This window comes from Zonotrichia leucophrys, unplaced genomic scaffold (assembly GCF_028769735.1).
Source record: "Zonotrichia leucophrys gambelii isolate GWCS_2022_RI unplaced genomic scaffold, RI_Zleu_2.0 Scaffold_346_54487, whole genome shotgun sequence".
NCBI lineage: Eukaryota > Metazoa > Chordata > Aves > Passeriformes > Passerellidae > Zonotrichia > Zonotrichia leucophrys.
In genome coordinates this window covers 1-54,487 of record NW_026992551.1, presented here as the reverse complement: position 1 = coordinate 54,487, position 54,487 = coordinate 1, and the positions used below count along the sequence as shown (strand labels likewise).

The following is a 54,487-nucleotide window of genomic DNA, read 5'->3' as shown; positions in this document are numbered from 1 at the left end:
CCCCCTCTCTCCAGGTGCTCCATGTGCATGCACAACTCCAAATGCATACCATGGGTCTGTATAGATTTTATTCTCTTTCCTCCTGCCATTTCTAAGGAAAAAGGAAAAAGAATCAGTGCAATTATTTTGGTCTTCTGTGCAGAGGTGCCTGTTGGTAAGGGTCCAGATTCTGTTACCTCTCTGCAGGTAGTGACTGCATATCCAGCACGTCGCTTTCCACTGGCAACGTGGCTACTCCCATCAGTGAACCAGGTCTCTGCACCATCCAAAGGAGTGTCCTTCAAGTCTGGGCATCTGGAGTAAGTAGCTTCAATGGTCTCCAGGCAATCGTGGTGTGCTGCTTCTCCTTGATGCCACTGAGAAAAGGAGCTGGGTTCACCAGGTTAGTGACTACAGAGTCCTTTGCCCAGCACTGACCTCATACCCCAGGTAGATTATTTTCTGTTTCACTGCCTCTGCCTTTTTTTTTCTTTGATACTCTGTATCCTTGGAGCCGTAGGAAATTCAAAAGGCTCACGGTCCAGGCCACACATGCTTCCCTTGTCTGAGTGGATATCAAGAGATTATCCACGTACTGTAATAGCCTTCCTTCTTCTTGTGGAGCTTCCCGGGACTCTAGGTCTTTTGTAAGTTGTTCTCCAAACAGAGCAGGGGAATTTTGAAGCCCTGAAGGCCTTGAGGCCTTCACAATCTATGTGTGGTGGTTTGACCAGGAAGAAGTGGGAATTCTGGGGGGCTGTGGTCAAACCAATGGATGCTTGGAGTTTGATATTGGCACCTGGAGTGGCCAGTGGGGTCTGGACACACCTCCGAGAATACACAGGGGTTAAAAGCAGAGCTTCGGCCCTGAGAGGCCTCTTGGGACTTCGAGGGACAGAGGTCAGATCTCCCTCCCCTGTCCAGCTGCTGCTGCTGGGGGAGGGAGGGGCAGCCATGCGGTAGGCCTGGGCCTGGACAGAGATGGGGGTGAGAAGGCCCTCGAGGATGGAAGGGTGGAGGAGCAGCCCCAAGAGACATCGGGCAGCCATTCCCCCCCCCCAGGAGGGAGAGAGGGGGAGAGTTGGTGTCTGAATGTGATAGCAGCCGGCCCAGGAGGAGAAAGGGGGGAGAAGGGTGCAGCCCGGCCGGCCGGAGCAGCAGCAGCGTGTGTGGGAGTACCGGCGTCCTGGGACAGACAGAGACTGGAAGTTTTAACCCCTTTCTTTCATGATTGGGGCCTTGCAAAAATGCTGATCCTCCTCGGAGCTGAATAAGAAGGGAGATAGGAGATGAGATGAGACAAGGACCTGGCCGGAAGGATGTGGAGATGATTGAGTGGGAAGAGATGATTGGAGTGGCCTTTTGGCTGGACTTTTCTTGTAGCCATGGACTCAGTTTGTTCCTGTGACACAGAGACTGCACTTAGGAGGCAGTGCCTCAGAACCAGGAGGTTCATTGTGGGGACCCCTCGGCCCAGGGGGTTGGAAAAATATGGGGGTGACAGATGTCCCAAAGCAGAGACTGTGCCTTTTTGGAGTGAGACAAGGCATCCTTAAAAGACAGCCCTAGGAGCAGCTCTGGTCCATGCACGGTGGTGAGAGCACTGAGCATGGAAGGAAGATGTCACAAGCGGCAAAAGGACTTTTTCCGGGCGGTGCCGAGTGACATTGGAAGCACACGAGGTTTCAGCGTGTTTCCAGGGGAAGCCTATGGAACAAGAAGGACTCCTCTCCTCTTCTTGGACTGAAGTTTGAGTATACTAAAGGGTGGTGCCAGACTGGGCAGTTGGTGATTTTGGGAGAATGTATGTGATTGGGAAATTCTGGTGGTGGGGAGGAGGAAAGTGTTTTTTGTAAGGTTTTCAACTTTTTTTTCTCTTTTCCTTATAGTTTTCTCCTATTTTTCTGTAGTTTAGGTAATAAAGTGTTCTTTATGTTTAAGCTGGAGCCTGTTTTGCTTATTCCTGGTCACATCTCACAGCAGACCCCAGGGTGAGGGCATTTTCATGGGGGCACTGGCTCTGTGCCAGGCTCAAAACATGACACTATGTGAGCTGGGTTTTGCGCCTGCTTTTAGGGTTTTCTCATTTGAATGCAAAAATTTTCATGAATAGGGAGGCAAAAGAAGGCCTCTTTCACATCTAAAACAGTAAACTAGGGTAGGTCAGGTGTCAAACATGTTAGCAGGGTGTATGGGTTTGCCACAAGGTGTACTGCCTGACCCTAGCTGGTTGTTTTCCTTAACTTGTACAGAAGGTGCATTCTCTGCCCTCCCTGCTATGTTAGAGGCCCATACCCCGGGAACATGGATCCATTATTTTCTTGTTAATTTCATCCTTATTTTCAATTTCAGTTTCACTAATTGTTAAAATTAAGCTCAATATATCTCCATATTCTTCATCCTTTACCTCTAAAATAATCTCTCCATCTTTAAATGTGATCTTTGCTTCCAGCTGCTCCAACAAGTCCCTACCCAACAGGGCCTTTGGAGAGTTGGGCATATACAAAAAACTATGACTATTTTGATGGTTTGCAAAATATGATTTTTCAGATTGGTCAGTTGCCCCCTTACTATAACATAATCATCTGTTACAGGCATTGAGGCTTCATACTGCAGTTTTTCCGCGTAAAATGCTTCACTTGTTGCAAACAAAATCCTAAAATCTCCACAAACACAAGCCTACAATACCACAATCAAATTACCACAATGTGGGGAAAGAACCACACAAACTCACTGGGAAAGGGGTATCTCTTAAGAGTGCCCACTTTTCTTGACACAACCCAAAATACAACATTTCATCATCTACCCACATCAGCTTATCAGCCTCTTCTGGTCCTCACACACTCTGGACACAATCAAAATAACAGCACACAGTAAAATTCCAGGGACCAAGTCCAAACTGCGGGGGCAGAAGAATCCCCTGAGTTCATCTAGGCACGGTTAAAATGTGCACAATCTACATAAATCACACATCATCACCTTTAAACACAATAAATTAATAAATGTCCTCACCCACGTTTCTCCACTTGTTCCACTACTCCACGGGGTGTTCCCTGCCCTCACAGCCTGCCCCAGCCAGTGCTCTGGGCCTCACCTGGCTGCTTCAGACACGGGTAGAACTGCCCCCGCACGCCGTGGGTACACTCACTCACTCACTGACTCGGTCTGTTTTATACACCACACACTCACACAATTACAAACACACCAACATTAACCACACAACGCATTAGCCATACAATGTCAGGACACCACAAGCACACAAAGTTCGGGTTCACTCGGCTCACCCCAGAGTCGCTAGCGGCTGCTCCATTGAACAATGAACCCGTTCCCAGTCGTGCTATCAACCGGGAACCTCTGCCGCTGACCGTGCTCCTGGTCGATGGCTGCCTGCAAGCACAGGGACGAGGCTGTGCACTCAGATGTCTCTGAGTGACTTATCAGCAGCCCTATCTCCCCTGGGCCCTTTGACAGACATACCGTGTATCTGCACAGCAGCAGGTCATTGTCTGCAGCCGCAGGAGGCAAGCCGAGATGGAGCAGAGCTCCTCCAGGAAAATCCCAGGGAGTGCCCAGGAGTCCGTCCTCCCTTCTGCCCCTGTGAGTACAGTCAATGTCGTGGCTGGCTCGCCAAAATGATTAGTGGAAAAAAAGGGGAAACTCCACAACTTTGTACAAAGTCGTAAAGCCGGTATGTTTAGCACTGGACGCATGTGGGAATTGTTGTTCCCCCTAAAGGACACGCGCACCCCTGAGAATTCCCCCTTGCTTATACATATGCATGTTGTCTCATTCATATTCATTTTACTGATTTCACGTTACAGGTTGCAATTAGTTTTTATCAGTCCTTGCCTTTTGCGCAGAGACTCTCTAGTCAGCCTCAGCCTTTGGCCCTGACAAAGGGGCCTCCGCTTATCTTGGGAGTTTGAATTCCTTCTCTTGGTCGAGGCCATTCTGTCAGCACAAGATTTTTTCTTTGATTTTTTTCCTCTCTTGTGAGAACAGGGAGTCTTAAGCACAGATAAACAAGTTACAGGCTCAGAACAGCACTTTTCACCTAAATCCAAAAATGCATTTCTATCCTGTTAAATTTCTACTTTGTCTCACCCATCCAAGGAATTACGTGCTCTGACTCCATGATTTTAAAGGCTGAACAGATGCTTTATTCTATACTATATTATACTATATTAATATATACTAAATATATATATATTTATATATACTATTTATATTTAGTATTTATATATACTATATATATTTAGTATATATATATATTTATATATATATATACTAAATATATATATATTTATTGCTATACTAAATCTATACTAAATTACATACTAAAGAAAAACCTCTGACTCTTTACAGACAGTCATGACTCAGCTTTGACCTAATTGGTCAATCAGTCCAAACAACCATCACCACAGTCCAATTAACAAATCACTCTCGGTAAGCAATCTCAATAACACATTCCACATGTGCCAAACAACAGGTGCAGCAAGTGAGATAAGAATTGTTTTCTTCCTTTCTGAGCTTTCTCAGCCTTTCCACAGCTTCCCAGGAGAAATCCTGTGAGAGAGAATTATGTCTCTATTCAAAGAAATGTGAATACCACAGGGATTTGTCCTCCCTGGTCTCCATCTGCTGCTCAGTGCCTGGGGTAAGGAAAGAAAAGGAGAGGAAGGAATGAGGAAGGAAGGACAGAAAGAGAAGAGGAAGGAGCTGTGGACAAGGAGAGGATGGGATTTGCCTCTGTGCTAGAGGGAAGGGGAAGGGATCCCACCAATTAATCCCTGGCAGGACGGTGTCAGCAGTGGGGCTGTCCTGCAGCCAGGGGCAATGCTGGGCTGAGACACAGAGCAGAGGAGAGGGGGAAAGGGGCAGTGACTTCTTCCTCACCTGCCTCAGTGTCCCAGGCCATCTTCCTTTTCCTGGCAGCCTCCTCCAGCTCCATCCAGACAAAGTTTGGGACTGACAAATCCTGGCTTGGGGGAAAAACAGTGGGTGAGCCCTTGGTCCTGCTGCCCAAGTACAGCTCCAGAAGTAACAGCCCTGTTCACAGTCAGGCAGGCCCAGACCCTGCTCATCTCCAGCCTCCCCCACCCCTCCAGGCTGCCAGAATTGGCCTTTGCTGCTCTCCCCACTCTGATGCCAATGTCCCCCCACAACTGGTACCACCTCCCCAGCCAGTTTGCCACCGGAACCCTGCCCAAGTCTCCAAAGGGGCATCTGCGTCTCACCCTTGGGGACCTGCAAGATCCAAACATCCCCTACCCTGCAAACAAATCCTCCCAGAGGCCCCCCCAGTGGATTTGGGGTCAGTTCCCCCTCCCTGCTCACCTGTGGGATCTGGGGGATCGATGCTGCCAGGGCCAGGGGAGCTGCAGACTCAGCAGGCAGGCAGGAAAAGCGTGGTTCTGCTGTGACTCCTCCTCTTCCTCCTCCTGTTCCTGCTCCTCTTTTTCTCGATCCTCCTCCTCTCCTTCCTCTTCCTATTGCTCTTCCTTCCCTGCCCATTCCAGATCCCACCTCTCCCCCATGGCTGCAGCACCACCAGCATTTGGGTGGAGGGAACCCCCCATGAGCCCCCCCATGGCTGGGCAGGGGGCTTGGGGACCCACCCAGTGCGGATCCATTCCCCCCCAGAGCCCCAGGGAATCACTCCAGGAATCGAATGATGGGGACAAAGGGATCCCCATGGAACTGCTCTTTTTCTGTTCCATCCCCACCTTTCCCTTCCCTCACCCATCATTCCCCCAACCCAAAGACCCCTCCCAACTCAATTTGGGGGTCCCATCCCTCTTGCACTCTGAATCCTCTTTTCCCCTGCTCTTCCACCCCTTCCCCATTGTGCCCCCAGCCCTCACCCCTGTTCTTGTTTTTGGGGGATGCAGGCCCCTCCTGCTCAGTCTGGAGAGTCACATCTCCCCTTTCCCTCTATTCTAGCAGCTCCTGGCTGCTTTTTCCTGGGAGGAATCCCTCAGTTTTGGGACTTTTGGGGTGTAGCTTAAAAGTGTGACAGCTCTCTCTTGCTTTCCCCTCCCTGTTGTGGCCTCTCAGCTGCCCCTGACACCCTGGGGGTGCTGGGATTTCCCTCCTGGGGACAAGGACGTTCATCCCCTTCCAGGAGCCCAATGCCTGGCTGGGGCTCCTGGTCAGGGGGTCCTTGAGCAGCTGCCCCAGAACCTCCCCCAGGGTCTCCCAGCACAGCTGGAGCTGCTCAGCCTGGGGTCCCCAAAGGCCTCAGCAAGACCCAAGTCCCTCCCAGGAACCCTCAACTCCCTCAAACCCAGCATCCCCCACGTCCCCTGCAAGTCCCCCCATGGCACCGGCCATGGCCATGTCCCCACATGTCACTGCCCATGTCCCACCATGTCCTCACCCATGGCTGTCTCCCCATCAGGTTTCCATCCCTGTCATTGTCCCCCACATCTCCATCCATGCCCGTGTCCCCCCATGTCCCCACAAATGGCCCCATCCCTGTTAATATCCATGTGTCCCCAAGTCTCTCTCCATGTGTCCATGTGTGCTACCCTGACCACACCCAAGTCCTAGTTCAATGTCTATTTTTACCTCAGTATTGGATATTTTAAAGGGATAAAGAGAAATTAAAACAAAATCATGGCCAAAAGAAAAGGATTTCCTTGTCCATACCAGCTGAGGATCCATGTGCTTGGGTAGAAGGGAAGAACCTTTTCTGGTGGAGTTTCTATCTCACTGTCTCAAAAATCTTGGTCTTTTCCCCAGTTTTTCACCATTTGGCTACAGAAGACACCCTTGGGCAATAGTGTTTATTAAACAATAAAACCTAAATATTATGAAACAATAAAACCTCTTGCCGCTCTAAAAGAGACACAAACTCAGAAAGTCCCTCCATGGTCTGTAGGCTCAGCTCACTCAGTCTCTTATCAGTCCCTCTGGTGCTGGAAATGTCGCAGGCCAGGCCCAGCCCGGTGGGCCACAGGTGTGAGCTGCCCATGCTCTTCTGGTGTTCAGGCCAGAGCAGGTTTAAACAGGTCCAAAGAAAGGGGAAAAACCCCACAGTCCAAAGAACTTGTTTGGTTCAGCTAGATGAAACTAACTAAAAGGAAAGGAGAGCTCTGTCCCGCTGTCTGTCCATCCGCAGACAACACAGTGCAGGAGCACGAATGTGGAGGAGTGAGTGCGGTTTCTGAAAACAAACTCCGTGCTTCTTCTCTCCCCGTTTCACTCTCAGGACAAGTCTTGAAAGTGCAAAACTTCTTTTTCAGCACAAACAGAACAGACTGGGGATACAAGCACCAAATAGTCAACCCAGAATATACCTCCAAGACCATTCAATACTCCTTGATGTCACAGGAAGATAGAATTGAATGCAAAAGATTTTATGGGGTTGAAAGTCAACAAATCTGCTTTCCCCATGGAATTCCCATTGTAGGTGTGCATCCCGATGGATGTTCCTGCCGCTGGGTTTATCTAGGTACCCTCAGGGAACCAGGAAGATGTGGAGCCCCCCAGCCAGATGCCTTCCAACTTGGATCACCAGGACCACAGATCACCAGGACTCTGACAAACGAGGGTCACTGGGGATCATCCAACACGGATCCTCCCATGGGGGATGGAGCTGGAGCAGCACACAAAGCTCTTCCCACACTCGGGGCACTCACAGGGCTTCCCTTAGTGGCGCCTCCATTGATGTTTGGTCAAGATTGAGCTCGATGAGAATCTCATCCCACACTCCCCACACTCATAGGGCCTCTCCCCCGTGTGGATGCGCCGGTGCAGGGTGAGGGTGGAGTTTAGCTTGAATCCCTTCCCGCAGTCGGGGCAGTGGAAAGGCCTCTCATCAGTGTGACTCCGCTCATGTTTGAGGAGATTGGAGCTCCTGTGAAACCTCTTCCCACACTGGGGACACTTGTAGGGCTTCTCCCCAGAGTGAACACGCTGGTGGTGTTTTCTCAGGTCAGTGTGCCACCCATAGCTCTTCCCACATTCCAAGCAGGTATAGGGCTGTTCCCCCGTGTGGATCACCTGGTGCCGAATCAGGGCCGAGCTTCCTCTGAAGCTCCTCCCATATTCCCCACACTTGTAGGGCTTTTCCCAGAGTGGATCTTCTGGTGTTCCGTCAGCTGGCACTTCATGCTGAAGCTCTTCCCACACTCCCCACACTCATAGGGCTTTTCCCCAGTGTGGATCCTCTCGTGTTTCCTCAGGCCAGAGCTGTATCTAAAGCTCTTCCCACATTCCACACACTCATAGGGCTTTCCTCCTGTGTGGATCCTGTGGTGCTGCATCAGGCTCCCCTTCTGGCTGAAGCTCATCCCACATTCCCCACACTCAAAGGGCTTTTCCCCAGTGTGGATCCTCTGGTGTTGCATCAGGATGGAGCTCTGGCTGAAGCTCTTCCCACACTCCCCACACTCAAAGGGCCTCTCCCCAGTGTGGATCCTCTGGTGCTGCCTCAGGCTGGAGCTCCAGCTGAAACGCTTCCCACACTCCTCACACTCGTAGGGCCGTTCCCCAGTGTGGATCACCTGGTGCTCGATCAGGTGCAAGCTCCGACTAAAACCCTTCCCACATTCCAAGCACTTGTGGGGCTTCTCCCTGCCATGGGGCTTCTCCACCAGCTCTGAGCTCTGGCTGGATCTCCGGCCGCCTTCCTGGCTCAGGGGGGCTCTTTCCTCCCCACAGCTCCCTGGGCTGGGTTTGCAGCCCCTCCTCGTGCGGAATCTCCAGGGCTTTTCCTCCTCCTCCATCCACACACGCCCTGGGAATGAAAAATCCTGGTATGGGTAAAAAACAAAATGAGAGCGTCTTTGACTGGGAGCTCCTCCTTGCCCAAGTTCATCTCATTAAGTCATTGGGCATCTTGTGTTTTTCCGAACCTCCAAAACACCAAGATTCAGCACAAAAACCCTGCAGACTTCAAGACACAGATCAAAAACTTCCAAAACAACACGATTCAGCAAAACCCCCCTTCAAAATATAAAGATTCACACACCAATAAAACCCAAAGCAACAACATTTAGCTCAATAAAGCTAAAAAACACCAGGATACAGCGCCATGAAAATCGTGGATTCCCCTTCCCTGGTCACCTCCTGCATGGTACGGGGGGAATGCTACTGGGGCTGGGAAGAAAGCTTCAGATACAGGGAGAAGTGGAACCTTGTGGTGCCTCCTATTTCTGCTCCTCCTCTGCATCCAGTGTCCTTGCTCTTTCTCCCACTCCTCTTCCTCCTGCTATTCCTCCTTCTCCTGCACAATCCCACCTTCTCCTCCCACATGCATTGTTTGACCCTTTTGTTCCTCAACCCTGCTTCTCCTTCCCTTCTCCTCCTGCCCCAGGCCCAGCACCCACTGCCGGCTCCCTCTTCCCCCCAAACCCACAGCATCCCACGGCAGGGGCAGGGATGGAGCTGGGGCAGGTCGGGCTGGGGCAGCGCTGGGCTCTCAGCCGCTCCCGCCCGCACTCGGTCCCCACTGCAGCCACTCCCGCCAGGACAGCGCAGGGGGGCCTGGCCTTGGCGCTGCCCCACTCCCACCTCCCCAAATTCCCCTCGCATTTGGACAACAGGGCATGGATGGTGTTGGTGTGCTGCAAAGTGATTGGCTGAAGGGGAGTGTGCAGCAATATGGTTAAGGCAAGAAGCTGCAGGAGGAATTTATGTGGGAAGGAAAAGGATGATGGAAAAGAGGACGAAGAGAAAAAACCTGAGGATTGGGATGTTTGTCAGCAGGGTCTTAGCCTCAAAAGTTGTCAGCTGATCCAGATCATTTGTATCCCTGGTGTCCAGGCCAGGAAAACAAGGAGGTCAGGGTTTCAGGGGGTTTCTCTGTGGGGGGCAGCGGCAGCACCGGGCGCAGAGCTGCGGCACCGGGAGCACGGGCTGGGGGCCTGTGGGGAGCTGCGGGGCTGGACCAGGGCTGTGGGGCAGCTGGGGCTCAGCGCCGGGCGCTGCCTGATCCCATCAGCCCCGGGCAGGCCCGGCAGCGGCCCCCGGCCCCCAGGAGGCTGCGGGACGCCCCGGCCGCTGCCCAGCCCCGTGGGGCTGCCGGCCCTGCCCGCCGGGGGGCGCCTTTGGACACTGCAGCAGGACAGGGAGCGGCTCTGGGCTACGGGCTGGGGAGGGCACCCTGAGCACAGGGAGGAGGAGTAAGGAACACCTGGGAAATGTGGAATGTACATTTTAGCATGGAGATTATCTTTTAAGGATTTTATTAGGGTTACTGGAGATACAAATGATTTTGCAGAAAGCTCAGCAGCTTTCAGAGGATGAGCACCCACAGGCACTGAGGGGGCTGCAGGAGGGGCAGAAGAAGGCCCTGCAGCACTTGGGCACAAAGGCACAGCAGGTGAGTGCAAGAAGGGAGCAGCAAAAGGCCAAGCTGAAGGCAAAGGCCACGGCACAGTTCCTACAGCCCCTGAGGGATCAACCCCAGGGCCCAAGGGGGCCCCAGCACCCAGGGCACGGGCTCGGCCACAAGCACCTGGCAGAGGCATTGCCCTCCTCGGCAGGGGAGAGCCCACCCAAACAGCCCCTGGCAAGGAACCAGGGCTCCAGCTGCAGGGCACAAGGACACTGCAAGCACAGACAGCAGCACCCTCAGCACCAGCAAGTCCACCCCTTGATGGACATGGATTGGCAGGGCTGTCACAGCTCCCATCACACCAGGGACCCTCCACACTGCAGCCCTTGAGAACATTCAGGTGGGTCTGCATTGAGAGGAGGCATTTCCTGATGGACACGGGGGTCTTTCAATCCACTCTGAAACTTAGACCTTGTCCTGGGTTGACTCTATGCTTTTATCCCCAATCGTCTCATTCTGTTTATATTGAATAGTAAGTTTTGTACCTTTAAGAGTGTTCCAGAGAGTGAAGGGGGGAAGAGAAGAAGTGCGCAGTTTTGTTTTCAGACACTGCACTCCTCCTCCACATTCCTGCTCCTGGACTGTGTTGTCTGGGGATGAACAGACAGTGGGACAGAGCTCTTCTTTTGCTTTTTAGTTAGTTTTAGCTAGCTGAGGCAAAGAAGTTCCCTGGACTGTTTTTTTTTTCCTTTTTCTTTGGACCTCTTGAAACTGCTCTGGACTGAACACCCAGGAGAGCACTGGCAGCTGCAGCTGTGGCCCACCGGGCCAGGCCTGGCCTGCGACAATTCCAGCACCGGAGGGACTGATCAGAGACTGAGTGAACTGAGCTGGAACCCGGGTTTTCTCAGTTTTTAATCTCTTTTAGAGTGGCAAGGGGTCTCATTGTTTGATATTGTTTTGGTTTTATTGTTTAATAAACAGGTTTTTTTCTCCCTTCTCCAAGGAGTTATTTTTTCCTCCCAGACCAGTTGGGGGGCGGGGCCGATTGGATCTGCTTTTCTCACTGGAGCTCCTTTGGGGGATTCTTCCCCAAATTTGCTCTAAACCTGGACAAATACATGAATTGGCGCCCAACGTGGGGCTGGAAAAGTTGGAAAAAAGCTCTATCAATTGTGTGTTTGTTGTTGTTAAAGCAGTTAGTAGCCATGCTGCTTGAACGCCTGATGTCTCTGGGTGTGAAAGCCTTTGTGTGGCTCTGGGCTCTAGACCTTTTTGAGGTTTCAATACCTTTCTGGTCACTAGGATTATTGTCCTTAACAAGTAATTTTTACAAGGGTAAAATTACTTGTTTTTACGAGGTAGAGGGGTATGGATTGGAATAGCTGTTGTGCTGGCCTTGGTGATAATGATTTATAAAGCGTTTACAAAGATACTGGCGTCTGTTTACGATATGTATGGTTTATGGTTTCTTCATCCTACCCTACATCCCTGCAGTATATTGATGACATCATTGTGTGAGGGGAAGACAGCAGCAGAGGTGTTCGAGAAAGGGGAGAAAATCATCCAGATTCTCCTGAAAGCCAGCTTCACTATCAAGAAGAGCAAAGTCAAGGGACCTGCTCAAGAGATCCAGTTTCTGGGAGTGAAGTGGCAAGACGGACGGCGTCAGATTCCCACCAATGTCATCAACAAGATCACAGCAATGTCTCCACCCACCAATAAGAAGGAGACACAAGCTTTCCTAGGCGCCATAGGTTTTTGCAGAATGCACATTCCCGAATACAGTCAGATCGGCAGCCCTCTCTACCTGGTCACCCGTAAGAAGAACACTTTCCACTGGGGCCCTGAGCAGCAACAAGCCTTTGCACAGATCAAGCAGGAGATTGCTCATGCAGTTGCCCTTGGCCCAGTCAGGACAGGACCAGAGGTGAAGAACGTGCTCTACTCTGCAGCCAGGAACCATGGCTTGTCCTGGAGCCTTTGGCAGAAGGTGCCTGGGGAGACTCGAGGCCGACCACTGGGATTTTGGAGTCGAAGCTACAGAGGGTGAGAAGCCAACTATACTCCCACAGAGAAGGAAATCTTGGCTGCCTATGAAGGAGTCCAGGCTGCCTCAGAGGTGATTGGCACGGGAGCACAACCCCTCCTGGCACCCCGACTACCGGTGCTGGGGTGGATGTTCAAAGGAAAGGTTCCCACCCCCCACCACACCACTGACGCTACATGGAGTAAACGGATTGCTCTTATCCCACAGTGCGCCCGTATTGGAAACCTGAATTGCCCTGGGATTTTGGAGATAATTACAAACTGGCCAGAAGGTGAGAACTTTGGTCTTACTGATGAAGAGGAACCAGAACCAGTGACACGGGCTGAAGAGGCTCCTCCCTATAACCAACTGCCCCCAGAGGAAACGCGCTACGCTCTTTTCACTGACGGTTCCTGTCGCATCGTAGGGATGAACCAGAAGTGGAAAGCAGCCGTATGGAGCCCCACACGACAGGTTGCAGAGGCTGCTGAAGGAGAAGGTGGATCAAGTCAACTTACAGAACTCAAAGCTGTTCAGCTGGCCCTGGACATTGCTAAGGGAGAGAAGTGGCCAAAGCTCTACCTCTACACTGATTCATGGATGGTAGCCAATGCTCTGTGGGGATGGCTGGAGAGGTGGAAAAAGGCCAACTGGCAGCGTAGGTGTCATGGTTTGATGCTGGCACAATGCCAGTGTCCCCATGAAAATATATGCTCCCTGGTGTCTGCTGTGAGATGTGACCAGGAATAAGCAAAGCAGGCCCCCACTTAGAAATAAAGAAAAGAAACCTTTATTAACTAAACTACAACTCTAAGTAACACAAAACACACAGGGTAAATGAAAACTTTCCAAAAACATTTCCTCCCCCTCCCACCAAATTTCCAATACATCTATCCCGCAAATCACCAACTCTCGGTCCATCACCACCCTTTAGGTAATCAATTCTCAGTTCATCAAGAGGGGAGGAGTCCTTCTTGTGCCATAGGCTTCCCCAGGAAACACCGCTGAAACCTCGTGTGTTTCCATGTCACTCGTGGCACCGCCTGGAGAACATCTGCCATCGTGACCTCTTCCTTCCATGTCCAGTGCTCTCACCACTGCACATGGACCAGAGCTGCTTCTAGGGTTGTCCTTTTAAGGATGCTTTGTCCCGTTCCAAAAAGGGCACAGTCTCACCTTTGGGACACCTGTGCCCCCCAAATTTCACCCCCTGGGGCCGAGGGGTACCAACACTGAACCCTCTTGGCTCTGAGCCATTGCCTCCCCCTGGATGCAGTCTCTGTGTCACAGGAAACATGGTTCTGTCCATGGCCATACAGGAAAAGTCCAGCTAAGGCCACTCCATCATCTCTTCCCACCTAAGATTCTTCTCTACTCTCCCGACATCTTTCACTTGCCCAGACCTTCACACTTGCACATTTCCTTCTTCCATTTCATCTCTTATCTCTCTTCTAGGAAAGGTTAATGTTCTGCAAAGTTTTCCTTGTCCGAAAAAGGGTTAAAAGCTCGGGCTCTGCCCACCCAAAGCTCCCACAGCTGCATCCCGCCGCCCTTCCCCGCCAGCCGGGCTGTGCTGCCAGCACAGGATATCAAATTTCACGGTGGCACAGGCGCTCTGTCTCTCTCTGTCTCCTGGGGGGGAGGTGTGGCTGCCCGATGCCTCTCGGGGCTCTTCCACCCTTCCATCCTCGGGCCAGGCCTACCTCACCCAGCCCCAAACCAGCCAGGAGCTGGGCAGGGGAGGCCCGACCTGCTTCCCTCGCTGGAACCCAAGAGAGCTTCCCCCGGGAGTGCTCTGCTTTTTAACCCCTGTGTTCTCAGAGGCGTATCCAATGTCCCCAGTGGCCAAACCAGGTGCCAGTATTCAAATGTGAGCACCTACTGGCCTGACCACTTCATATCCCAGAAAACTAACTTCCTCTCAAACCACGACATCTATATAATCTCAGTCCAGTTTATCCCAGTCTGTAGGAACCCAGTCCATTTGATCCCAATCCATATTTGATCCCAGTCCATATTTAATCCCTGTCCATAGCTTATCCTAGTCCACATTTGATCCCAGTCCATAAAATCTGTCATATTTGATCCAGTCCAAAGTTGATCCCAGTCCTGATTTGATCCCAGTCCAGTTTATCCCAGTCCATAGTTGATTTTGATCCCAGTCCATTTTTTATCCCAATTCTTATTTGATCCCAGCCCATATTTGATCCCAGTCTATATAAGTTTATCCAGTTTATCCCACACTATAGGATTCCAATCAATAGTTGATCCCAGTGAATAGTTGACCCCAGTCCATATTTGATCCCAGTCCCTATTTGATCCCAGTCCATATTTGATCCCAGTCCCTATTTGATCCCAGTCCCTGTTTGATCCTAGTCCATATTTGATCCCAACCCCTATTTGATCCCAGTCCATGTTTGATGCCTGTCCGTGTTGCCCTGCACACATTCCAAAAGTCTGCAATTCCAGCTCCCAGCCAGGAAAAGATGTTCCTGCCCTTGAAGGGAAATGGAGCAAAATCCTACAGAGACATTTCCCTGCCAGCCTTCAGGACTTCAGCTCCTGGGACTGGGAATTAAAATAATAATTGGGAAATAAAATAATAAATAATCAGGGGAGGGTCTGTGGGGACAGAGGGGTCATTAAATCAGGGCAGGCGTCAATTAAATCAGGGGAAGGGGAATTAAAGTAGGGAAAGGTCAACTAAATCAGAGGAGGGTCTTTGGTGGCAGGGGTCAATTAAATCAGGGGAGGGGTCAATTTAATCAGGGGAGGGTCTTTGGTGGTCACTGGGGCAATAAATCAGGGGAGGGTATTGGGTGGTCCCTGAGGCAATTAAATATAGGGAGGGTCTCTGGTGGTGCCTGGGTCAGTTAAATCAGGGGAGGGTCTCTGGTGGTCCGTGGGTCCAGGGAGACACTGAGAGAGAAACAGAGCAGGCAAAGAGAGGCAGGAGGGAAAAGGGGACACAAAGAAAAGGAGCTGAGAAGGCGGCACTCTGCAAACAGAACTGCAACAGACTGAACATGAACGGGAGAGAAATCAGTAAGTCTCAGAGTTCTATTTGCTGTCAAATACATCCCACACACCCAGCCCCACACAATCTCCATCTCACCACTCTAATTGAGATCCGACGACTCTAAATCCCTTCCCAACGTCATCTCATCCTCATCTCATTTCAGGAGCCTCCACTGAAATAGAAAATGTAAACTCCCTCCCTTTTACTACTACTACTACTGTTGCCCGATTGATAAAGGACACAAACCTCGGATAAGTTTTGTGCGGCGCTTTATTGAAGGGCCCAGGGCCTGCGGACTAACATCCCAAAATCAGAACCCTGAAATTCACGCAAGGGTGTTTTCCTTTTATATACATGCAATTCACAACAAAGTCTCAAAGAAACAGTGGCCCTTTGCCAAAAGAAGGACCCTTGTAATACATTCCCTAGTTCACGAGCAAAATCATAAATCTTCTACCTGTCCTACTGTATGCTCCCCCCCAAACCGGTTTGTCTTCTTACTTTCCCACCCTGGCTTAATGTTTATTAAGTTTATAAGGCCACCTGCCAAGGTTACACAGAACTCAACACATAATATCAACGGCTACAAAACTATTTTTAACAAACCAATTCACACAAAACTCATAACTAAACTATAATAAAACATTTTGCTAAATTTCATTTCTTTTCCAACACTACTACTATTATTATTATTACTAATATTATTATTATCAACTATAAAAATAATAATTAATTTTGAAATTGAGGAGCTCTCAGGCAAAGATATGGGAGTAGAAATAACAGCTCTTTATTAGGAAAAATTAAAAATACAAATGCAGTAGCACAAATGAAAAAAAACCAGTGACAGTCAGAACCCTCTAAGAATCCAGTGAAACAGGTTCATCCTCTTAGAATACAGCGGGAAAAGGGCTGATCCTTTGGGAATCCATTCTTACCCCCCAAAGACAGGGCAAAGGCAGGGCCGTGGAGTTTTTATAGGATATCCAAAGGGTGGAATTGGGGTTGGGGTCAGGGGAGGAGTTCTTAGGAACATAAAGAGGGTGAGATAAAAATTCCTTCCTCTTAGCAACAGCAGCACTCCACACAGAATGCGTCCCCAAATACTAAACTCCCTCTAAAACAAGTGAGAAATTATGCAACGTCAGATATATTCGATGAATTTCCTTCATTTAATCCAGTTTTGGGTGTTTTTAAAGGATGAAGGTGAAGCAGAGGAAAATTAAGGCCAAACCAAAAGGCGAAGCAGCCAGGTGTGTTCCCAACATGGATCACAGGGAATGTGAGTGACCAGGGCTGTGCCCAAAGTGCCTCCTCCAGTGGGGGATGGAGCTGGAGCAGCGCACGAAGCTCTGCCCGCACTCGGGGCACTCGCAGGGCTTCCCTTAGTGGTGCCTCCGTTGGTGTCGGGTCAAGTTAGAGCTGCTGGAGAAGCTCTTCCCACACTGGGGACACTCGTAGGGCCTCTCCCCTGTGTGGATGCGCCGGTGGGTGATGAGGTTGGAGTTGTGCTTGAATCCCTTCCCGCAGTCGGGGCATTGGAAGGGCCTCTCCTCTGTGTGACTCCGATAGTGCCGGAGGAGACAGGAGCTGGTCGGAAACCTCTTCCCACACTTGGAACTCTCATAGAGCCTCTCCCCAGTGTGGGTCCTCTGGTGCTGGATCAGGCCGGACGTCTGGCTGAAGCACATCTCACACTGGGATACTTGTACGGCCTTTCTCCAGTGTGGATTCTCTGGTGGTTGATCAGGTGGGAAGTCACGCTGAAGCTCTTCCTACACTCCCCACACTCGTAGGGCTTCTCCCCAGTGTGGGTCCTCTGGTGCACATTCAGGTCACAGTTCCACCTGAAGCTCTTCCCACACTCCTCGCATGTGTGGGGCTTCTCCCCATCATGGAGCTGCTCATGGAGCACCAGCTCCGAGCTCTGGCTCCATCTCCGGCCGCCTTCCCGGCCCAGGCTGGCTCTTTCCCCCTCAGATCCCCGCCGGCTGCGTTTGCAGCCCCTCCTCGTGCGGCATCTCCGGGGCTTTTCCTCCCCATTGGCTTCCTGCGCCGTGGAGCCGCTCAAAACGGCCTCTTCCACCAGGTTCTGCCGTGGGCATTTGTCCTCCCTGCTCTCCATGCTCAGCTCCTGCTCTGGGGGAGGAAGGACAAGGACAGGATGGGATTTGCCTCCGTGCCACAGGCAAGGGCAAGGAGATCCCCCAGGGCTGAGCTGCAGCCGGGGCCGTGCTGGGCTGGGAGATGGAGCAGCACAGAGGGGAAAGGGGCACTGACTTCCTCCTCACCTGCCTCAGTGTCCCGGGGCATCTTCCTCTTCCTCGCAGCCTCCCTGGGGTTGGCAATGGGAAATCCTGGTTTGGGGAAAACAAGGGATGAGAGCGTTTGTAGGAGCACTGGGGGTAGGACGGTCGGGACGGACGGAGACGAGAGAGCTCTGCAGCCAGGGCGTGGAACTTGCGGTTTATTGCAAAGGGCCTGGGTGCAGGGCCCTGCTTGGAGCTGCCAGGCACAGCTCGGAGCAGGCCCGAGAGAAGAGAGGGGTAGAGAGGGTGAGAGGGTAAGAGGAGAAGAGCATAAGAGAGTAAGGTTCCTGTTACAATACAATAAATTTTCTTCTGTGTTGAATATTCTATTTCTCACTAACCAATCTAGTACAAGATACAAATCCTATAGCATTTACATACAGCCTGTAAAAGTCATTACATCACCATACTGTGTTACATTTTAAACCCTAAAAACTCCTCTTTGGACCCCTTCTGCTGAGCTAGTAAGGTCTGCTCTGACCCTTGGATCTGTCTGCAAGCAGAGGGAATTGTTTCATCAAAAGGGGATTACCTTCAGTTGGGCCACACCATTGTTTTCCAGTTGTTCACTAACTAAGGTATCTCAGATCTTGCTTTCATTTCAATCTTCCTTATACTTTTTATTTTCACAAAATCTTTTGCCAGACAATCATATTTAGAAGGCTTTCCCCCAAAACACACTGAGTTTGAAGGTCCCTCTGCCAGAGTCCATCTCTGTTGTGGTGTGTTGCAATATCCTGTTTTACCTTCTCCCTTCCCCCTCGCCCCTCGCTGAGTGTGCCCTGTCAATCAGGCTAACATACCAGCAAGGCGTCGTGTGATAGGTGTCCCTAGTACCTTGAGACCCTGCCCCTCACCTGGTTGGTGACTCACCTGTCCCCTCCCCTTCCCTGTCCTGAGCTTAAAATGTGAATGAGACCATGCGGCCTAGATTCTGTTATCAGCAGTAGCCCAGTGCAGACATATCTGTGCTCATGGAATAAACATCTGGCTACCTTCTAGCAGAATCGACTCCCTTTCTCTCCACCATCGCCAGAAGCTCTCCCCTGAGGTAAACGGAGTCCTGTCTTGTGCCCCGCTGCACTCTGCCGCCAGCCAAGGTATCTCTGGGGTAAAACACCACAGTGCTGCCTCTGGCCAAGCAGCGAAGGTCAGAACTGGCCTAGGCACCATCTAACTGGTTATATTGGGATACATATTCCAATATATTGGCGTCCCTGTGGGTGGCTCGACTCTGCAGCCCGAAAACGGACTCGCAGTTCCTCAGAGAAGCTTCTGCCAGCCGTGCATCCAGCTGAAAGGAGCCTGGCTTCAAGACTCCCAGCTAGAGACTTTGGGAATACTCCCAGAAAAAGTTTCGTGGACTGTTCGGTGCCTTCTGGAAAGCCCAGCTTCATTGTGGTGAGCACATTTTCCAGAGGGAGAAAAGGGCAGCCTCTCTTGCACCCAGAGAGAGGTCCTTTTCCGGTGGAGACCTGCCTGCCTGTACCCAGCCTACAGCTTCCATTTCACGTGAGTATCTCTGCTTTCGGTAGAGCAGAAGCTCAAAAACAGACTCTGCCGCGAGTTCTGTTCCTTTTTGCCTTTGCATTTTGGCTGCGCAGCCCCACAGACAAGAATTCATAGCGTTCTAGCTTTATTTTTTGCCGCGTGTTTCACTGTTTTTTAGAATTCGCGCCGGAGCGGGATCGCTCTCTGCCCTTCCCCCCCGGCTCAGCAGCGTGCTCAGACACGTGTTAGGAGACTCTCTTTCTCTTTCTCTTTGCGGGGGAGGGGGGGGCTCTCTTTCCACGTGGCCGGGGGACCTGCGGGGTCGGGAGTGCTCTTTGCACACGCGGCGGCGGGGGGGGGGCGTCCCGGTTTCGGCTGCCACGTGGAGTGGCTGCTGTCTCTGCTCCGCGGGGGAGGCTTTGTTTCTGCCTCGGCTCGGCAGGGCGTGCCCTGCCGCTGCTGCCCGGGAATTTTAAAAGCAGTATATACAGCTGCATTGTGAAGCTTTTGTCTGCTCGTTATCGCTTTCTATCTGTGGTTTTTTTAGAAATTGGTAGCTGATTTTAGCTTTGTTTTTGGTCAGGCGAGATTAAGTACTTTGCTTTTTAACATGGGTTCCAAACTTAGCATTGTACAAAGGGGAGTGTATTATCATATTGTTAGCATTTTAGTCAAGAGTAATGTGAAATTCTCTAAAGGAAAATTGAAACAGTTTATAAGATGGCTTTTTCTGCAGTTCCCAAATATTTCCCCTGAAGAAATCCACAATATTAAATTCTGGGATAAAGTTGGGAATGAATTGATAACCTTAGGACAATATGGCAAATTACCCTCAGCTAAATTTGTGTTCTGGAGTTTACAAATTCGAACAGCATTGCTCAAACAAAAGGAAATGGAGAAAAAGCCAAATGTAAAGCCATGTGCCTCTGCTCTCCCTGTTCCTCCCTCTCCCTCTAAAACCCCTAAACCTCTTTCCCCAAAAAAATCCCGAGCACGTGTTAGCTTTTCAGAGAGCAGTGATGTCCAAAATGGCCCCCAGTCCCTAGGGGGTGCACAAGATGGTGGGTGCCACGTGGCATCTTCCCAAACCGGGTCTTCTTCTTCCCAAAATCCTCTTAAGCATTCCAAAATTCCATCCCCATCCCCCTCTCCTCCTGTTCCTCGTGACACCTTCCCCCCTCCCCCCGCCTTTCCTGCAGTACCCTCAGCTCCGCCCCTCTACTCCTGCCAGGGGGCGGCTGCTGACGTGATGTCACCAGGTGACCCCGCCCTCTGTTCCCACGGTATCCCCGCCCCCTGCCAGCCCCTTGACCCGCCCCTTGTTCCCACGGTTTCCCCGCCCCTTGCCGGCTCCCTTTCCCCGCCCCCTCCCTGGGTTCCCACGGTGGGGACACACCCACTGCCTGTCCCCAAACCTGTAGCTGTGATCCCAATGCTTCTGATTCAAGGGATACAGAGCAGGGGACAGCAGACCCAATGCATGGTGCCATGTTGTCACTGGCCCCTGTTACGTTTCAGCCTGCAGCTCAAGCTGGAGCAGCCCCAACTGCTAATTGGAGTTCTTTTGGACGACAATTGATTAAAGAGATCTGTAAATCTCATAAAGAATATGGTCCACACAGTCCATATTTCCGTGGCCTTTTAAATTCTGAATTAAGTAGGACTATTGTGGTTCCACATGATTTAAAACAACTGTTTTCATGTCTCATGACATCCACGGAATTCAAATTATGGGAATCAGCATTGAAACAACTGCTAAAAGATGCTCTCCCAGGCTTACAGGCTGATCCAAACACAGCAAAGGACAACAATGGTAACCTTATCACTATTGACCACCTCTGTGGTGAGGGTCAATGGTCTTCTCCCTCAGTCCAAGCTGCTGCAATTCCTGCAGAAACACTTGAGAAAGTAAAAGAAGCAGCTGAAAAGGCATTCTTTTCCCTCCAACCTGAGGGGCCTTTTGAGCCCTATAGTAAAATCAAACAACTACCATCAGAGCCTTTTGTGAAATTTGTAGAAAGGCTAACTAGAGCCATTGAAATACAAGTTAAAAAGGAAAATGCAAGGGAAGCAATTTTAGAAGAAATAGCGTTTACAAATGCAAATGAACAGTGTCGAGCAGCAATCCTGAGCCTTCCTATGGAACCTTCCCCTACATTAAAAGATATGCTTCTAGTCTGTAACAGGAAAGTGCCTCTGATGAGTGTGGCTGAAGACACCAGACCAAGGCTGCTGCCAAGACCACCTCAGCGTGTTGCCGTTGCCAGCCCTGCACCTTTTCCCTCAGCACAGCAGTACCCTGGGCAGCAGTGGAGACCAGCAATGGTTGAGCCCACTAAACCATGCCTGCTTTGTAACAACCTAGGGCACTGGAGTAACCAGTGCCCCCTGAAAAAGGAATTTGATGAATTTAGAAATGGCAGGGGAGGAGAACTGCAAGCCCTCCCTGGGAGTCAACAACAAAAAAACGAAGAATAAAGCGCCAGCCTGCCAGGCGTGCAGACATAAAAAGAGCAGGCCAAGAGAATAAGGGTAGCAAAACAAATTAAGCGCGCGATAATATTAACATTTGTGTAAGTGAAGCAGGTGCTTCAAAGACCAAGTCTGCTAGTCCACTGTTGAAATTTTAACAAAATAACCTTTGTTGTGATTTAAGTGATTCTGTATTAACCGCATCTTCTGTCAATGAGCCTTACAGGTTGCAGCTGACAGAGTCACTCCACCTGAAGGACACTGTAAATCCTGAACAGAAGGGTACTTGGAACCAAATTTGTTGTAAGTACATCATCACTGGGGACAAAAACACACCACAAGAGATCGAAATTGCTCCGGGACTGACAACATCAGATCCCAAGCAATTTGTTCTCAGCCTGCATTGTTTCCACCCACCCCTGTTTCTTCCTAAGGGACAAATTGTTGCTCAAGCTATCCCTGTGCCATCTTTACCTGAAAATGTCGAAAAACAGGGGCCCACAGTCGCCCGGGTCCAAGTTATTGGGACAGATAAACCCAAATTGTGGTGCAATGTCAGTGGGGGTGGAGAGTCTAAACGCATTGAGATGCTTGTAGACACAGGTGCAGACTGCACAGTGATTCCAGTACAAGACTGGCCAGCACACTGGCCTTTACAAAATGTTGCTGGTCACCTTCGAGGTGTAGGAGGTCTGCAATTGGCAAGGCAATCCAAAAGCATTATTCAGTTCGAGGGTCCAAACGGACAATTGGCAAATATCCGTCCATTTGTGTTAGATTATTCAGAACCTTTGTTAAGGAGAGATTTAATGGCCCAGTGGGGTTCACAATTAATATTCCAGACTCTCCACAGCATTTTTGTGCAGCAGTCATTAAACAACAGCGCCCCACTCAAAAACTTAAGTGGAAAACAGACGAACCAGTTGATGTGAAACAGTGGCCACTCAGTAAACAAAAAATAAAAGTGCTTGAAGAACTAGTACAAGAGCAACTAAGAAAGGGCCACATTGTGGAGACCATGTCCCATGGAACTCTCCAGTGTTTGTAATCCAAAAAGCTGACAAAAAGAGGTGGCGACTTCTCTGTGACCTCCGACAAATTAATAATGTAATTGAAGATATGGGTTCTCCCCAGCCTGGCATGCCATCCCCAACAATGCTTCCTCAAGATTGGAAATTAGCTGTTATTGATATTAAAGATTGTTTTTTCCAAATCCCATTGCACCCTGACGATGCACCGCGTTTGGCATTCTCTGTCCCTTCTATCAATTCAGAAGCTCCTATGAAAAGGTACCATTGGACCGTTCTTCCTCAGGGCCTAAAGGTATCTCCAGCTATCTGCCAGTGGTATGTCTCTTCCCTGCTTTCCCCAATGCGTGCGGCTGCAGAGAAGGCCATCATTTATCATTATATGGATGATATCCTTGTGTGTGCCCCCAATGATGATTTACTCACACATGCGCTTGACCTAACGATCGATGCATTGATTGTTGCAGGGTTCGAGCTCCAAGAACAGAAAATTCAAAAGATGCCACCTTGGAAGTATTTGGGCTTAGAAATTGGAAATAAGACCATTGTTCCTCAAAAACTAGAAATCAATCCAAGGATCAAGACCCTTGCGGATGTCCACAAGTTGTGTGGGTCTTTGAATTGGGTAAGACCATGGCTTGGTCTGACTAATGAAGACCTTGCCCCTCTTTTCAATTTATTGAAAGGGGGAGAGGACCCAGGTGCTCCTAGGTCTATTACCCCAGAGGCACGGAAAGCTCTAGAAAAGGTTCAGATTGCAATGTCCACAAGACAGGCCCACCGATGCCGGCCTGATCTGCCATTCAAATTCATCATCCTAGGCAAGTTGCCACACCTCCATGGAATTATTTTCCAGTGGGAGGAACAACAAACACCTAAGGCAAAGGACACACCAAAAAAGGACCGGGACCAGAGGGACTCTCTCTTGATCATAGAATGGGTTTTCCTCAGTCACAAAAGATCCAAGAGACTGACAAAGCCTCAGGAGCTGATAGCAGAACTGATCCGGAAAGCAAGGACCCGGATCAGGGAGTTAGCAGGATGTGATTTTAAGTGCATTCACATTCCAGTTGAGTTAAAATCAGGTCAAAATACTATGAAGATACTGGAACAATTGTTTCAAGAAAATGAAGTGTTGCAGTTTGCTCTGGATTCCTACTCAGGACAATTTTCGGTAGCACGGCCCGCTTGCAAATTGTTTGAACAAGATGTTCAATTTACTTTAAAATTAAGAACTGCTCTAAGTAGGAGACCTTTAAAAAGGGCTCTAACTGTCTTTACAGATGCGTCCGGGAGGTCACACAAGTCTGTTATGACTTGGAAGGATCCTCAAAACCCAGCAGTGGGAGACGGACATTGCTGAGGTGGAAGGTTCACCTCAGGTTGCTGAATTGGCTGCGGTTGTTAGGGCTTTTGAAAGGTTCTCAGAACCATTTAATCTGATTACAGACTCTGCATACGTGGCAGGAGTAGTATCCAGAGCAGATCAAGCAATACTGCAAGATGTATCTAACATTGCACTTTTTGAATTGCTCTCAAAACTGGTAAAGTTAGTCACTCACCGAGAGCAACCCTTTTATGTGATGCATGTCAGGTCACACACTGACTTGCCAGGGTTTATCGCTGAAGGCAACAGAAGGGCAGATGCTCTTGCTGCACCTGCAGTGATGGCCACTCTCCCAAATGTTTTTGAACAGGCAAAAATCAGCCACTAGCTTTTCCACCAAAATGCACCTGGCCTGGTTCGTCAGTTTAACATCACTCGAGAACAGGCCAAAGCGATTGTGGCCACGTGCCCAAATTGCCAACAACATGCACTCCCTACAGTGAGTACGGGAGCAAACCCAAGGGGACTGAACAGTTGTGAACTGTGGCAAACAGATGTAACACACATACAGGCTTTTGGACGGCAGAAATATGTTCATGTTAGTGTAGATACCTTTTCTGGAGCGGTCTATGCTTCTGCCCACACAGGAGAATCATCTATTGATGCTATTAAGCACCTCTTACAGGCTTTTTCTTTCATGGGCATCCCCAAGGAGCTGAAAACTGATAATGGGCCTGCTTATAAATCCAAGGAATTCGGGAGCTTCCTGCAGCAATGGGGAGTAGAGCACAAAACTGGCATCCCCTACTCCCCTACAGGTCAAGCCATTGTAGAAAGAACTCACCGTGATATTAAAAGGGTCCTGGACCAGCAACAACAGGTTCTGAAAGTAGAACCTCCCCACATCCGGTTATCCAGGGCACTATTCACAATCAATTTTCTGAATTGTTCTTTTGACAGCCTGAACCCACCCATCCTACGCCACTTTGGTGGGAGCAGTCACAAGTTGATAAAAGAAAAACCTCCGGTTTTAGTAAAAGACCCTGAGACCTGGAAAATGGTGGGACCTTACAAATTGGTTACTTGGGGACGTGGATACGCCTGTGTGTCCACCCCTCTGGTTTAAGGTGGGTTCCTTCCAAATGGGTAAAGCCCTATGTTCCCAAAGTCTCAGAGAAATCTGCAGAAGCACCCCAGGTTGCTCACGCTGCCTGGAGAAGAAAACGCCGCACGCGTTCTCTGGAGGAAATTCCATTTAAGCCTCCTATCTGGAATAGTTTGTAATATATGTTTGTCTCAAGTTTTTGTACCAGTTTAGATCCCACTGTTCGTGTGTAGCCTCGAGACGTCATGAGACTGAGCCTGCTTCTCATCCTACTCGTGATCATCCCACCTGCAATCTCCTACATAGTACTGCAGCCCAAACCACATATGGACTACCTCGATAAAGGTTCTCAGACATCAACAGAGAAACTGACAACGAGCTGAATGGACTTTTCAATGGCTGGGGACTCTCGGGCTAGTTGGGATCTATTCTGAAAACTGTAATTTTAGTGCTGTTTATTTTAGTTGTAGTTATTGTAGTTTTTAGCATTGTTTTTGGAGTAATCAGACGCATGGTTCTCAAGTTAATCTCAAGCTCATCTCCCCCTCCTGAGGTCTACCATTTGGAAGGCCTCAGTGCTCCAGTGGATGACCTAGAAGCCTCAGTAGAATCATTCTGCACCATAAACACAGCCCTCTTCTTTTTAAACAAAACTAGGGGGAGATTTTGTGGTGTGTTGCAATATCCTGTTTTACCTTCTCCCTTTCCCCTCGCCCTCGCTGAGTGTGCCCTGTCAATCAGGCTAACATACCAGCAAGGCGTCGTGTGATAGGTGTCCCTAGTACCTTGAGACCCTGCCCCTTCACCTGGTTGGTGACTCACCTGTCCCCTCCCCTTCCCCTGTCCTGAGCTTAAAATGTGAATGAGACCATGCGGCCTCGATTCTGTTATCAGCAGTAGCCCAGTGCAGACATATCTGTGCTCATGGAATAAACATCTGGCTACCTTCTAGCAGAATCGACTCCCTTTCTCTCCACCATCGCCAGAAGCTCTCCCCTGAGGTAAATGGAGTCCTGTCTTGTGCCCCGCTGCACTCTGCCGCCAGCCAAGGTATCTCTGGGGTAAAACACCACAGTGCTGCCTCTGGCCAAGCAGCGAAGGTCAGAACTGGCCTAGGCACCATCTAACTGGTTATATTGGGATACATATTCCAATACATCTCTACAAGTCACTGGCCATCAGGGCTCCAGAAAAACCTCCCAAACACCCAGATTCAGCCCTGAAAAAGCCTCCCAGGAGTTCCCCGTCCCTGGTCCCTCCTCTCTGGTGTTCAGGCGGTTCCCCCCTGTCCCAGCTGCTGGGGGTCACGCTTGGATTGGGGGTCCCCCTTCTCCTCGGTGCCCACCTTGCCCAGGCTGCTGGCAGTCCCAGCAATGCCAAAAGCTCCCCATGCTTCGCTCTCCCCATTTTGGGATGCCGGGGCTGTTTGGGCTCCCGGGCTCCCTTCTCCCCTCATTCTCTGCTCTGGGCTGTGAATGAGACGAGGGCTGGTTGTCCCAGACCTGCCAAGTGAGTGCTGGAGTCTCCCACGCTGCGTTTCCAACTTTCCTCGAGGGAAGCAGCCAGTAAAGAGACACAGCGAGTGATAAGAGGAGTGAGAGAATCCCCCGGGGTAACTGGGACTGGGTCTCAGAGAGGGGCTGGACCCCTCAGAGGAAGGGAGCAGAGGAGTTTCCGAGCCCAATCCACTAGGAAACGGGACAAAAGGGGCTCCTAAAAATTCTGCTGGTTTGAGGGATAAGAGTGCCCAAGAGCATCCAGAATTAAAACCTGCTGGGTTGAGGAATTAACATTCCAAGAGCATCCACGGTTGTGCAAAATTCTGCCGGATTGAGGATATGCTCAAGAGCATCTGGGGTTGGGCAGCACAGCTGGGTTGAGGGATATCCAAGAGCACCAGGACTGGCCAGAAACACCTAAACTTGTAATAGGTGATGTGAAAGTGTAGTATATGGTAGAGATAATTCATGCTACTAATGTATAAAATATTGTAAAATCCACATTGTGTCTTTTGACCATCCTGGCCAGGAGCAGTGTTATATTCATATACATCCAGTTCCTGGACTTGGTTGAGATAAACATCGGGGTTTTTAATGAAAGAACAGAAGCTTCCAGGGCGATAATCGCTGGCTTCCCCGGGTCACCAGGTCCAGCCAAGAGTGATTAACGCCTCGACATTACAGCTACCACAATGATCCACAGCCCCACCCTGATGCATGTGAATGCTGACTTCCCTGGAGTCTACTGACAACATCAGACACCGGGACTGAGTCTTTGTCCACCTCTGCACAGGTAAAGCCAAGGTTATGCATGGGAAGAGACACAAAGAACATTCGGTCATCTCTGCCTCGAGCAGAATAAACTGTAAAAGAACTCGCTGCCGTGTCAGGCAGCATTTGTGAACAGGGGGAGACTCTGACATTCGCAGGTCAGATCCGTGTTCACCCAGCACCGAACCCGGGCTCGACGCTGACCCTTGGCTGTGGTAGTGTGGATGACCAAACTTCAGTCTTGCAGACAAATTAATAAATCTTTGCTAAATTTTCTTATAAGTTTGGCTCTCGATTTGATAATTTATAACAAAAGGTACCTTATTGTTGTCTTGTTGTGTGTGAGAGTGAGTCACACACAAAATCAGCCTCAGCTTCCCGGGTGGGTGGGAAGGGGGGCTGTGGAAAGAGGAGTGTGTGACCCACAAATAAGCCATTGTTCTCCTGGGCGTGTGGGGGCTGTGGCATAAGGTACAGGTGACCTGCAAACGGGCCATTGTCCCCAGGGCGTGTGAGGGGCCGTGGCTAAAGAGTGTGAGTGACACACAAATCAGCCTCACAGGGGAACGGCACCGGAGGCAGCAGAGTCAGGGCCCTCCCAGGAGGCCCGGAGATACTGAGACCCAGAGGCCACCCCAAGGCCAGGGGGGGCCACAGGGACCCGCGATTCTCTGTCAACAGGGATCCACTCTGTGTCCTGAGGGTGGGAAAGAATGTGTGGAAGAGAATGGGAAATAAAAGTGAGTGAATGTAGATGAATGAAAGTATAGGTAATGTATGAAATAAACAGGGCCAGGAGACTTCTTCTCCTTTATAATGCCTATATTAAAAGTGATCAGCTCAGGATTGGGCGTCCCGGCAGGGCTGCAGTCCCCGTCGCGTCTCCCAGGGCGACTCAGAGGAGGAGAATATGCACAGCTCCGTCCACTAGGGGCAGAGCCGGGGGATCCAGTCCTCGTGGGAGCTTTTTAGGGCGTGATGTCCCTATCACATGTTACTTTCCCTGGCTCGGTCTCTTCTGGTCCCGGCGTTGGGACCACTCCCTGCTCAGGGCGAGAGGGGCTCCGAAGGTGTTCAGCATCTCTGCAGGCTCAGCACTCGGCTCCTCATGTCCAGACATCACTTTAGTCTCTCAATTCTTATTTGGCTCGTTGTTTTTGGGGTTTTCTCGTTGCATCTCGATTCGGGGTCCCACAAAGCATTCTGGACTTTGGAGTCACTTTGCATAACCCCCCCACCCTCTCAGGTGTCTTCCCTATGCTGGAAGAGAGCACAGGCTCGGGGGAAGGGTCCACCGCACCCAGCCAGGCTTTTTACTAATACAAAAGAAGGAGATAAGCCTTAACGACCCGTGATTACAATAACAAAGCACACAGAACCCTGGCAGCGCCTGAGACCTGGCTGCCCCCTGCAACTTTCTCACAAAAAAAATATTAACCGAATTTTTGTTCATAACAGTCCCCCCTCTTTTTCTTTGATCGAGCTTAAATTCTTAAGCTCGCATCAACTCACAATTTTTTGTTTTGAATCTAGTATAAATCTCTTGTGCACTTTGGTAATCATGCTTACTTAACCTTGTTACTTTGCTTGGTTTTTCCAGATTGGTTTGTACAGCCAATACTGTTTTACTAAAACAGACAAATAAGCATAGTAAAAAGAGCAATCCTCCAAGTACACACACAGCGAGAAAAACCACTTTTTCCCATACATATTTTCTGAAAATCTCTAAATTCTCCCACCCACTGGGATCAAGTGTAGGAGTTTGATCTTGATTATTTACACATGCCAATCTTTTTATTTCGTTTGAAATGTCCCTAATAATTGAATTCTTTATTTTTAATACTGCCTGGAGCCGGATGACTTTGTTCAACACAGATATAGGGATCCAAACTTGGCTTTTACAATTTTGGATTTTCTCAATTTCTATTTCACTTTCCCGGTTTTGTTCAATTTCTTCCAAATCATTATATATAGGAACTCCCAAACTTGATCCAGTTTCTTTGCGTAATAAGAAAATTGGTGTTATCACCTTAGCAATGCAGTTGCCAGATGAGATCAAACTTAGGGGTTTAGAGTTCCCCTGAAATGTGTTCCAAAAGGGGTTTATCTCTTTTCCAGTACACTCATATAAATACTTGTAACAAACAATTTTTCTTACTATTTTCACCATTTCTTTGCTTTTTACTAGATCTGCTGAGCTTGTTTCAGCAGCATCACATTCAAAGCAAAACCAGGCTTCCTCTATAGGGCACTCTCCTAGGAGTGGCTGCCTAAAAGTGGCAGTATTCTGGGCTATCCAATACACTCTCTTATTTTTCTCATAAAGGACCAATTGGGAGGGGTTAACACCATCAGGGTTAGAACTGTTGTGGACTCTCGACAAGGAGCTCACTTCCTCCTCATAGAGGGGTTGGTAGCACTCACTGCACAGCTCAGCTGGGCTTCCCAGAGCACCACCAGCAATCAGAGCCAGCATTACTACCCTTCCCAAGAGTCCGGTATGGGTCATCTTGCACAGCCTGCCCACCTGGCCTTGCCTCTTGGGGAATTTTTTCTGAGGAGAAGCTTCCAAGCTCTTTAGAGTCCCTTCTACCCACTTCTCTGGTTAAGCCTCTCTTGGTCTGTTCCTTTCAAATTTTAGTTTCCCCCCCAGGGGAGTGTTCTGTAGAGGAATAACATGGAGTCTTTAGAAATATATTGGGGAACTTAAACTAGAATTACTTATTTACAGCCTTAAACTTTTTACCAACATAATTTACACAAGACAGTTTTGAAGCATTTTAAGCAATATTGGAACTCTGATACCAATTTTTCCCATACAGTTCAGTCTTTTTGACTCTTCTTCTTGAGAGTCAACTTTAAATCACAGTATACCCAGGTGAATTAACTTGTGATGTGGATGAAACCTTGTCCAGTGCCTGGAGGTGAGTGGTGTGGACTCTGGCCCAATGCCAGAGGGGAAAACTGAGACTCTGGCCCAATGCCAGAAGTAGACAGGGGTGTAGTCCGGTCCAATGCCACAAGGAGAAACTGGGAGTCTGGCCCAATGCCAGACGTAGAAACTGGGAGTCTGGCCCAATGCCAGACGGAGACAGGGGTGGAGTCTGGTCCAATACCAGGGAGACAGGGGTGCAGTCCGGTCCAATACCAGAATGCCAGAGGGAAAAACTTGGTGTTGAATCCTGGTCCAATACCAGGGGTGAGAGTGATGTGAGTCCAACCGTCTCAGTAATGAAGGATACCTGAAACGGGCTTTCAAACACAGGCATTAATGGTCTACTGTTAATGATTTTATCAAAACTCAGCTTCTCTGTTTAATGTTATCAGTAATTTCTCTTTTTCCATAGCTTGCATGTTTCTCTCATCAACTTCTACATACTCTGTATTTTGCAAGGAGTTGTATTTCTCAGCTAGCTTAACTCTCAAAGTACTTTTCTTCTCCTATTTTTTCTGTGTATTTAATTCACTGGTTTTCTGTTCTATTTTCAAGATCTTATTTATTTATCTCTTGCTTCTGTTTCTTACTTTTACTTACAGCTTAAATACTTCTTTCAACCCCTTACACTTTATCTCTTTTTCCCTTTTTTTTTTTACACCATTCTTTTACACAATACACTTCCCTCTAAGGAGATGTGGTAAAACTTGTAATGCACAATCTACATTACTTCTATTCTAACTCATCTATATTCACTCCCTCATTTCTCATTCACTTTCACACACTCCTCCACACCTTTAAGACACAAACTTATTGCTAGAAAATCACAGGTCCCTATAGCCCCCCCTTTCACCTTGGGGTTGGCCCACAGGTCTCAGTATCTCTGGGCCTCTTGGAAGGGCCCAGACTCTGGTTGCCTCTGGTGCACATTCACCTGTGAGGCTGCCTGCGTGTCACTCACGCTCTTACAGCTACGGCTCCCTCACACATCTGGGGAGCACTAGTCTGGTTTGCAGGTCACACACACACACACACTTTGGTCACAGCCCCCACCCGCCCGGGGGACACAAGCCTGGTTTGCAGGTCACACACACACTTCCACTGCCCCCTTCCCACCTGCCCGGGAAGTTGAGGCTGACTTTGCTTGTGACTCACTCTCACACACACAACAAGACAACAATAAGGTACCTTTTACTTTCACACCACTTATTATAAGTTAAGTATTACTGGCCAGTTTTGGTGCTATTGGATATCCTTTCTACCTAGCTGTTTTTTCTAACTTCAGATGTTACTTTGTTGAGACAGGACTTATCTGCTCCTGTATCAACCAAGAATTCAAATTCCTCATTTAAGGGTCCCACTTCAAAGTTTACCAAGGGCTCTTTTAGATGTTTCATCGGGTCCCCTAAAGTGTAAAGCCCCTGACCCTCTACTCATCACCTCTAAGGATCTTTCCAGACATCATCTTGTTCCCTGGCTATTGCCACATCGAGACTGAGCTTGCTACAAAACCTCCTGGTGTGTCCTGGCTCTCTACAGTAATAGCAATGTCGTTCTCTCAAAGGGACTTGAGGAGTCTCTATCCCTTTTGCACCTGACAGTAAAAGAGGCCTACCCCTGCCTCCTCCTGGTGGTGGTCCTGTCCACCCCACACTTTCTCTAGCTACAGCAACCATGATCTTAGCTTTGGCCTTTGCCTTTTCTTCCTCCCTCCTTAAATACACCTTCAATGCCTCTCTTAATAACTCATTAATGTCTCTCTCTTGCCAATCTTCCATCTTTTCCAGTTTCCTCCTTATATCAGGCCAAGATTTGGTAACAAATTGGACTTTTAGTAGCATTTGACCTTCTGGGGTGTCTGGGTCTATTCTAGAGTACAACTGGAAGTTCCGCCTTAGGCGATTAAGCCAGGCAGCAGGAGCTTCATCTTTCTCCTGTGTACCCTCAAATGCCAATTGGGTGTTAGTTCCTTTGGGAACTGACTCTTTGATCCCCCGTATTATCAAAGACCTATATTCCATCATGGCCTTCCTCCCCTCCTCCTGGTTAGGGTTCCAGCTGGGATCCGTTAGTGGCAATTTCTGTTCACCTGATGGCACCTGGGGTCCTGGACGGTTATCTTTCTCCCAAATTCTTATGCCAGCCACCCTAATCATCTGGACCTCTTCTGGAGAAAATAATATGCTCAGGATGGAATTCATCTCCCCCCAAGTGTAGATATTTGGACCTAGAAATTGATCCACTTGGTTGGCTATGCCCACTGGGTCCTCAACTAAATGCCCCAACTCTTTCTTGAATCCTCTCACCTCAGAAGCAGTTAGGGGAGCATTCACAAAGCCAACACCTCCTGCTATTCCTCCCATACGAACTTCTCTGAGGGGAAAGAGTCTCTCTGCCTTGGAGGTCTTGGATCTGGTGCTACAGTACGGCCCATCTTCAGAGTCCAAACTACTTTGAGGGATATCTGGGTTACCTTGAACGTTCTGCCCATCAGCAGGTGTATTTGCTGATAGCTGTTTATCGGGAGAGGAGACATTTGTGCCCCAACTAGGAGGAGGTAAAGGGACAGCAATAGGAGGGGGAGAAGAGCCTGAGTGGATATTAAGTGCAGCTGGAGAAGGGGTGGAGAATGCAGCAGGTGGAGTAGGCCCTTGTGGTGGTGCAGAAGGAACTGGGGGGGATACTGGGTTTATCATAGCGGAAGCTGAAGAGGTAGAAGGAGGAGTCTGAGCAGGTGGTAGTGAGATGGCAGCCAGGGGAAGAACTGGACCTGCCATTTGAGGTGCTTGAAGAAGACGATTATAAGGTGGAGGGGCAGAAGGAGGCAGATAATCCAGGGGATCCCATCTTTTACTAGTCCTATCATCCCCTCCTTCATTCCCCTCTTTCTTCCTCTGTACCTTACAAGTTCGCACCCCTTCATCCCCAACAGCGCTCTTTAACCAGCAGGCTACATACAATAATTGCTCAGGATCAGTATCTCCTTGAGCTGTCAGATAATTATTTAATTGTTGGCACATCCACTTATCCTTCATCCCACACCAAGGCCATCCTCCTTGTATCTCTAATTCTGGCCACACTTCCATACAATAATGGATCATTTTAATTTTATCTAATCCCTCCGTGGCCTCTATAGAATCCCATTTTACTAACAGTTCTCCTAAGGGACTATTGGGAGGTATGTCCCTCAGCCTCTTGCCGGTCTTTTTACTATTACACCCTCCCATTTTACAGGTCTTAACAGTAAAAAATCCCAAAGGTGCCTTTACTGACCAGTAATTTCAAAAAGAACCTTCTTTGAGGAGCTTCAGCCTCCTCCACTGAAACTTCAAAATTTCTGCCTGATGCTCAGGACTTTATACTGAAACAACTGCCCAATCTCTTGATTGCCTAACTTTCCCCACGTCAGGTCTTACATCTATCGGGACTTGAACACACGAGACCTCGGCCTAAGAATCCGGGTCGTGCCTGACTCCCTCAGTCCCGAAAAACAACTGCCTGATTTTAGTTTGCCTAACCCGCCAATTTTTAGGCTTCACCGTATCAGGACTTAAAAGGAAACCACAGCCTCCTTCGCTGGGGTTTTTGCCTGGTTCCTGTGCCAGGACTTACTTTTGCCTGCAGGGCTTATGAGCTACCCGAATCCTTCTCGGGACTGACAAAATCTTACGTGAATCCTTCTCGAGACTTACAACTGCTACCCGAATCCTTCTCGGGACTGACAAAATCTGCCTGACTTCCCTCTGTCAGGACCTATTTTTGGTGCGTGTCACTCATACAAATATTCCCTCCGCACGCCCGGAGGGGCGGGCCCTTTATTCCCCCTTGGGAGACGACTCACTCACGCTAATTCCAAGCTCCGCCCCCTGTTCCCGGCCGGATCCTTCACAGGAGTCCGGAACCGCGGTACTGAGGGGTCCGCTCTCACTTCCAAGGTCCGGCTGCCGGCCTTCGTCTCATTCACACACACATGCGCACGTCTCCCGCTCCCGCCACTGGCTTTCTCACCAATCCGGTGCTCCGGTGCTCCTCTGCGCTCCTCTGCGTCGCTGCTCCTGAGCCGATCGCTCTGGTCCTGGTAGCCAGCTGTCCTGAAGTCCAAGATGGCCAGTCTTGAGTCTTCTTGCGGCGTGGCTATTCCGGACGAGCGCCCCCAGCTGAAATAAACAGGGCCAGGAGACTTCTTCTCCTTTTTAATGCCTTTATTAAAAGTGATCAGCTCAGGATTGGGCGGCCCGGCAGGGCTGCAGTCCCCGTCGCGTCTCCCAGGGCGACTCAGAGGAGGAGGATATGCGCAGCTCTGTCCACTAGGGGCAGAGCCGGGGGATCCAGTCCTCGTGGGAGCTTTTTAGGGCTTGATGTCCCCGTCAGATGTTGCTTTCCCTGGCTCGGTCTCGTCTGGTCCCGGCGTTGGGACTACTCCTTGCTCAGGGCGAGAGGGGCTCCGAAGGTGTTCAGCATCTCTGCAGGCTCAGCACTCAGCTCCTCACGTCCAGACATCACTTTAGTCTCTCAACTCTTATTTGCCTCGTTGTTTTTGGGGTTTTTTCTGTGTCTCTGGAGTCGGGGTCCCACAAAGCATTCTGGACTTTGGAGTCACTTTGCATAATCCCCCCCACCCTCTCAGGTGTCTTCCCCATGCTGGAAGAGAGCACAGGCTCGGGGGAAGGGTCCACCGCACCCAGCCAGGCTTTTTACTAATACAAAAGAAGGAGATAAGCCTTAACGACCCGGTATTACAATAACAAAGCACTAAGAATCCTGGCAGCGCCTGAGACCTGGCTGCCCCCCTGCAACTCTTTCTCACAAAAAAAATATTAACTGAATTTTTGTTCATAACAATGTATATTCTGTATTTTAACCTTCACTATATCTCCTTGGAGGGAGGTGTATTGTGCTGAAAGTAGTGTGAGAAAAATGTTTTTTATTTCTCTGGGTGTAGTTCAAAGAAAAGTGGTATTTAGGTTGTTAGTGAATGTGAAAACAGAGGAAGAAGATTAATAGATAAGATCTTGAAAATGAGACAGAAAACCAGTAATTTGCATATAGGGGAAAAGAAAAAAATAGTCCTTTGGGAGTTATGTTAGCTAACAGAGATACAACTTCTTGCAAAAGGAGAAAATACAGGGTATGTAGAAGTTGATGGAAAAAACGTGCAAACTATGGAAAAAGGGAAATTAACCTTAAACTAGTAAGCTCAAACTTGTGAATTATATACTTTAAAAAGAGCACTAGAATATTTAACACAAAATAAAGGAACTATGTATACTGATTCAAGGTATGCCTTTAGAGTAGTACATACCTGTAAAAAATTTGGAAAGGAAAAAGATTACTTAATTCAAGAAGAAAAGGATTAGTACATGAGGAACTTATTTTAGAAGCATTACAATCACCTAAAAGAGGTAGCTATGGTACATATCAGGGAACTCCAAAAGGGAAAGACCCCAGAAAGAAGAGGAAATAATTTGGCAGATCACAAAGCTAAGGATGCAGCAGAAAATGGAGCTGAAAGAGTTATGTTAATATTAACTCCAAACCAGGAAAAACTGGAAATTCCAAACTTTAGGGACGCCGAGAAAAAAGAATTAAAAAAGACTGGAAGTGACCAAGATAAATCAGGGAAATGGAAACTTCTTGATGGAAAACAATTACTTAATAAAATGTGCTTACTAGGAAAATATTAGAACACATGTATCAGAAAACGCACTGTGCTACTCAAGCTTTGTGTGATCATTTTTTAAAGAACTATGGGTGCACTGGGATTTTTGGAGTAGCCAAGCAAGTAACTGAAAGATGCTTAATTTGCCAAAGGATAAATAAAAACGTGAGGAGAAAAACAATATTAGGAGGTCGTGAATTGTGGGAATCCATAAAGTTAGAGGGTTTTTAGGAAATGGTTAAAAAAGAGTATTTAGGCCTCAGGATGTGGCCCTAAGACTCTGTTACAGCAGAAAAGTTTCCCAAGCAAGCAGAAAAGTTTCCCAAGCAGTAGACGTGACAAATAACAATAGGACTCTGTAGATGTGGCTTTAGGATGGCAACAAGTTTATTTAATGTATATCTTTAGAAGGTTACTGTGAATAGAGCTCTGTTCTTTGTCTTTTATGAACCAGTCTTTGTTTTAACTACTCTTACGTATGTTTTATAAGATTGGATGGAAATCTTGTCAATATGTCTTGTTTTGGTGTGATTGGTTGAAATCTAAACTGAGATGGTTTTATGTCATTCCATTTTACCCCACCTTCGGGGACATTTTCCTGTAGGCCAGCATGCTGTTAACATCTAACAATGTTCTGAGGCTGATGTACTAATAAATAAAAAAGGCTGGTCTGAATTTGTCCAGTGTGGTCCACATTTGGACTTTTTGCCACGGCAAGTGGGTTCCTCTCTTAAGACGTGGGTTCCTGAGACCATTGGATCTATAGCTACCCTGGTGCTCTGGCATTTTGGTGTCCCGTGTGAGGACTTTCCCGTTCGGGAACCCCGTTCGAGGACCTAGATTAGAAGAAAGAAGAAAAAATCCTGGATTTCCCGGCCGCTGGAGACCCAAGTGTTAATCAGGAGGACTGTATCATCTCTCCCGCCAAGCCAAGAAATTTGTAAGTAACTTTTCTCGGGAGAGCGCTTGGGTAACGGGTTTTTGTGTTAAAAGAAAACAAAAATGGGAACGAACTTATCAAAAGTTGAATGGGATGTTTTTTATCAATTAGAGACATTGTTACAAGAAAAAGGGCACTCTGAAGTTTCAAAAATTGAACTTAAAAACTTACTTATATGGGTTAAAACAAATACGCAAGATTTAAATTTACAGTCTGCCTTTACTTTTCATTTTTGGGATCAGATAAACTGGAGGATTTATAATCTAGTCACTCTTAAAAAAGATGAAAGTCTAAGAGAATTGATGCCCATTGCACGAGCCCTGATGGAATGTTTTAAACAAACTGACAATAATAAGGTGAACTCGGATTCAGAAAACCAAGCTTCTGGCTCTGTCTCTTTAAATTCCAGTAAACCTGAGACTGTGTGTGTTTCGGAGAATGTAACAAATGTTGTCTCAAATGCTGATTTGAACTCCACTGAGAAAAATCTTTCTTCTCTCTCTCTGGGAAAAAATGAGACTTTTTCAGACTCTTCTTCACGTTGTTCTGTTAATGTAAAAATATGTGACTCTTGTAGGGGGAAGGGACAAAATTTGTAGAAAATGTTAATGAAAAAGTGAATGTATTTCCTAAGAGTGGTTGTGCGGGGACACTGAAAGCTGGTTTAGATTGTGATATGCCTGAAGAGGAAACTGAGGGTGTTTCTTCCACTCAGGAAATTTTGGTTTCTGGGGGTTCTGGGAATTCTCTTTCAGTTAAGCAAAAACCTGGTTTTTATGGTAATCGTCAATCCATAGGTACAGAGAAAGAAAAATTGGCTTTAATTCAAAGGATGGAGTCCTTTGAGAGAATGGATAACTCTCAAAAACCTGAAAAAACACGGGTTGAGTTTTTTCCTCATTGCTGTGATCCTAATTCTTGTATTTTAAAACAAAACCATGTAAGTTTAAAACCTGGATTTGTGGATTCTTCAGCTGAGTTTTTCTTGGCAGGGAGACAATGTGAAACTTGTGGTAAAGTAGCAAATTCAAGGTTAGAGCGTGGCAGTGTTCCCAGAACAGGGGAACACGCCTCTGTCTCGGCCCCTTTGGGCCGGGCTTCAGAAGAGGTGTGTTGTTTGTTGGAGTCCACCCCTGCCTTTCATGGCAGGGTTCCGAGGGGGGCGTGTTGCTTGGAGGTTTCTGAAAAAAATTTAGAGGTGTGTTCTCATGATCAGGTTGGCCGGCCTCCCGGAATTGGCCGAGCTCCCGGAATTGGCAGAATTCCCGGACAAGAGCACAGTGTTCCTGCCAGAGCCAGAGTGACTGGAAGGTTTGGATTTAATGATACAGGATCAGAAAATGTACTGATTAGAAGCAAAGGGAATATTCATACTGTCATTGATCAAAGAGACAATTCTGATTCTCCATTAAAATTACCGGATTGGTCATACATTAATCAGAAACTAGAAAGGGATTCGGATTTAAAGAAACAATATCTTGCCTTACCAGTGAAATATGGAAGAAATGATAGAAATCCAAAATATGAAAGACTCAATCACCATGATATAAAGGAATTACGACAGGCTTTGAAAGAAAGTGGATTTTCTTCTCCCTATTTTAATAGTGTGTTGAAAAATATTTTTAACTCTTATGATTTAGTTCCTGCTGATTGCAGGAATGTGGCAACTTTGATCTTAACCAATTCACAGTATCTACTATGGGAGTTACAATGGAAAAGGTTACTTAACAAGTTGGTTGAAAGATATGCAGATACTGATTATGCCGATTTGGATGTTGCTCAATTGGCTGGTGATTCACCTTACAATAGGCCTGAAAATCAAGCAGCTGAACTGCCTCGGCCTGTTTTAGCAGACATTAAAGATGCTGCTAGAAAGGCCTTGCTTTCACTTGAACCTGTGGGTTCACATCTGAGCTCTTATCCACTGATCAAACAAGGTGAAACTGAATCTTATGGTTCTTTTTTGGATAGATTAACTCAAGCTGTTGAAAGGCAATGTCCAGATGAACAAGCCCGCTCTTATATTATTCAAAATCTTGCTTATGTAAATGCTAATGATGAATGTAGAAAAATTATTTTAGCTTTGCCTGATCAGCCTCCAACAGTTACACAGATGCTAACAGCTTGCAGCAGACTTATGAGTTCACAAAATGCTGCAAATTCACAGGTCAATGCTTTGGAAAAAACACTGGAACACAATTTGACACAACAAATAGATAAAATTGGAAAGCTTTTGGAAAAATATGAAAAACGTTGGGAAAACTCTGTTAATGCTGTGCAAGTAGATCCTAATAAAAGGCCTGTCTGTTTTGCTTGTGGTAAATTAGGCCACCTCAAAAAGGATTGTCGTGGAACAGCAAATCAAATTTCTATTTGCCCTCGATGCCGAAAAGGAAGGCATCTTGCTAAATACTGTCACTCACTATTTGATATTAATGGGAACCCACTGTCGTTAAACTTCAAAAACAGCGCGTTCCACCGCGCTCAGACACAAATAGTGGCACCCACTGGCAACCAGATTTCGGAACAAATGATGATGGCACGTCAGCCATTTGTCTCTCAAACAGCCCACCCCCGAATGATGCCAGCTCAGCAATTCCAAACACAAGGGTTGAATTGAGTTCCTCAAAACTAATTCATCTTTTAACTAATTTTTGCTGGGTGAATATTCCTACTGGGCTGATCAACTCTTGTCAAGAAGGACAAGATTTCTTAATTATGGGTAAAGCAAACAACAAATTTCTGGGACTGTCAATCTTCCCTACTGTTGTTTCAGTAAATTATAATGAAGAGCTGATGATTTTAGCTCTTGCATTTGATGTTCCGACGGTAATTCCACCCAACACATCTATTGCTATTGCATTTCTGGCATCTGAAAATGTGTCTCCTAATACCTCAGGTGCAGAAGTTTTCTGGGTGCAATATTTGAACAGTGACCGTCCACAACTAACTTGTAGCTTGACTCACTGTGGTCAAACAATTTATGTTACAGGAATGCCTGATACTGGTGCAGATGTTACTGTGATTTCTCACATGTTTTGGCCCAATGACTGGGATTTAGTAGCTCCTTCAGGTTCTCTTTCAGGAATTGGAGGTGCTACTGTTTGTATGCAAAGTGCATCCATGATTGACATTACAGGTCCTGAAGGAAAGACTGCAACAGTACGTCCTTTTGTTGTTCAGAAGCCTCTCACCGTCTGGGGGAGAGACGTCCTGTCCCAATGGGGAGCAAGACTGGAAGTGGGCCTGTAATGAAAACTTCGTCAAAACCTGCAACTTTAAAGCTCATCTGGAAAACCAACCATCCTGTGTGGGTCGACCAATGGCCTTTGACAGAAGAAAAGTTGAACATTCTTAATAAACTGGTAGAAGAACAATTACAGAAAGGCCACATCACTCCCACAAACAGTCCCTGGAATTCTCCAGTTTTCGTCATCCACAAGAAGACATCTAATTCCTGGAGGTTGCTACATGACCTGAGGAAAATCAATGAAGTGATTGAAGACATGGGTTCTCTTCAACCTGGACTTCCTTCGTTGCCCATGATCCCGAAGCATTGGCCTCTCGTTATAATTGATTTAAAAGACTGTTTCTTCCATATTCCACTTCACCCTGATGACGCTCCAAGATTTGCCTTTTCAGTTCCCGTCATCAACCGAAGTGAACCCGTTCGAAGATACCATTGGAAATCGCTCCCACAAGGAATGAAAAATTCGCCTGTAATTTGTCAACATTTCGTTGCCCAAGCCTTGCATCCTGCCCGGCAGAAGTTTCCAAGATCCATGATTCTACACTACATGGATGATCTTCTCATCACAGCCTCTACACAGGAAGAGATGGAAGAAACTCGAGACTGTGTTGTTGCTGAAATTCAAAAAGCTGGACTTGAAATCTCTGAACTAAAATTCAAGAAGTTTCACCTTGGAAGTACCTGGGATGGAAGATGACTGAGACGACAATAACACCACAAAAAATTCAGATCCGAACCAGAGTCAACAACCTACAAGAGTTACAACAACTTCTAGGAGAAATAAACTGGGTCAGACCGATGTTGGGAATCACCAATGATGAACTGAGTCCACTCTTCAATTTACTGAGAGGAAGTAACGACCTTACTTCACCAAGAACTTTAACCCCTGAAGCTTGTGCTGCTCTCGACAAGATCACAGAGGCTCTTCAACAAAGACAAGCTCATCGCTGCGTTCCTGAAAACCCTTTTTTTCTTGCAATTTTAGGAGAGAAGATGCAGCTTTGTGGTCTCATTTTCCAGTGGGACGCCACAGAGCAAGATCCTTTGTTAATAATGTGTCCGGTTTATCTCGGCTGTTTGAGGGGCCTGGGAGGCCCGGAGGTGGCCCGGAGGTGGCCTTGGGGCACCCGCGTATCGAAAGACGAGAAGAGGCTTCAGTTCTTCTTTCTGGTTTTATGTTTATTAATTGTTTATCTAAAAGATGTTCTTTCAGCCAGACAGAGATCTGCTCAGCAGTCAGCCATGGGCACACTCCTTCTCCCTCCGGGGCAGGCACCTATCTTTATACCCTTTGCTACGTATACAATATTTATCATTTTTCCCCAATACCATCTATTGTTATAACTCGGTGTACTCTTAGTAATAACCAATAGAAAGGTGCCACCGTGGCCAAAGAAGATGGAGGAGAGGAGGAAGAAGGAGGAGGACAGGACACACCCCAATTCCTCCATCTTACTCCTCTAAACCCCCCTGTACATAAATCTTAAACCTTGTGTCTCACCCTCTAATTAACTAATCTTTCCACCCTTCACCCCGGTGAGGCCCTGTGAAGCCCTCATCCTTGTCGTCTCCTGTGTAGGGTTAAAGTCCAGCTACCAGACACTTCTGGCAACATTCCAGGACTCCCGAGACCCCCAAGCTGGTCTCGGAGGCTCAGCATCTCAGGGCTGAGATTTTGAGATCCGACATCTCCCCCTTCTGTTTGCCCCAAGAAAACCTCTTTTACAATCCAATTCATGGCATCTGGGACGACATGGATGAGGACTAGGAAAATTATTACAATATAAAATCCTAAACTATTAAAACATAAAATCCTACCCTTAAAATTCTTCTCCAAATGGGAGAAATGTCAAAGAAATCTGCCCTTAAAATTCTTCTCCAAATGGGAGAAGTGTCAAAGAAATCTACCCTTAAAATTCTTCTCCAAATGGGAGAAATGTCAAAGAAATCTACCAGCTGATCAATATATGATCCTTTGTCAGTTTTCCCTATAATAGATAAATTTACTCTATTGCCTATTGCAATTCAAGACTTTAAGGAGAAAACCTCCCAGTCTTTCGTTCTTATACAGAAATATTCAAGACCCCAAAGAGAAAAAAACCCCCCCAGAGTCTTTCGTTTCTCTTGTTTCTCTTCTGAGTTGTCCTTTGCAGTCTGAGTCCCGACTTTTGTCTGAGTATTCGTTTCTTCTTATATCTTGTTGAGGAAAATCGCTGGATAGTTGCAGACTTGTTACGAAATGATGCTGTAGCTCTGCTGACAACTGCCTCTTTGTTCCGCGATTGTTGCTGTCTGCAAGCTCACTCAGGGGTTACCTAGTTTTTGATTCAACTGACAATAGGGTTAGAAAACACACAAGCCTCCCCAGGAGGGGAGAGGCTTGGGACCCCGAGGGTTTTTACCAAAGGCACCAAGTCTGGAGAGGGCCCCTCCTCGCCTGAGACGTCACCGGGGTCTGGCCCGCCCCCGCCCGCGCTCGGCGCATGCGTGCTTTCCGAGCTGCTCTGTGTCTCTCCCGAGGTAATTTTTTTCTCTCCCTTTTTATTCCGCCTCTGAATTTTCCCCCCTCGGTCTGCCCCTGACTGTCTCCTCCTCCTCCGACGCTGTGTGTGTGTGTGGCCTTTCGTCAGCGTGTGTGGCCGCTCCCGCCGGCACCCGCGCCCGCCGCGACTCGCTCCGGGTTTTTTTTGCGTCACAACCGCGCGCCCGCCGCGTCTCCCGGCAGCCTTTCTGGGATTGCGCAATTTTCCCCCATGCCGCTGCATGGGTCAGACGCCCCGGCTTTGGTTTGTGGCTTCTCCCCCCCGGGTTTTTTGCGAGTTTTGCCCGCCGTGCGCGTTTCTGCTGCCTTGCCGGCCCCCGGGGCCGCTGCACCCCCCGGCCCTGAGCTTAGCAAAGCCGTATCTGAACACGCCTTCTCTGTTTTTTCTTCACCCGCGCTCCCCGCCTGCTCCGCCGCCGCGAGAAAGCGCCTCCCCCGATCCCTTTTTCTTCCCCCCCCTGCTCTCCCCCCTCGGTCCTGAGTCCTCCATGCTCTCTGGGCTTTCTGGACGCTTTTTTGGGAGTTTCCCAGGGTTTCTGGGTTTTGGGACCGGGTGTTTTAATAATATTTCTTGCTCTTTTTTTTCAGGAGCAGTTTCCTCTTGGCCTTTTAAGGCCAGAGCTAATTTTTTCTTTCCCGGGGCTTTGCCCCCCGCCCCTTTCAGGGACGCCTCCCCCCCGGGCGTCTGCTGCGTCCGGGGGTCCTGGAATTTCATTTGCATAGAAATCCCTTCCAGCATTATTCTTGCAGGAGACAGCAGCTTCAACGCTGTCTCATCTTTTTTAGTAGCTAAGAAATATAGGTGTCTATTTATTTCCTGCCAAAACCCCACTTCAAATAGCAGGCACGTTTCTGCCAGTGGGTAGTTTAGCCTTGCCCATAGTAATAATTGTTTTAATTCTTTCTTTGGAATTCCCTCTGTATACGTTTCAGTCACACCCTGTAGGGCGGACAAAATTTCCCGTTGTTCCTGGGAAAGTGTGCCTCCCATGTTGTTATTTTTCAGGCTTTCTTACCGAATCTGTCGCCCACAGAGCAGTCTGGACGTCTCGATCACTGTCCAGCAGATCAGGAGAAGTGGATCCAGGGCGCCTTCTGGTTCCAGTCCGGGCTGTCCTGCTACGAATTCCCTTCGGCAGAAACTGAGAGATGGAATTCTCAGTGACTGCTGTTTTTTTGCAGTCTGTGTTGGCTTTTTTTTTCTTCTTCTCTCTCTTTCTTCAGGGCTTTGAAGGTGGTGGTGGCCCCCCCGAAAGGTTGTGGTGGTCAGAGCTCACCCAGTGGAAGCCAAATGTCCGGTTTATCTCGGCTGTTTGAGGGGCCTGGGAGGCCCGGAGGTGGCCCGGAGGTGGCCTTGGGGCACCCGAGTATCGAAAGACGAGAAGAGGCTTCAGTTCTTCTTTCTGGTTTTATGTTTATTAATTGTTTATCTAAAAGATGTTCTTTCAGCCAGACAGAGATCTGCTCAGCAGTCAGCCATGGGCACACTCCGTCTCCCTCCGGGGCAGGCACCTATCTTTATACCCTTTGCTACGTATACAATATTTATCATTTTTCCCCAATACCATCTATTGTTATAACTCGGTGTACTCTTAGTAATAACCAATAGAAAGGTGCCACCGTGGCCAAAGAAGATGGAGGAGAGGAGGAAGAAGGAGGAGGACAGGACACACCCCAATTCCTCCATCTTACTCCTCTAAACCCCCCTGTACATAAATCTTAAACCTTGTGTCTCACCCTCTAATTAACTAATCTTTCCACCCTTCACCCCGGTGAGGCCCTGTGAAGCCCTCATCCTTGTCGTCTCCTGTGTAGGGTTAAAGTCCAGCTACCAGACACTTCTGGCAACATTCCAGGACTCCCGAGACCCCCAAGCTGGTCTCGGAGGCTCAGCATCTCAGGGCTGAGATTTTGAGATCCGACAATAATGGAATGGGTTTTTCCTCCCTACAGGTTTCCAAAGACCATTTTCACAGTTCTAGAAATGATTGCATACATAATAATCAAAGCTAGAACCAGATTGTTAACTTTAGCAGGTCAGGAATTTTCAGTTATCTTTTTGCCATTGAAAAAGGATTACTTCAATTGGGCAATGCAAAATTCTGATGATCTACAATATGCATTTTTGGGTTTCCCAGGTGTGTGTTCCATACACTATCCAGCTCACAAGCTACTGCAAGCAAAATTGAGTTTCAGAGAAAAACCTAAATTAAGTGAAGAACCTTTAAATGCTGTGACTCTCTTCACTGATGGCTCTGGCAAAAGCCACAAGTCTGTTGTAACTTGGTTTAATCAAAAAACTAATGTTTGGGAATCTGATATACAAACAGTAGAGGGATCCCCTCAAATCGTTGAGCTTGCCGCAGTAGTTCGAGCATTTCAACTTTTTCCTCAGCCTTTTAATTTGGTCACAGATTCTGCTTATGTTGCTAATGTAGTTAGAAGAATAGAAGGTTCAATTTTAAAGGATGTTAGCAATGAAACTTTACATCGTTGGCTTTTATGTCTTTTTACAACTTTGCAATATAGAACTAACCCATATTTTGTTTCTCATATTAGGGCACATTCTTCACTTCCTGGATTTTTAGTGGAAGGAAACGCAAGAGCGGACAAGCTGACAATGGTCATTTCTAACACATTGCCAAACATTTTTGAACAAGCAAAATTGAGTCATGCCTTCTTCCATCAAAATGCCCAAGCACTTGTGAGAATGTTCCAAATTACTAAAAGTCAAGCTAAAGCTATCATTCATACTTGCCCTGACTGTCAATTGGTACAACCTCCTGTTTCTACAGGAGCAATCAACCCCCGAGGCTTACAAAGCCTACAGTTGTGGCAAACGGATGTTACTAAATATCCTTCTTTTGGTAAATTTAAAAATATTCATGTTTCCGTAGATACATTCTCTGGTGCAGTTTTTGCTTCCCTTCACACAGGTGAAACCGGCAATCATGCCTGTCATCATTTCCTGCAAGCTTTTGCTTCATTGGGTGTACCCCAAGAAGTAAAAACTGACAATGGTCCCGCATACATATCTCAAAAATTGGTCATGTTTCTAAACGAATGGGGTGTTCAGCACATCATTGGTATTCCCCACTCTCCCACAAGCCAAGCAGTCATTGAAAGAACACATCAAACCCTAAAACGCATATTAGATCAACAGAGAGGGAGAATGGAGATCACCCCACAGATGAGACTGAACAAGGCTTTGATTAATAATTGGGGATTTTGATTAATAATTTGGGGAAAGGGTATGCTTTTGTCTCCACAGATGCTGGAATCAAGTGGGTTCCTGCCAAAAACGTCAAACCATATCGCACTTCAGAACCTGCAGTCGAGCCCAGAACCGAGGAAGCAAGTACGCAGACGTGAACCGAATCGAAAGATCCCGGGTCTCACCTGACATCTCTTGTGCCTGACGTTCTTTATACATCGGTGGAACCCATGAACTCTGAATTTGTGTCAATGTTGTTTATGAGTATGCTAATTGAATGCTGAATGTTTGTTTAACAGTCTTAATTTTTGGCAAAGGTTTAAATTAGAGATTTTGTGTAGAAAAAATTCTGCCAAGACTTAGTTCATGAAAGAGATGGAGCAAGTTCAAATAGTATATTTGTCTTGCTTGATTTTAATTGTTTTTTGTCGTGCAGATTTTCCTGTGGATCAACCGAAAACAAATGTTTGGGTGACCTTAGCCAAGGCTGCCGGATCAGATACTATATGTCTATCAAATTCAGAACCAGAAAAGCCTTTTTCAACCTGTTTGGTTGGTGTGCCAGTGAAAGAGTTACCTTTAGTCAAAAAACAATCCAATGGTAAGCCAAGTAGAATTGACAATAGAAACAATCCCTCTTTCAATTAGAACATTTAGTCCAAAAAACTTCTCAGAGCAACATCTGAACCTCAAGAATTAGAAATCCTTAGTTCTTTGACCATAGATTTTTGTTTTACTTTTATGACTCGTGCCTGGCAAAAAGGTGATCCCCCAAAGTTTAGTGTTACTCCTCATTATTTTGCATATAAAAATTTGAGTTTTTAGTGTAATGTTTCAAACAGTTGAGATGTGTTTCCGGAGACGGATCAATATCCATGGCAATTGCCGAAAGGGTATTGGTTCATTTGCGGAGACAGGGCTTGGCAAGGCATTCCAGCTCACCTTGAAGGTAGTCCTTGTAGCATTGGTATGCTCACCATAATTGCCCCCACTGCCAAAGCAGTGATGAAAAAGAAACAAAAGAAAACGAGAGCTGTTCCTCATTATGATGAGAACTGTCAGAGTGATTTTATGCCTTGGAATGCCACCAGAAGGGTTTCAGCAGGTATATTTTTACCCCAATTGGCCTCAGCAGTGGCATTGAGACAATTAGATAGAGTTGGATGTCAGCTGAGCAAACAAGCTAATGCCACATCCTCTGCAATCAGTGATATGTTGACCGATGTTGATAGTATTAGACATGCTACTCTTCAAAACAGAGCAGCTATTGATTTTCTTTTACTGGCACAAGGTCATAGTTGTGAAGAATTCGAAGGATTGTGTTGTATGAATTTGTCTGACCATTCTGAATCCATTCACAAAAGCATTCAAAAATTGAAGGATCTGACAGCCCAAATTAAAAAAGATGGAAGTTCCTGGTTGGATGATTTGTTTCAAAAATGGAGCTTCGCACCTTGGCTAAGGCAACTTTGCAAGATAGGTCTTTATGTACTAGGTGTTCTAATACTGATATGTATAGTGGTACCTTGTGTACTTTGTTGTGTTCGGCGAATGATGAACCGAACAGTCCGTGAAGTTTTCGTCATACAAGCAGGAGATTTAGGAAATAGAAGCACAGAGAGTGTTCGGAATCTCACGAAAGCAGTAGATAAAGGTAAAGACATGAACGAAGGTTTTGAATTAAGGCCTTGGAATCGACCAGAGTTTTTTGAACAATGACTTGTAACTGTTACCAAACATGATTCATATCTCTTTCAAGGATGAGACCATCACAGCATTAAGTTGCTGTGCCGTAATGTAGCAGTGCTTTAGTGCAGATAGGTCTCCAAGAGATGATAAGCAGAAATTTTACAGTAGAGCTATGAAACGCAAGTAGTAAGCGACAAGAAATTGAAAGATTCTGAGTCAAACAGAGAGGGGGAAATGTGGGAATCCATAAAGTTAGAGGGTTTTTAGGAAATGGTTAAAAAAGAGTATTTAGGCCTCAGGATGTGGCCCTAAGACTCTGTTACAGCAGAAAAGTTTCCCAAGCAAGCAGAAAAGTTTCCCAAGCAGTAGACGTGACAAATAACAATAGGACTCTGTAGATGTGGCTTTAGGATGGCAACAAGTTTATTTAATGTATATCTTTAGAAGGTTACTGTGAATAGAGCTCTGTTCTTTGTCTTTTATGAACCAGTCTTTGTTTTAACTACTCTTACGTATGTTTTATAAGATTGGATGGAAAGCTTGTCAATATGTCTTGCTTTGGTGTGATTGGTTGAAATCTAAACTGAGATGGTTTTATGTCATTCCGTTTTACCCCACCTTCGGGGACATTTTCCTTTAGGCCAGCATGCTGTTAACATCTAACAATGTTCTGAGGCTGATGTACTAATAAACAAAAAGAGCTGGTCTGAATTTGTCCAGTGTGGTCCATATTTGGACTTTTTGCCGCGGCAAGTGGGTTCCTCTCTTAAGACGTGGGTTCCTGAAACCATTGGATCTATAGCTACCCTGGTGCTCCGGCAGTGAATAAGCTCGTTGACCAATTCAAAGTATCCAAGCAGAAGTTTGGATTTGTTAGGTTCAGGATTTATTTGTTAACAAAACCCGTTTAATCTAGAAGAAAGACAAAATGCCATATGTTAGCAGATTTTCGGAGAAGAAAAATTTTTCAAGTATCAGAAAGGCCCAAGACAAGAAAAGAAGAAGGGGAAATGAAAGGGAAGGGAACAAGAGGAAAAATCAGAAAGAGAGTGGGATCCTCTGCAGCTCTTGCCCCCTCCGTTCGCGGCCGAGGCGCCTGTCCCGGGTCCCGGCTCGCTGCCCGCCTCAGCTCCGCCTGCCCCGCTTTCCATCCCAGGTGCGGCCTCACTGCCCAGGGCAGCTCCACCCGCCCCGGCGCTGTCGCTCAATTTGTGTGCCCTGCTCCCACTGCCTGGCCCGCGGCCGCTCTGCCGCCCATGCTGGGCAAGATGGGGGTTGCTCTGTCCTGCCGCCTGCTCCGAGGTCACCGCGCCCACCGCACCCAGGGCGGGTCCCAGCCATCCCATCCCCGGCTGCCCTGCCCGTGCCACCTGCGCTGGGCACCGCCGCTGCTGCCGGGCTCTCCCACCTGCCTTTGCTCTGCCGGGAGCTGCCGGATCAGCCGCCATCAGCCATGTGGGGGCTGCCCACGCTCCGCCTCGGGCTCCACGGGAAGATCCCCCTCTGCCGATTCCGGCTGCAGACCCTGCCCACACTCCCACCGAGCCTCGGCGGGATATCCTCCCCTGACCCCGTCCTGCTCTGAGTTACGTCCCCTTGGTAACCACAGCTCCGGCTGTTCAGGGAAACTCTGTGTCTCTCCACAGGAAGCACCTTATCGAAACACTAGGAGCTCAGTTTAAAGGCAGCCCTCTCCAAATTCATTCCCAAAACACGGGAGAAAGGCTAGAGAAGGTAAAAAAGTGAAAGAGTTAGATGAAGGGATTGCTCTATTTCCGTTCAGAGAGGTTCCCATGGGAGGGATGCGCTGCCCCGCCCCGCGGGAGCCACCAGCGCCCCTGCCGGCCGTGCCCGGAACTGCACCCAAGGGGAAAGCGCCGCAGCCCAAAGGCCGGGACTGGCTCCGGCCTCTGTTTGCTGTCAGTGCCGCAGCTGTTGCTGTTTGTTTGCTTTATTATACACACTAGTAAAGAACTGGTATTCCTATTCCCATATCTTTGCCTGAGGCCCCTTTGATTTCACTAGTCTAAAAATTAAGAGGGAGGGGGTTTGCATTCTCCATTCCAAGAGAGGCTTTTTCTGCCTTCCCGGGCAGACACCTCTCTTGTAAAGCAAGACAAGCACCCACAGGCACTGAGGGGGCTGCAGGAGGGGCACAAGAAGGCCCTGCAGCACTTGGGCACAGAGGCACAGCCGGTGAGTGCAAGAAGGGAGCAGCAAAAGGCCAAGCTGAAGGCAAAGGCCAGGGCACAGTTCCTACAGCCCCTGAGGGATCAAGCCCAGGGCCCAAGGGGGCCCCAGCACCCAGGGCAGGGCTCGGCCACAAGCACCTGGCAGAGGCATTGCCCTCCTCGGCAGGGGAGAGCCCACCCAAACAGCCCCTGGCAAGGAACCAGGGCTCCAGCTGCAGGGCACAAGGACACTGCAAGCACAGACAGCAGCACCCTCAGGACCAGCAAGTCCACCCCTTCATGGACATGGATTGGCAGGGCTGTCACAGCTCCCATCACACCAGGGACCCTCCACACTGCAGCCCTTGAGAACATTCAGGGTGGGTCTGCATTGAGAGGAGGCATTTCCTGATGGACACAGGGGCCTCTCAATGCACTCTGAATCTTAGACCTAAGGGGGAAATTAGTAAAGGAATATTTTAATTTTTAAGGGAATGAGTGGGAAAGATGAGCAGGTATGATTTGTTCAACCACTATTAGATGCTGTGGTGGATCGGTTTGAATTAAATGAATTGCTTTTTCTTCCTCCTGTGGTTGTAATTAACTAGGAAGGAATTTGTGAGCTGGATTTTAATACTGTAAAAGGGGATACAGAGGCTAGTTGTTTTCTACCTCTGAGTGAAAAGATTGACAAGGCCTATGCTGAAGTGAACCCCAAAGCGGGGCAGTCCCAGGGAAATAGGGAAAATTAGATATGGAGCCTCTACAAATTCCTTTAAAGCAACCAGGACAGGTGGTTTCCAAAACCAATACCCTGTTCCAAGAGAGGGAAGGAAGGGCTCACAGCCCGGTATTGAGCCCCCGTTAAAGGCAGGGCTTTTGGAGCCAAGGATGTCTCCCTACAACACTCCTATACTGCCAGTCAACAAACTGGATGGATGGACAGCAGGAGGAAACACAGAATTTTCAAGTGTTAAAATGAAGATTAACTGAGGCAGCTAGCCTGGGCCTTCCCGACAGGGAAAAAGAATTTCAAGTTCAGGTGGATGTTAAACAGGGTCTTCCCTAAGGAATTCTTGTGCTAAAATGTTTAACCCAGTGGCCAGAGAGTGGCCGCATTGTCTGCAGAATTGTGCAGACACAGCTTTCATGGGAACTGAGGCCTGAAAACTGACGACAACACGAGGATCTCTTACAGTTCAAGTCCTACATAAACTTAAAGCTCTGACAACCAAAAGAGCCTCTAAACGGATGAGCAGGGCTCGGTTATTACAGTATGAAACTTGTTCAGTGGCACAGGAGGATTCAGAACTGAGGACAGGGCAAGGGTTTAACCCAGCCTCCTGTTTGAACAGCCTGGAGAGGGGCTGGCAAGGAACCCAGGACTGCACTCAAGGGACAGAGCTCCAGACCCAGGCTGGGACAGATTGATGATGGGACATTCCCTGGCCTGAGGGAGAAAATGTGTTTGTGGATGGCTCTGCAAGGGCAGCAGAAGGGAAAAGAGCTACAAGACAGGCTGTTATTAAGGAAGGGGAATCAGACACAGCGCAGGTCACCACCCCATGCTCAGCTCCACCCGCGCAGCTGTGGGTGCTTGTGAGAGCCTGGCACTGAAATGCCCTGAGCAGGAAGGCTTCAATATCTTCTGCTGACACCATGGCACCTAACAGGGGGCAAAAGCAATTCTCACTGCTTCAGCAACCACTGGAGCAGATATCAAGGCATATTCTCCCACAGCAAGCTGGGCTGGCACACAGCCTGCCCTGGCACTTTGCTGCTGCCAACACCCAGCCAGGACATCGGCTCCCGCCCAAGGAGTGCAAAGCAGCACCACTGGTGGCCAAGGGGCCCATGCCAAGTGTCCCTGAGGCCAGAAACAGCCGCCAGCACAGCTCAACACGGGGGGGACCCCTCAGCCTGGCCTCGAGGGCTCTGAAGCCCCGGAGATTTGCACTTCCCGCCCGCAGCAGGAGGATGGGAGGCCGCCCCTGAGCCTGCCCTGAAGGCAACGCAGCAGCAGCCAGGGCTCCACAGCGGGCCAAGCCCCTGCGCCTGCCCACAGATCCTCGGCTGGAATCCTCTGCAATCCTGGCCACCCTCCTCTGCCATCTCCAGCCACTGGGGCCAAGCCTTGCTGCCACTGCTGCAGCTTCAGCGCTGCCTGGGCCTGCACTGCCACAGCTGCTGGGGAACACCAGGGCACAATTCCACTCTGGGGCTCACTGACACCCACATTCTGGGCTGCCTGCCATTGCACTGCTGCAAAATGTACCGATTTCGGTTCTTTTAAACCTTATTTCTCTACTCAGGCTTGGTTTTCTTTGCCTTGGGGAAATGAATTTTAAAGGTTTTTTTAAGGGGTGTTACACTGCTCAATGGAGATGAGTTTAACACCTGAACAGACTGGGAACAGCACAAAAGATACCCACAGAGATAACGACCAGCAACAAAACATCAACATTGCCCAGCAGCAGGAAGAGAAGCTCCATTCCAGGCAGCCTGCAGAGGAGCTTTAGAAATGCAAATGAACACTGCTGGGCAAAGTGTGGACAATGCACCTGGGTCTCTTGCCTGGGGCAGGAATTGGGCTGATTCCCTCTGCCCCTCACCCCAAGCTCTGCCTGCTGGCACTGATGGAATTTGCACAGCTCAAGGCAGAGCCCAGGGGGAGGATATCTGACCCTGCAACACAAACGGGTGAAGCTGCAAAGGGAAACAGCACATGGAGAATGTTGGGAAAACTTCACTATAAATAAATGGGGGGGGAATCATCCCTCTGCCCACTCCAACATGTGCTGTCACTGTCTGTGTTATATAGGGTATATTAGAGCACTGGGGATTTTTTGCTACCAAAAATTCAAGGAAATCAGTTGGGAATCCAAGGATTTGATGATTTAGTTACACAAAAGCAGTCAATTGATGCAGCCCTGGCTGGAGAGAGCGGCCAAAAATGGGGAAAACCTGAAAGGCTACCAGAACAAATCCTACAACACCATGGACCAGGCCCTGGGAACCCAAACCAATTCATATCAGGAGCCACAGAACCCATTTCTCATTTCAATGGCATCATTAGATTACAAGCTGTCCTCGAAATAATAACCAACCAGACAGCTCCAGCTCCTGACCTTCCTGCTGACCAATCCACTGAAATGAGGAACACAACACTTCACCATGGGATGGGATCAGATCATCTGTTAGCAGAAAAAGGAGGAGTTTGTGGAAAATTAAATGACACAAACTGCTGTTGGCAAATAGATGACAAAGGAAAAGTGGTGAAACAGATAACAAAGGAAATAAGAAAGCAGCTCATGTACGGATTCAAATGCGGAAAGAATGGGAATGGGACACGGTTTTGTGGCTCCCTGGCAGACCATGGGTTAAACGAATGCTGTTTCTCCTCTGATGTGCTGCAGCAACTCTCATCTAGTTACCATGCTCCACACCTTGAGAGTGCAGCTCATTCAGCAGCTGAGCGAGGGGCCAGGGACTCGTAGATAAGGAAGTAACGGGCGAAACCTCCAGCTTCAATAAATGTTACTAATTAACATGGATTGCTGCTCACAGAAAGTCCCGCTAAATTCCTGAACTTCCAGAAGACCAGAGCCGTGAATATCGGCTGTTTTACAAAAGTGGGGGTGCACATTAACGAGGACATGCAGTTGGCGGATCGGGAGGTCTGAACCTTCCAAGCACCTCAGCCAGTGGGCAAAGGGAGAGGGAGATGAGGCCGGGAAAATGAGGATAAAAAGGAGGCTGCGAACTACAACAATGGCAGAGAGCGCACGGCAAATGCCCCACGGCCTCTCCCTCTGCCCAGCAATAAAGTCACTTTTACAGGACTCCTCTGGGCACAGAAACCTCCGGCCACGGGAATTTCCCCGCACAGCCCCGGGCACGGGGCAGCCCCCTCTGTCCCAGCCACAGCAACCGGGCCGAGCCAGCGCTGCTCCGGCAGCGGCTCCTGCCGAGGCAGCGGCCGCAAGGAGACCGCGGGCAGCCGCTCCCGCAGCGCCCTCACGCCAGCGGCAACACGGGCCGGACACGGCACAACGAACCCGCCCGAGCCCCCTGCCGCCCCCGAGGCCCGCAGCCAGCCCCGAGCCCCCGCACAACCCAGCGCGGCTCCCACCTGCGCTGCGGCCGCCTCCGAGCTCCGCCGCCGGCACTCCACGGCACGCACACAGGTTCAGACAATGGCGCCGCTACCCAGCCACGGCCGCCCTCAGCCCGCCACCGGGACCCTGATTCGCCCCGCTCCCACCAATCAGCGCGCCACAACCACGACTGACGGCACCATCGCCCAATCCCAGCCAGGGGCGGGCTCTGCACACGGCACAGCCCCGCCCCGCGCTCTCTGGGCCCCGCGGGCTGCGTGAGGGCAGAGCCGGAGCTGAGGAGCAGCCCTGGAACGGGCCTGGGCCCGAGTGGGATTGAGCTGAAAACACAAACTTCTCCGCAGCTCCTGCCACGGCTTTCCCGGCACTGCGGCTCCGGTGGCTCCGGCTCAGCGGGAAGCCCTGGAGCCTCACTTCTCCTACCCCTAATTAAGAGCATCAGTGCATCGCTTTGATTTCCCACAAAAAGAGAAAACTGCCCCAAAGCGCTGTGGATGAGTGGGGGAGGGGAGAGATTTCTGGCTAAAACTCCCAATACTCAGAGCAGGATAATAGGAAGTAAGAGAAGATCCTTAAATCCAGCTTTCCCCCATGCCTCCCTCCTTCCAGCTGCACTTTCTACCCCGGCAATGCCGCAGTCAGGGAATGGGCCCGGGCT

The 54,487-nt window shown here is 48.4% G+C and overlaps 1 long non-coding RNA gene and 1 pseudogene across 1 annotated transcript; both read right to left on the bottom strand.

Annotated features, from left to right (window-relative positions):
- Window positions 1-4,347: 4,347 nt before the first annotated feature.
- On the bottom strand, window positions 4,348-5,421 carry LOC135441571 (uncharacterized). The gene is made up of 3 exons (XR_010438504.1): window positions 5,317-5,421; window positions 4,876-4,957; window positions 4,348-4,545 (listed from the first exon to the last, which is right to left on the bottom strand). It is a non-coding gene; the product is annotated as an uncharacterized LOC135441571 (long non-coding RNA).
- Window positions 5,422-7,402: 1,981 nt separating this feature from the next.
- Window positions 7,403-53,898, bottom strand: LOC135441570 (zinc finger protein 345-like; annotated as a pseudogene).
- Window positions 53,899-54,487: the final 589 nt, after the last annotated feature.